The following is a 71000-nucleotide window of genomic DNA, read 5'->3' as shown; positions in this document are numbered from 1 at the left end:
ACCCACTACCTATTCCAGAGTGGAAATGGGAGAATATAGCTATGGACTTCGTGGTGGGGTTACCGGCAGCGTCGAACAGATTGGACTCCATATGGGTGATTGTTGACAGACTCACCAAATCTGCTCACTTCATCCCTGTCAAGAGTGGCTATTCTGTGGACAAGTTGGCGCAGGTGTATGTTGATGAGGTTGTCAGACTGCATGGGGTCCCTGTTTCAATAGTGTCCGATAGAGGGCCCCAGTTCACCTCCAGGTTTTGGCGGAGTCTGCAGAACGCTATGGGTACCAGGTTGGATTTTAGCACTGCTTTCCATCCACAGACGGACGGACAGTCAGAGAGGACCATCCAGACAATAGAGGATATGCTCAGAATGTGTGTGCTGGACTTTGGCGGTTCTTGGAGGCAACATCTACCTTTGGTGGAGTTTGCCTACAATAACAGTCATCATGCCAGCATAGGGATGGCCCCATATGAAGCTTTGTATGGAAGGAAGTGCAGATCGCCTGTCTGTTGGGAAGAAGTAGGAGAAAAGGCCTTGGCAGGGCCTGAACTAGTAGAGATCACCAGCAGGGTGGTGCCCATAATCAGAGAGAGGATCAGAACTGCTGCAAGCAGACAGAAGAGTTATGCAGATATCCGCAGAAGGCAAGTAGAGTTTCAGGAGGGGGATTTGGTATTGCTCAAAGTGTCTCCAATGAAAGGGGTGATTCGGTTCGGGAAGAAAGGTAAGCTGGCTCCACGGTACATCGGACCCTTTGAAGTCTTGCAAAAGATTGGGAATGTATCGTATAAGCTGGACTTGCCTGCTTCAATGGAGAGAATCCATCCGGTTTTCCATGTTTCTATGTTGAGAAAGTTTGTGTTAGATCCGGGCAAGGTTCTTAGTGAGCCTGATGTGGAGATCCAAGAGGATCTCACCTATGTTGAGCAGTCGGTACGGATCCTAGACACCCAGATCAAGAAGCTAAGGAACAAGGAAATCCCGATGGTGAAAGTCCTTTGGAATCACCACAATATTGAAGAGTGCACTTGGGAGACACGGGAGTCCATGCTCCGGCAATATCCTCATCTCTTCTAAGGTAAGTGTTAGGTGTTTTGTATGTATGGTTATGTTTTATGCTTTGTATGTTCATGTCTTATGCTATGCCATGTTTGTTTGGTGAACATTCGGGGACGAATGTTCTTAAGGGGGGAAGAATATAATACCCGGTTAGACTCCGGTATCGGAATTCCTACCGTTCGGTGGAATCTTGGATGTCGAAAACCTCTAGAAGGGTAAAATCATGTTTTTATAAAATGTTTTGATGTATTTTATGATTTTAAGTAAAAAGGAAGTTGAGTTTTTAAATGAAAATAGCCTTGGAGGAAGACCCAGGTTCGGCCGCTGAATCCCAAGTTCGGCCGCCGAACGTGCATGCATTTTGGGAGTGCGTTAGGCCCCCGAAAGCATATGTGAGGGAAGTCCAGGTTCGGCCGCCGAACCTTAAGTTCGACCGCCGAACATGGCATGCATGTGGATGCACGTTAGGCCCCCGAAAGTGGTCTGGCCAGCCACCTATAAAGGGGTCCCCATGTCCGAACGGGAGAGCTTTTCTCCCCGTTTTCGGCCAAGGTGAGCTCTCCGCCGTCCCTCATCGATTTTGAGCTTCTTCCTTCGAATCTTCATGATTTTCTTATGAGTTTTCACTTGGTTTGAAGATCTTTGAGCAAAAGAGCAAGTTTGGAAGCTTGGAGACCAAAGAGTGGATTTCTCCCTACCTCCAAGCTAGGATCGTCTTTCCTCTCGATCTTCAAGAGGTAGATCCAACCTTTCTTGCATATTTTAAACAAGTTTTATGAAGATCTATGGGGTAAAAATGCATGTTAGGTTATTGTTATGTTTATGGGTTTATGGTATGTTTATGAGCAATGTGGGTTGTTTGATGTGTTGTAGTTGGGGTGTAGGATAGTTGAAGCCCTAGGAGCTTGTATGCTAGAGTATGCATGTTGTAGAATAGGATAATGCATGATTGAATGAGTTATGAGGCGTTTATGCATGTTGAGCTGAGTTTCTGCCCTTTTGGGAGAAACCAGGTTCGACAGCCGAAGGTTCTTTCGGCCGCCGAACCTGTCTGTGGTAGCATGGATCGGCTGCCGAACTCTGCCCCCGAAGGATGACTTTCGGCACTGGAAGGGACTTTCGGCCGCCGAAGGTGCCGCCGAACATGCATGAGTTTCGTCTCTGGAGGGAACCTTCGGCCACCGAAGGTGCCGCCGAAGGTGCATGACTTTCGGCTTTGGAGGGACTTTCGGCCGCCGAACCTGCCGCCGAAAGTGCCCTGTTCAACCCTCCTTTGCATGAATTCTTTGATTGTTTTGAGGTGTTTTAGGGGGTTTTTGAGGGATGTTTTTAGAGTTATGTTTATGTGTGTTAGGTCCCTCATTTGAGTCCACCTGTGTAGGTTCGGACCCGAGGAACCGAGGACTCCAGCAGTGAGTTCAGCTGCTTCGGTGTTTGTCAGAGTCAGCCAGAGGTGAGTGGAACTAAACTTAATCCTTTAAATTGAGAAATTAAATGTTTTTATCATGTTTCATGCATCATGATTATGCAATAGGATGATTGCATTAGACTTCACGAATATGTTGCATCGCATTCTTTGTTGTTGATGTGGGTGAATGTTGGATGACCCAATTAGTCCCTGAGGAAAGACCAGGACCCCATTCTACGGCCTGGCACGGATATGGAACTTGAAGACCAGGTGTCCAGAGGAAGCCCTGGAAAAATGGTAAGTAATGTATGATATGACAGGAAGACCAAGACCCCATGCTACGGCCTGGCACGAAATGATGCTGGGACTATTGGGTGACAAGTTCACCCAACCTTTGATGTGAATTGTCTGAGCTATGATGCATTTCATATGAGCATGTTGTTAATATGTTTTTATGGTTCTACTCACTAGGCTTGTTAGCTCACCCCTCTCCCTTAACCCCCAGGTTTGCAGGTACATGATAGAGCAGGAGGTCGGATAGAGTAAAGTCTTAGTCATGTAATAGCTCGTAGTGGACATGATAGATATTGTAATGTAATGATGGATTATGTAATGTAATGTTGATATTGAGGTTTAGAAGTGTGCTTGACCATAGTATGTTGTAAATCCCTTTTTAGATACATGATCTTAAATGTTTATGGATGTTTATGTTTAACCAAACTTAATGCATGATTATGCCACCCCATTGGAGCATTGATGAGGACTCCAAGGTGGGGTTAATGTTAATGTCTATGATAATGCATGCACAGGTTGAGTTTGGTTCATGAATGAAAAAGAAAAGTTCAAATTTTTATGTATGTTGTTGATCATGTATGGGATTATACAGGTTCACAGGATGTATGTTAGGCTTGCTACGGGTCCCGGCGGCCTTAAGCCGATCTGGATCCTAGCGCCGGTAGCGGTCCGGTTTCCGGGTCGTTACATTGCTGGTATAGCCTATTGTAATAATATAGCTGGATTAGAATTGTGTTTTTCCCGGATTATTTCTTGTAATCCCTGTTTGATGATCCTTTTATGTAAAAATTTTTAAATACAAGTTATGTTTGAACCGAGTTTGAGACATGTAATGTTGACCATACTGGAGCATTTGATGAGGGCTCTAGTATGGATTTTATATTTTCCATTATGATGCATGCACAAGTCGAGTCTTGGTTCATGTAATGATTATATTTTTATTGTTCGTGTGATCATGTATGGAATTTGATGATCTGAGATCCAGATCAATGGGTTTTACAATGGGTTTGTGAACTTAAGAAAAACTTAGACCTAGAAGGGTGTATATCCCCTTTATCTGTTTCCTCAGTCTGCTAATGATGTATGACAGACTGGCTATCACTGGGTCACCTGTCCCTGCCACATTGATACAGACGTACGAGAGAATCAAATCCCTGCCCTGTGCGTAACGGCCTCTGATTCTCCCTGGACACGCATGCGGATGGACCTGCAAGATAGGCGGATCGGTCTTCTTCCTGGTTCCGAACTGGTCCGGGAGATTAGATTAGGACTGAGCCCAAATAGGATCTGTTTATCAGGCCGAACGAGCTAGACCGGCCTGATTGAAGAATCTGACTGGAGCCTGGTCTTTAAGCTGAGCGGACTGGGCCTGGTTCTTGGAGGAGACTTAGAAGCCTTCAGATTATGGGCTATCTTAATGGGCCTGGCCTTAGATCGGGGTGAAGAAGTCCAGCGGTCATCAATTGCCCCTTTACCTTCTCGTCAGTTATTGCCCAACTGATGAGGGGGTAAATTCCAAGAACCATTATGACCGCGCCTGTTTATGTACAGCTTGCCTCATAACACCCTTTCACCTTTTTGTCCTTTTGAGTTTCGAATCCTCTCTGCCTTTTTCCACTTCTGGCTTTCCTCTGTTCTTCGTGCACACTGCCATCTTCACTTCCCTGCTTTTATCTTCAAGGTACGCTTTTCTTCCTTTCTCATGAATAGCTTTTAAGGATCCTGATACCGCTAGCCTAGAGTCTAGCATCACCCCGTCCAACATAAAAATCTCATTCTCAGGGTATATCTTGATATCACCCCCCTTTTCACCTTCGGGACCTTCACCGGAAGGAGAGGATCTTTCTTCCTGATTCACATAGCTCCGGTATAATCGATCCTCAGAAAGACGTGAGCTTAGTTTTCTCTGTTAAACAGAAAGAGTATGATTTATCCTTTCTCTCATCTCCTTTCTTCTACGGGGTTTTCTAGTATTTCAAGATTGCTTCTCGAATGCTGACCCCTAATTTCATTCTCTTCATGTCTTCTTTCGGATCTGTTTGTCTGAGCGGGGGTTTTACATCCACAGGGCGTCTGTTCGATACCTTCTTCGGACTGCGAGCCAAAAATTTTATTACTTTGTCTCTTATGGAGGTCTGTTGTAATCTTGCTTTTGTGATTTTTATTGAGAATTGTTATGACTTGCCCAGATTTTGGATTTTTCTTTGCAGCTTCTGAGATGAAGAAGGATAAGATTAAGCCCCCTAAGATTCTTACGCTATCTGGGGGGAGCCTGAACGTTGCCTCGGACGTCCTCCTAGTAGGGCAATCGGCGGGGGGGGGGGGGGTTACCCAACAAGTGGCCAAAGTCATATCGTCCAGGTCGTCCTGCCGGCCTCCTCCCCCTGCTTCTGTCCGAGCTCCGAAGCCAAGCTCTCGAGGTGCCGAATCTTCAAGGTCGCCAAGTAGTGGCGGGTCGATCTCAGCCGCTCTAGTTGTTCAAGCTCTCAGGTCCCCTCGGACTTCAAGGCCGAGCGAGGACTCCGGGTTGACGGGGGCGAAGCCTGCCCCGCCTTCTGGCGATGCTTCTGGAGAGAGGCTCGAGGTCTCCGTAGCTGAGATGGGGGTCCTTGCAAGCAGGGCTGAGATCGCCTCTGTGGGGAATGTTCATGTGTTTCGTGATATTCAAAGTTTAACTTACAAATATGCAAGTAAGGACAATGTATTAACGGCTATGTTTAAATCAGGAAGCAAGGGTAATCTGCTAAAATTAGTCCAACATAGTATGTGTGTAGGTTCACAACATTCACTTGTTCCATTGCCCTTCAGAATGCCTCACCAATTTTCTTGTGCTGCTTTGAATGAGCAAAAGGGTGACAATGCGACTGAATTTGCCAAGTGTTATATCCCCTCTGCTGTTGTTGAAGGTTCTTTTTTAACCAACTTGAATCCCGTGGAATGTTTTGTTCATTCAGTAACCAGTCGGGATAGTTTTTCCAGTGACAATGCTAATCTTCCTGGGACTTTAACTTGAAGACTTATGTTTTTCATGCGTGATATACACACAGCATATGATGGAACAGTGAGAGATGCTTATGGGTATCAACTTGTTCAGTTCCCTTATAATAGCGAGACAGAGTTCAGCTGGGGTGTAAGGAGCGTCTAAGGGAGTATAGGGAGTCCGCCGAGCTAAAAAAGGGGGGAATCCAACAGACTCATAAAGCTCATCTTCCGAACTGTAAGGATTCTCCTGAATTGAAAGCTAAGATAATAGTGTAGGTGATAGTGATGTAAATGTAGATGATGATGCACCTAGGCATGTAAGTGCTTTGAGGACAGTTTTTCCTTCAGTAGAGTGGGTGATTAGACTGTAAATCTTCTTTTTTCTTTGAATGAAATTTCATTTTCCTTTACTTTGCTTGTTTTTTCCTTTTTGCCTTCAAGCCCATCAGAACTGAAATTCTATCAATTGACTGAACTTTTGACTTATAAATTTATCTATTTTACTAAGGCATTCTTATCTGTACACTCTTTTCGAGCTGAACTAGCTGTACCCGTGAGCTCTGTTTTTAACAGTGGGCTGAACTCTTGACCTATGAGTTTTTATGATTCATGTAAGGACATTCTCATTTTTCTCTTATTACTTTGTTACTATGAACTCGGGCATATAGCCTTTGCTTAATAACAATAAGTCAGATCATGTACCTTTAAAGGTGATGAGCAGGGCTGGCTTTTTTGCTTTTAGTTCTGATTTGACAGGAACTGAAGCTGGGGTCTCATCTGCTCACGCCATTGGATTTCTCCTCGAGTTGCCCCTTTACCTCCTCAGTATTTATTACATGAGTGGTGAGGGGGTAAATCCCTAGACCTTATTTGTAACAGCGCGGCTTCATTTTAGACGATTTGACCTCTCTTTCTGGTTATGAACTCGGATATCTGGTCCCTCTAGAAGTGACCCTTTGTCAGTCGGTGCGGTCTGGGCTGTATGCTCCACTGGGATGGAGAGTTCAGCTTTTTGTCGTTTTCCTCTCCCAGGGTCATTTTTGCTAAGTGTTTGTTTACTGTAAGTTAATACCAGCTGTGGACAGGATTTCTTACTTTTGTCGTGAGTCCGTCCATTCAGCGGATTAAGGAGCTCAGGTTTTTGTTCTTTGCTTAGGCTTTTGCGCCATCTGTGTGACGAGCTCAGGAGTTCGGAATTTCATCTTCCTCACTGTGAAGTCAATACTTAATTTCTTGCTTTCTTGACGAGCCTTATACGAGATCCTGGTCGTATAATTTCATTTTTGCTCCAGGAGATCTTACGAGATCCTGGCCATTTTTGCTTCAGGAGATCTTACGAGATCCTGGTCTTGTATCTCTTTGAGGTCCTGAGCAAGATTCGGGCTCATTGGCCTTACTGTCGCTTCGTCACCTCAGCCGGTTTTGTGGTGCCAGGGGCCTTTTGGGAGCTCGGTCACCTACCTAACTGAGGTCTTGGGCATTTTTGCCTGTTTCATTTTTCTTTTTTGTTTCTTTCATGAAAGCAAATGTGAGTAGAGACAAATAATGAATAGGGACGATAATCAACGCCTATTTTATTACCATGCTTTAAGATACAATAGGTCTTTTACATTTGACGATACCTCAGGGGGAGTACCTTTTCAAGTGCTGGATGTTCCAAGCATGGGGCTCAGGGTTTCCCTGCATATCTTCAATTCGGTATATTCCTGGTTTGACCACTTTTGCTATTCTGAAGGGACCCTCCTAGGTCGGTGTCAACTTGCCTATTGCCGCTCTCTTTTTTTTTTTTTTTATCAGTGAGCCAGTAGTACCATTGCCTGAATATTTTACTGGCCAGTGTTCCTGCTCCTTCGTGAGCTCCACACATTCCCCTGTGTGTCTCTTTCATCACCTTTATTGCCTCCTCCAGGCTCACACACTGGAGCCATGGGCTGGACTTCCCCCAGCAATCATGTTGATGGTCCCACTGGACCCATCATTCACTGGTCCAGCTCCCGCTCTTCTTGGCACTTGGGCTGCCGGATTCGGCTGAGGCCTTTGTCCCTCCGGTTTCTTCATGAAGTTCTTGAGGTGCCCTCTTTTTATCAGCCTCTCGATCTCTGTGATCAGCTGGAAGCAGCTATTAGTGTCGTGGCCGTGCGTACGATGGTACTGAAAATATTTGTCAGGATCTCATTGGTTTGCTTCCGTTTTCATAGGCCTGGGCCATTAGAGAAACTCCTTGTCCTGGACGGCCATGAGCACTTCGGCTCTAGAGGCATTGAGTGGGGTCGGCTTTTCTGGAACCCACGGAGGGAGTGGCCTCTGTTCTGAGACCCGAGGAGGGAGAGGTCTTTGATCCCTTCGCTCCCAGGGTTGTCTGTATGGCTCAGACCTTTTGCCATGCTTTTTCTCGTGCCTCTCCGACCTCCCTTCCTCTGGTGTTTTCTCCTTATCTGTCGCTCTCTTGGCGAACCTGCTTGTCACTAAGGCATCATCCTGCCTTATGTATTTTTCAGCCCGCTTCATCAGCTCGGCCAGTGAGGTCGGAGGCTTCCTGCTCAATGAGCCAAAGAACTCGACAGAGGTCGTCCCCTTCTGCATGGCTTCCACCGCCCTTCCCTCATCGAGCTCGGGAATCTGTAGGGCCTCCGTATTGAAACGGGCGACGTACTCCCTGAGTGATTCGTCTCTCCTCTGCCTGATCGTCTCTAGGTAGCTCGTCTTTTTATCTGCGGGCACCCCGGCGATGAACCGGCTGATGAAGCGAGTGGCCAGATCTCCAAAGCTGCTGATACTTCTAGCCTCAAGGCTATTAAACCACGCCTGTGCTGGCCCCGAGAGTGTCGTTGGGAATACCTTGCACATCAAGACATCTGACAAAGTCTGCAGCTCCATGAAAGTCTTGTAGTTCAAGACATGCTCCCGGGGGTTTCCCGCTCCGTCGTATGCAGCCACAGGCGGCATCATAAATTTTTTGGGGACGGTCTCTTGCTGTACCCACTTTGAGAAGGGTGAAGAGGTGGGCAGGAGAACTTGATTCTGATCCTTCATTCCCAACTCGGCCAAGAGCTGCTCTCTCATTTTTTGCAGCTTTTGATCTAGACTTTCTTCCTCCTGCCTGGGTTTCTTCTCCAGGGGGTACTCCTCCTCTTCCATTTCGCTTCTCATCCACCTAGTTGTTCTAGCGAAATAACTGTCGGCACCATCATTCTCAATCATTTCTCTCACCTTCCTTCCATGAACCCTGGCCTCCGGTTCTTCCTCTTCCCCAGCTCTTCTCTCCCTTTCTTCTGTTTCACGGCTAACTGTTTGGGGATGGTTGGTGTAATACCCGGCTAGACCCCAACATCGAAATTCCTGCTTTTCGGCGGAATCTCCGTTGGCATCTGATTCAGGGATGTCGGAGCCATCCTAAGGGGTAAAACAGAGGCTTTTCAAAATGTTTTGACATGAGTTTATGGTTTTGAGTAAGAAAATTGAGTTTTGAAAAGGAAAAGAGCAAGGAGGCCATTTCTAGGTTCGGCCCCCGAAAGTGACGTTCGGCCGCAGAAAGTTGCATGCTTTTGCTGCCCCCGAATCCACACTTCGGCTGCCGAAGGTGGTGGAGGTTTGCATGCAGCTTTGGCCGCCGAAGGAGAGGCGGTTGGCCACCTATAAAAGCCCCTTTGACCAGAAATGGAGTGTGTTTTCACTCTCTTTTCGTGCAAAGGTAGGTTTTTGTCCTCCTTTGGTTATTTTCATTTTGTTCTTCCAAATCATGCAAGTTTTAATGAGTTTTTAACTTGATTTTTGAAGTTTTGAGCAAAAGAAGGCAAAGTTGAAAGTCTTGGAGATTTTTGGATCGTTTCCCTCCACATCTCTAAGTTAGGACCATCAAGCCTCTTAACCTTCAAGAGATAAGCATGGATCCTCACCTTCCCTTATGTTTTAAGCATGTTTGAAAGGGTTTAAGGGAGTTTTATGGCATGATTAGAGTGGATCTAGGAGTTGGAGTATATGTTGATCATATGCTATATGAGATGCTTTGTTAGTGTTTGAGGAGTTTGAACTAGTTTTTAAGCTCCTATATGCATAAATTAGGGTATATGCATGTTTATGAGAGGTTGGTTGCATGTTGAGAGTGTGTGGTAAGGTTTTGGAGGCTGAGTAAGAATGTTTGACCCGAGTTCTGCCTTCTTGGAGAACTCAGGTTCGGCCGCCGAAGCAAGGTTCGGCTGCCGAACCCCTTATGGATGCTGTTTTGGCCGCCTAAACTCGCCCCCGAAAGTTTGGACTTTCGGCTCTGGAGGGAGTTTCGGCCGCCGAACATGCCGCCGAAGGTGGGTGACTTTCGGCTCTGGAAGGTCTTTCAGCCCCCGAACCTTGCCCCCGAAAGTTTAGACTTTCGGATCTGGAAGGGACTTTCGGCCGCCGAAGGTGCCGCCGAAAGTGAATGAGTTTCGGATCTGGAGAGGGGTTCGGCCGCCGAAAGACCCCTGTCCAGCCTTCCTTTGCTTGTTTTTCCATACATGTTTGAGATGTTTTAGGGAATTTTTGGGGGAATGTTTAGAGTTATGCTAGAGTATGTCGGGACCTCATTTGAGTCCACCTGTGTAGGTTCGGACCCGAGGAACCAAGGAGACCCTCAGTGTTAGCCAGTTCAGAGGTATTCCAATGTCTACTAGAGGTGAGTAGAACTGAACTATATTTTCAATTAAATAAACGGTTTTAGCATGACTCATGCATCATAAATGCCATGTGTATATAGGATGTATTGCATTCGAACTCACGAATATGTTGCATTGCATTATATGTTATGGATGTGGATGAATGTTGAATGATCCTTTAGTCCTTGAGGGAAGTCCAGAGGCCCATTCTATGCCCTGGCATGATATATGAGAAAGTCCAGGAGCTCATGCTACACCCTGGCACCATGTAAAAGACCAGAGGCTCATTCTACGCCACTGGCACAAGTTATGGTATTGTGATGTGATGAGAAAGACCAGGAGCCCATGCTACGCCCTGGCACTAGTGCAATGTGTCAGGACTATTGGTGACAAGTTCATCCTTGATATGCTTTATTTGTGATATGCTGCATTTCATGGAGGCATGTTTTATTGATTTTATTAGTGCTCTACTCACTGGGCTCTAGTAGCTCACCCCTCTCCTTAACCCTCAGGTTTGCAGGGCCAGAGATAGCATGGGATAGCTACAGGAGTAAAGTTATGTAATAGTTCAGTAGTGGACATGTATTGTAAAATAATGTAATGAATATTGGTGATAGAGTTGTGCTTGGCCCTAGAGCTGGTTATTTCCTTTTGTACATGATCTATATATTAGTATGGTTTATAATGATATATGTTGAGAACCAAGCTTAATGTATGATGATGACCCAACTAGAGCATTTGATGAGGGCTCTAGTATGGGGGTTTTATGTTTACAGAGTTAATGTGCATGCACAGGTTAAGCTTGGTAGATGTAAAGTTTCAAATTTTTGTGGAAATTGTTGATTGTAACGACCCGAAAATCGGACCGCTACCGGCGCTAGGATCCAGATCGGCTTAAGACCGCCGGGACCCGTAGCAAGCCTGACATAAAACCTGGAAACCTGTTTAATCCCATACATGATCAACAACATACATAAAAATTCAAAACTTTTCTTTCAAACATCCAACTCAACCTGAACATAGTCATAATCATAATCATGATCCCTCTGTGGGATCTCAACAATGCCCCAACGGGCGATACAATATGAGATGAGTTGGCTAATATCTGTATCATCAAATATCTAAGATCATGCATCAACAAGGGATTACAATACACATAGGGTCAAGCACATCTATAACCTCAATATACTTCATTACATAACATACTGTAATCTCTTACATTACATTATAGTACAACTGTCATGTTCACCATCTAACTATTGCATACACATACTTCAAAACTCTGGCTAACCTCCTGGTCTACCCTGTACCTGCACATCTGGGGTTAGGGGAGAGGGGTGAGCTACAAAGCCCAGTGAGCAGAATAGTGAAATCATATATTTAAAAATCTCATGCCATTATGTAATGCAACACATCACAACAAATCACATCTCGGATGGTATTGTCACCAATAGTCATCTACATAGTCCAACTGTGCCGGGACGTAGAATGGGTACAACCGGTCTTTCCCTTAACATAACATATCATAACATACCAATGTGTCAGGGACGTAGAATGGGTACAACCTGGACTTTCTCTTACATCGTACCAGGGACGTAGAATGGGTACAACCTGGACTTCCATACCATATCATGCCGTAACATCATCATGCCATATGAGGACTAAAGGATCATCCAATAACCAATCCACATCAACATCATAAATGCAATGCAACATATTCGTGAATACTAATGCAAACAACCTACTATATCTCATGGCATTCATGATGCATGGATCATGCTCAAAATTCATATTTCATTTATTTTAAAACTTAAGGTTTATTCCACTCACCTCTGGCTAGCTCTGATAAACTCTGTAGCAGCTGGCTCACTGCTGGGGTCCTCGGTTCCTCGGGTCCGAACCTACACAGGTGGACTCCAATGAGGGACCAAACATACATAAACATAACTCTAATATACTCCCCAAAAACCCCCCAAAACATCATGAAACAATCATAGAAAAACATGCAAGAAATGGCTGAACAGGGCACTTTCGGCGGCAGGTTCGGAGGCCGAAAGTCCCTCCAGAGCCGAAAGTCAGGCAGGTTCGGCGGCACCTTCGGCGGCCGAAAGTGCCAGACAGAGACGAAAGTCTCCTTTCGGGGGCAACTTCGGCAGCCGAAAGGCCTGCCTCCCCAGCCATGTTCGGCGGCCGAAAGCTCCTTCGACTGCCGAACCTGGTTTCTGCCAAAGGGCAGAAACTTGGCTCCTTTATGCACATTTGCCTCCTAACTCTTCCAACATGCATTTAACTCATCCAAATTATGCAAATATACATACAATGGTTCCTAGGGGCCTCAAACTAACTTAAACCCCAACTACAACACACAACAACAACACAATCCAACATACATTGCTCAAAACACATCATTAACTCAAAAACCTAACTATGAGCTAAACATGCATTCTACCCCATAGATCTTGCATAAAACTTACTTTAAACATAAAATGAGCTTAAGATCGGCTCTTACCTCTTGAAGATCGAGAGGGAGACGTCCTAAACTCGGAGGTGGGAGATTTTGGGTTCTTGAACCTCAAAGCTCCAAAACTTTGCTCAAAGCTTGAAAATCTTCAAAACCAAGTAAAAACTCATGAAAATCGAGTAAGATGGGAAGGAAAGAACTCAAGATCGGTGAGGGGGCGGCGGAGAGCTCACCTTGGCCGGAAATGGGGAAAAAGCTCGCCCATTTTCGGCTAAGGGACCCTTTTATAGTGGCTGGCCAGGCCACGTTCGGGGGCCGAACGTGCCTCCGCATGCATGCCATGTTCGGCGGCCGAACTTGAGGTTCGGCGGCCGAACCTGAACTTCCCTCACTCATGCTTTCAGGGGCCTAACGTGCCTCCAAAACACATGCACGTTCGGCGGCCGAACTTGACTTTCGGCGGCCGAACCTGGGTTTTCCTCCAAAGACTTTTCATGCAAAAACTCATTAAATTTTCATACTTAAAACCATGAAATACTTCAAAACATTTTATGAAAACATGTTTCTACCCTACTAGAGACTTCTGACATCCGAGATTCCATCGGACGGTAGGAATTCCGATACCGGAGTCTAGCCGGGTATCACATTGATCATGTATGGGAGTTACCAGGTTTACAAAATGCATAGCAGGCTTGCTACGGGTCCCGGCGGCCTTAAGCCGATCTGGATCCTAGCGCCAGTAGCGGTCCGGTCTCCGGGTCGTTACAGTTGAGGGTAGGTTGAGGTTCATTGGTCTGGGGCTCTCCTACCACTGGCAATGCGTTTGCTGGGGTGCTAAGGCCCCGTTGCTGCATTATTTGCCCCAACCAGTGGGCGGTGTTTTGTAGTTGGAGAGCGATGGTTTGGAGGTCCTGGTTGGACAAGGTAGCGGCGGAAGCATTCCCTGCCAAGCTTGGCGAGGGGTTGAAAGGGATAGGTGGTTGATTGTTTGGAGTTGTAGGACTGGAAAAGGAGAACTGCTGCCCCTCTTGGGCAGAGCTCAGGTCATTTGGAATGACGTTGTTTTCGTTGTGGTTAGCCATTGTGGATCTCAGTGGGTATTGTGAGAGTGGAACTCCGGTGATGAAAAGATCTCCTTCGTTCCCACAGACGGCGCCAATTGATGATCTGAGATCCAGATCAATGGGTTTTACAATGGATTTGTGAACTTAGAAAAAACTTAGATCTAGAAGGGAGTATATCCCCTTTATCTGTTTCCTCCGTCTGCTAATGACGTATAACAGACTGACTATTACTGGGCCACCTGTCCCTGCCATATTGATATGGACGTACGAGGGAATCAAATCCCTGCCCTGTACGTAACGGCCTCTGATTCTCCCTGGACACGCATGCGGATGGACCTGCAAGACAAGCGGGTTGGTCTTCTTCCTGGTTCCGAACTGGTCCGGGAGATTAGATTAGGACTGAGCCCAAAGAGGATCTGTTTATCAGGCCGAATGAGCTGGGCCGGCCTGATTGAAGAATCTGACTGGAGCCTGGTCTTTAAGCTGAGCGGACTGGGCCTGGTTCTTGGAGGAGACTAAGAAGCCTTCAGATTATGGGCTATCTTAATGGGTCTGGCCTTAGATCGGGGTGAAAAAGTCCAGCGGTCATCAGAATTATATCAGGTGTAACATGATGTATAGTAGATTTGCTACATGTTCCAGCGATCTTAAGTCGATTTGAACTTTAGCACTAGCAGTAGTTCGATTTCTGAGTCATTACAATAACCGTTTATTATGTTATGGATTTTATGAGTTTTCACTTTGATTAAATCTTAAGTGATTATTTTATTGTATTATCGATCTAGTACTTATAGTTTAGTTTTGTTGTAATTGATATATGTGAGATTATTTATTTGTTATTCAATTGAAGATTTCAATTTAACCTCCAAATACTTTGCGATTCATTTTGTGATTAGTGATTTTATTTAATTTTTATTGGACATCTATGATTCTAAATCTTTCACATAAGAATTAAGAATTCGGAGGTTTCTTTGGTTGCAATGGAGATGGAGAGGATTTTTTTTTTACCAAATATACAAAGACTAAATAATATATACAGATAACATTATAGGTACATATATATATTAAATAGAAGATAAATTTTATGCATACCAAAATAGATTTTTGTACTTAGCGATTTTTATCTTGTTGGTCATTAACACTAACTATTTTATTTATTTATTAAAATATATAAATGTGTGCAATTCAATTTTTCAAACCCAAACTAATTCAAAAATCAAAATTGAAATGCAAGATTTTGCTCAAATAAGAATTTTCTTTGACTATCCTACAATTCTCTGCTCGCTTGATAATAGATCACTGCTAGCCACACTTGAGTTTTCTTTATTGTTAAGATTAAATTAGAACAAAATAGATGTCGACATCGCTCTGAGTTGTTTAACTAGGACCCTGTTTCTCACTTGACGCTTCAAGCTTCACCCAAAATTGACACCTAACAAGAACTATGAAACAAAGCAAGCAACGTCCACGCAGACCAAGAGACCATATGGACACCTTGCTTTTGCCCATGGCTACAAAATACTAGGGGCCCATCTGCCGACGTGGCAATACATACCTTTTACCATGTATGTGAAAGGGCACATGGTTGACATGCCACGTTGGCATGCATGCTCAAGGTTGACGGTGGTGGGGCTGACTTGGCCCCTATGGTGCCCCCTGGAAGAGGTGCAAGTGATGGTTAAGCCATGCAGCTTTGTCCCCAATTCTGCTTCCCTACCTCCCATTCTTTTCTGTGTCCCCTTGTGTTTCTTTCCACATGATTCTTTTTCTTTGCAGAGATTTTATGCAATACCGTCCTTGCCTTCTCTAGTCTCTCTTTATGGGAATTTTTTTTTTTCACATCATGTTATAAAAAAATTATGCAGCATGTAACATGGGGTGTATCTTTTCTTCAGATCATGTTGTGTTCTAGTGAATCGGTGCGTAAAAATCTTACATTAAATTTAACAAAACTCCAAGCTTAAACTAAACAAATCCCACCAACGCAATGACAAAACATGATCCTTAATTCATTTGCTGAAGTGGGAAAGACTCTGTCTTGTATCGATTAATCAAAGAAGCTAATGTTCAGACAGATTGATCACAAGGTATGCAGTAGAATATAAAAATTTCCAAGGACAAGGAATGGAGTTCCTCTGTAGAAACACACATGGGTAGGACCTTTTCGATTATTCTCATATGTATATCGTAAAAATCTCATGGACCTTTCTAGTGGATTTGTATGCTCCTCAAAATTCAAAAACCAATAAGATAATACTAATCTCTGAATTAATCTTAAAGTTTCAATATCATGCATACTATCTGTACGTGGCTGATCATCTCTCTAATTTGTTTTTCTTCTTGTTGGACCACCTTCTATATAAATTAAGTTTGGTGAGAGAGCAAGAGACAAAGGAGGCCCCGATCATATCTTCCATTTTCGTTTTCAAGGTTCATCACCCAAACACATGCATGTTCATACAGAACCTGCATTAAATGCTCTTGCTTCTTCTAACAGTACAAATACTTGGAACCCTAGCTAACTCTGAGACTCACTGAACAAACAATCCTAATAAGTGTTATAATTTTTCTTTCTCTGTGTCGTTCAAGATCAATCTACCACTATGTCTCTTCTTCTTATTTGTCTTCTCATATGTTTTTCTTTGCATGCATGCAACGCTCGCTACATAGGCCTCAGTGCCAAGGAAACTCGGACACAAGACTTCACCAAGGTTTAATTTTGTAAAATATTCAATGTACATGTTTTTTTTTTGTTTTGTTTTTTTAACTTTTACAACAACGTTCGAGGAGTATAAATTAACTGCAGAGTTTGATGCAGGATGTGCTTAGAGTGAATCTTTATGAGACTTCAGTTTCATCAGAAATGAACTCTCCAATTCCAGAGGAATTTCAGGCACAACGAGAAGAAGTTGGTGAGATAGACAGGAGGAGGAGGATCCCTGAAAATTCACTTGGTGCAACAACTAAGCCGAAGAATGTAGAGACCCTTCCTAAGGAAGAAGAAGGCACAAAAAAAAAGCCTTCAGGTTAATTATTTTCCAACTTAATTAGAAATGCAAACCCATATAAAGCACTAAACTAAAATTATCATGAAAAAGGAAAAAAGTTAAACCATCATTCCTGCTACGATCTCTTTAATATGTTATACTCTTGAAAGTTCTATTACTAATACCAATGCAATACTTAGACCTAAAGACATCTAATTTGAGAACTAAAACTAAAGAAACTAAAATTTAATTTCTCATTATTTCTTGCTGGAACCTGCAGGTGCAGGACATAAGCTTATCGTATCTTCTCAAAGAAATTTGCAACAGACTGCTAAAATAGAGGTAATTAAAAGATTCCACTTCAAATAATCAGAATGGTGGTTATGGTTGTTAGGTTCTGGTGAGGTATTGAGCAAGAATCATGGCCCATCTCCCTTGCCATGTCCTTAACAAGGATGGCATGAGCAGATGGTCTGCGCATGCATGCATGCATCGTATACATATATATCTATATGCATATAAGCATGTATGAAACGACAAGAAATTGTGGACGGTAATGTGATTTGGTATCTGGTTCTTGTGTAGGGTTTGAAGAAGCAAGCGCGTAGTTACAATAAAAAAGCTTTAGAATCCGGCGAAAATGACATTGTGGAGGATGTGGTGGTCATGGATTATGCACAGCCCCATCGGAAACCACCTATCCACAATGAAAAACCCTAGAATCAATATTTTCTTACTTGTAATATCTTGTTTTATTACGTTATCCTACCCCCTCAAGTTCTTTTTATGAGATGTTTCCTTAGAAGGCATACGATAAGGTAAAGAAAACAGTTGGTTTCAAGATCAGTTATCGCCTAGCTAGTTATTATTGTCGGTAATAGTACGAATGGGGACCCTAAACCAACACTAGAGATTTCACGATAATATCTCTACGTGTTGGTTCTTTTGCTTTAGAAAAGTTCGTAAATTGTCTTGTTATTACACAAGAGAGTTGGCCGTATAGGAAGATGGACGATAGCCCCCATTCGCTGTATTGAAGCATACATATTAATGAGAGTGAATAAAGGGGAACACTTAGACGTTGATGTTTGCCATGGTTGATTTATGTTCTAAAACGAATTGGTCAGACAATTATTAGTTCACTTTCGGCTGGTGTTTCAAATCAACTGTCGATTTTTTCACTTGTTTCACATTGTCAAACAAACTTTCTGAATATCAACCACTAGGGTCGATTAAAGTTGTATACATATGGAAAAAGCTACACTGCTTCAGCCATAGTCGTCCTCTCAATGGAAAGATCTGCAAATTCCTAGCTCGAACCTGATTGACTATACAACTCACAGATATTCACAGATACGTGTAAACCCTAAAGGAAGGAGAAATTGATTTCATGTTTCCTAGACCAGCCCCAAAAAAAAGTAAAAAAATCAGCAGATTGTATTATTGCCAATGCCATATCATCTGCTAACCGCTATAATGAATGTGTATAGATAACCAATACAGATCTTCCAATTAAATTCACTGCCCTGGTAAAAACCAGCAAAGAAAATTATGCAAATGAAAAAAATTTTCACCAAAGTTTTCTATCCTGAGAGCCCGAGTTTTCCACAACAGGACATGATAAAAATTGCTAATTTTATAATTTCGCAACAGGACATGGTTAAATTGCTAATTCCTCATCCCTTGGTCCAACAGCTTTGTCCTTTTCAGTTAGACCAAAAAAGGTTTCATTTGGGTTAATCATGTGCTGCTACATCCGACAATGAAAGGTTTAACAAACTTGATAAATTCTGATGTCTTTATCCCAAGCTTCAGATCTACCTCCCCACCACCCAACCAGAAGAAATCAGGATTCAGCCTTACAATTGCTTCATCCAAAATAACCTGAGATCAAAATATCCTCAATCCAATTACAACAGTGCCAAAAAAAAAAAAAATCAGTCTTTGTTTCTATATCATCTGCACGCCAGTGCACATGTGCATTTTCTTATTTGCATGGATGTATGTGGTGGATTACACTTTAGATCTAGCAAAATAATCTGACATTCACATACATCTTGCACTTTCAGTTCTTCTGTCGGCAATAGCTCAGGGTACTGACATCTATTTCCCTATTCCCAGAATTCTTCCTGCAAATTTCTGACATTTCAACTCTTATCTACAGTCACATTCAATCATATCTTCTACAAAAATGCATGGGCAAAAATACAAATTAACAGACATGCATACCATAAAAAAAAACTCTTGCCCTTGAGCCGCACATCTAGCTCAGTTCTAAGTATCAAATATTTTTTCAAGTGGCAGAAGGGCAAATATCATTAATCTTGACCATCAATGCAGTGGACCAGTATATTAAAATCCTGATTTGACAGGTATAAAACTTGTAGAAATGGACCACACATAGCTGGCTTTGCAGTTGAGGATTGATTAACCAAATAAAAAAAAAGAATACCATTGCTGATACAAACAAAAATTAAGGAGAATTCCCTTTCTTCAACAAAATTTATCATAATCTCATTCATCCCTACCTGTGTATATAAACCAGCCACACTAGTCATAAGCAAAGACAAGGATTGGCCTCTGTCCTATGTAATTAAACCTCATGGGCCAACTTGCTCATGCGGCTACAAGCAATGAAAGAACACTGTAGTTGTACTGTCTGGAAAACACGCGTCAAGTGCATGTGTACAGCAAGGAGACCTTTACAAAGTTTCAGAGCGAGAATCTTGAAAGGTCATATGTTTAGACTAGTAGAATCTCCATCCCAATTCTCTTGTCTCTGAATTGCATACGCTTTACAGCTTTCAAAGATTAAAACTACAGGAAATTACGGACATTGAGGAGATTTTGAACAGAAAAGAAGACCAATATTTAATTCGAATATTAGCTATAAACAAAGAAGTCCAATATTTAATTGGAATATTGGCTATAAACAAAGAAACATTTAACATTAAAACTTGAACTTTTAACTCAAACAATCAATTTCAGAGGTAATGCAGCTAGGATAATTTAATTTTCATAGAATATGTAGATACTTCCTAAATAATTGCAGTGAGAGTTCTTACAGGAATCTCTGTTTTGAGGCCAATACATGTCACTGCATTGTGCTCATATCCAGTCAACTTTGCAGATATCTCCTCAGGAGCGAGCCTCACTGTATTGGCAAAATTGTTACCTACTTTCTCAAGTCACAATTCAATGACATTCACACTCACAAAAAAAAAAGAAGTGCACCAAAAGAAACAGCTGTTTTATTCAAGCCTGCTAAAGGAAAAGAGAGAAAAGGAAATGGAGATAATCTGGTAACAGTTTGGTGCAGAATCACAAATATGTAGGCCTAGTGAACTAAAGTTTTAAGATTCCAGATTATTGACAATATTCAAGTAGGTTTTCACAAAAGCATTTTGTTGAACATTTCGTGTCCTTTGTCATACTCATCACATAACTCTTTATTCACTATATGCTAAAGGTTTGATTGACATTGCTATTCAAACAGCTATTGAGAAAAATACTCTTTTAAATATATTAGTTATTAAAAAATGATTAAAATAAGTTAGACAAATTTTAGTCATAAGGATACTAAAATTATAGAACATGACAAATTTTAGTCATAAGGATACTAAAATTATAGAACATCTTTTTTCAACAGCATCTGAAATGTTGCTTTTCCCTTAAAAACAATTTTGACCCCTGAAGCACAATGCCAAACAGGCACTCCTTGTGCATTGGTAATTCTTATTACCTATCATCTCATTGTCAGCTTAAACTCCATTGTCTTTTGAATAAACTCAGGCAAGAAATAATCCCAGATATAATTTCATGATGCAGTCAAAGGAAAACTAGATTTTTAGAAATTATTTTGATTTAATTTCTTTAATTGTGAAATTAAGATCTTTAATCCACATTTGCTAGTACAATTCACAATAAAGTAGATTTAAAATTTCCTAATTAGTAAAGGTTTGGTATCTTAGTATTTTCATTAATCTAAAATTTCCTATGTGTTTTATGTTTTTTTCTCACATCACTTCCTTACTTTGCATGTTTTATTTTCTTTGTTGTTCTACATTGCTTCCTTATATGAATATGTGAGCGTCTTGGCCTTTGTCGTGTCATTATCATACTTAAAACTCAGACCTCCCTTGCATGCATAAATAATGTGTGCATGCTCCTGATTGATGAATATGCACATAAGGTAGAATGTCCTTGCAAATCAAATAAATGTTTTGTTGCCTTGCAAGTCATTTTTGCTTCTTTTTGTTTCTGGGCTGGGAGGTTGGGGGGGGGGGAGGAGGCACACAAACACACACACACAAAGACAGACAGAATGTAATCAGAATTGTTGAAGAGGATGACAACTTACAGTTGAATTTCTTTTTTGCTATCTTGCAATCATTGAGCATATACAGGTAGTTTTTAACAGTCTCAGCATTGAACCGAGCAGTGTACTGCAATAGAGCAAATGTCCACATCTAAGCAGCTCAGTAATCATGTTTAGTGACAAATTCTTAATATAAAAAACCAAGGTACCTGAACAACAACAATGTAATACTTTGAATTTTTGCAATCACTGCAATCAATGATATCTGATGGCGCCTGTGTATTAACCTGTGAGAAACAAAAGAACTTAGCACAATATTCAGAAAATTAAAAAGTAATAGTTTATGAACTCATAGTGCAAGGCAAAGGAGATTCAGAATTACAACATCTCAAAGTCTTCAAATGTTTGTTTCACTGCTGCCATTAAGTCGTATAGAAGTGGAAAGTCATTGTTTATGAACTCATAGTGCAGGCAAAGGAGATTCAGAATTACAACATTTCAAAGTCAATGTTTGTTTCACTGCTGCCATTAAGTCGTGTAGAAGTGGCAAAGGGTGTTTTTCATGTTACATATTCTTACGTATAGGAATTTCATAATACTTCAAAGATCTGTATAACGTTTTACATAAGCATGACTGTCAAATGTTATAATACATTATCTTATTCCATAAGTACCCCATTCCCAATCTTGATAACAGATCTAAATTCTTCAGTTAGCAGCAGTAACAAAGATGAAGATTACTACTGAAATCAACAACATATTTCTACAAGCCAAGCAATAGACTATAAATTACAGCACTTAAGAGACCTTAGTAGACTGCTGGCAAACAGAATGTCATTTTTGCTTTTTCATATTTGAAAAGATGCGCATCCAATTGTTCTTCATGCATCAATGCAGGTTAAAATTTAATTTATTTGATTCTAGTGGGTTAACTTGAATTTGGTATTTGCCTAGAAGCACTTGCATCAACAAGGCACAGTATGTCAAAAGATATGAAATGTGTTTGGTGAAGAATGTGAAATTTTGGAAAAACAGATCCAGCCAGGTAAGGCAATGATATAAAAATCTTTTCCTCATACTTCTCTCTCTTTGATTCAATATTTTCTGGTGTTCCATTGCAGTAATCAGCCAGATTTAGCCAAATAAATTATTTCAGTTTGGAACTGACAAAGCCAGTATAAAAGTAGCAACACAAAGCTTGGTTTTACTTTTACATCATTCCTCACAGACCTTGCCACATATGTGCTGATCATCTCTATCAATAATTTTCTCCTCCTAGTTTATGAGTCATTCCCTCACGAACTTCCCATCCCCTCTCCTCTCTATCATCTCATTGACCCTTGGGAGTAGGGCCCCAGGTTGAATTTGGACTCAGCATGTTTATTTTGAATTTGGGCTTTAACCTGGTCTTCACGGAATTCTAGTTTAATTATGTGATGGGCTTTTGTATTTCAAAATTTCATATTAGTAATGGACTTTTAATCTGATGATAGTGGCCTTTTTCTTTTTCGTTTCTTATTAGCTAGAGTTAGTCCTGAAAGTATTAGGTAAGTTGCTTACCAATTCCCATATCCTAATAGTATCTTTCACAATGTATAGGTACACTAACATGATACTTGGACCATCCTGAGACAACAGCCCATATCACAGAGTTTGAACATTGCACAAGTCAAGACCTAGACATATCCATACTTGGGATCCATAATCCTTGGCCTACTTGCTATTTTCCATTAAAAAGACAACAAATAAAAGGAGGTGCTAATAAATTTTTCTTTATAACTTAAATAGCAGATTACATAACATTGAAACAGAATATTTTATATCGTATCACAATATTTTGTATCACCTCACCTCCCAATACTGCATCAGCTAAAAGGAAATCTTCTATAAACTCCAGATGTGGAGAACCATAAGGAATTCAAGAACCAGTGAAAAACCAAATCTCACAGTATGTAGAAAACATAACATGATTCAAAAAAATAATAATCTTTACAATTCTCTCCCATCAAATACACCAAATTACCACCATGATCAGCACATTGCTAAAATATATCATCTTTTGCCCCCAAAAACCTCTAAAATGAAGCATCAATACATACTCCAATGAGTCCATGAATAGAGTACTCAACTAAACTACTAGAACTATGCTCATTCAAATTCTCCAGTCTGACTGCAAAGATAAATGAAAAGAGTCATGAACAGATATGGAAGGAGAGAAGAGTTGCCATTTCTCTGTCATTACTAGAACCAAAATTTAATCCTTTCCTTGGAATGTGCAAAACCACAAATTATACATAATTGTCTATATGCAGAAAGTCAAATTTAGAATCCTTAATGTTAGCAACTAAAACACATTAGTCACTGTATTGACATATATGAGGCTAGATCATCCTAAATGATACAGAAGCTTTACTCACAACCTCAGTATACATTTTCATTATTATTGCCTTTATTTCTCTAACTTTACTTAAAGCCAAACCAAATGAACAATTCTAGTAAGAAGGTACTCTCTATCTTTGTATGTAATGTTCAATAGATAAATAAATAAGGGTACTAACTTTTGATAAAAGGTATTCTTTTTCTAGTTTCAAACTCATAATCTCCACAAAGCAACCAACACAGCATCCACATGGAATAGACTTTTTTGCTAATGAACACACTCTGGCTTTTTAGACTAATAACTACAAATTTAATGGAATTAATCAAGAAACAATTGTGTAGCATGTCTTAGCTAAAGTTGCCATACTGCCAGTGCCAGTTGAATATCTTCTTTATCACTAGTTGGCCTACGCTAAAGAAAATAGTTTCTCACGCTCGTTGAGCTTAAAAAATGAACATATGATAGCATTAATTGGGCATATGGAATTCAAGGCCAGTTTTCAATCAAATTTCACATTTTAACAGTATAGAGATAGAAAACATATTGAATTGACGAATCGCTGTTAAATGACGTACGAGGACGATGCTTTTGCAAAGGTGATCGACGGAGGCGGCACCGAGACTGTCCCTTCGGGCCTCAAGAGACCAGTCGTAATAATCTGAGGGAACCCTTTTAAAGGAGAAGTCACGGACGCCATTGGATCGGAGAATTGCGGAGAGGCGAGCTTCAATATCGTCGCCGTCGGCTATCTGGCTACAGTTTGCGTCGGAAGAACGGACAGATGAGGAAACAGAGAGACTGTTTTGAGGAAAGGAAGAAAGCTCGAGGTTCGATATTCGTTGGAGGATTAGCGTTTGCACTCGCTCCAGCTCTGCTAGTTCTGCTTCCATTTTGCGTTTCTCCGCTTGTCTCAATCAATCTCCCTCCGTTTTGGCTTCCGAGTTCCGACTTTTGCGATTGTGGGTTGAGCTGTAATCTCTTTGCGCGCTTGATTTTAGTACATTCGTCAATGGACGGCAGAAGTTTCTGCAGATCTTGGCCGTTGGTCTTTCAAGGAATCAACGAGCACGATATTTTGCTGTAGCTTTTCTCTGTTTACAAGGGAGCTGAGTTTTCTATTATAACTTTATTATCACAACAAAGTAAAAAAAAAAAAAAAAAATTAATAAATTGAATTATCTATTTTATTATTTTCCTATCCCAATTTATTACGGTTACAAATAAGTTTTTTTTTTTTTTTTTTTTTTTTTTTTTGAGGTGAAAACCTCTTGAGCTTGCCTTTTAGCAGCCTCTTTCGTGCTTGGAGCCTCCCTCCCTGTCCCCCGAAGAGTTATATTATAGCCTTAGTAACTCTTAGATTATATTTGATTCGGATAAATTTAACTTTTAAGGAAATATAAAACGTCCACTTGTTTAGTTGGCATAATTTTATAACTTGTCTGGAGATTGATTTGTATTACTTTTCTTTCATAAGGAAAATAAATTTCCATTTTATTTTTTTATAATTAAGTATTTAAATGAAAATTAATAGAAACTTAAAGGTTAAGTTTGTTGATAACTGATGATGTGCGAAAAACTTTATGATATAATTTTACTTAAGTTATATATTTATTTAAATAAAAAAATTAATTAAATTAAACATAGATATTTTTTATATTTTATGACAATTATTATTATTATTATAAATATATATATATAGATTATCATAGTATTTACTTTTCAAAATTTGAGTGATAATTTGAAGAGAAAATTAGTAATAAGCTATTTTATTGATTGTTAGCGATATATATTAGAACAGTATAGGTATAAATTGATTTTGAAGCGTAAAAGAAAAATAATTTTTTAGGAGTTAAGTGTTTCATGCTACAGGATTATAGCAATAGTTTTTTAGAATACAATAAAATTAAAAAAATTACGGATAATAATTATGTGATTTTATGAGAGAAATTCATATTGAAGAGTTAAATGAAATTTAAAAAAAATATATAGAGTTTGTTAAAGAAAATAAGAAAAAATATATAGAGTTTGGAGTAACGGTTAATACGTAATACATTATTTTAAATAGACATATTTATTAATAGACATATTTGTTGACTATTGTAATAGTTAGAAATACATTATTAAATAAATATAGATATATTTAAATAAAAAAATAATTTGTCAAAAAGAGAATCACTGTTTAATTTATAATATAATTTATGCAATATAAATATTTTAAAATTTTTATAATATTTTTATATAAACTTTTTTGTTTTTCATTATCGCAACTTATTTAACTAAATTATATTTATAATAATATATGTACAATATCTTGAGTATAATGAGTCAATGAATATTAAGAATTAAAGTTACGAGTTTACTAATACATTTATATGATAGAGAATTTTTAGGTGATTCGATTTATTATAAATTTAAAATATATGAAAATAAATTTTATTATTATTTTTTTCATAGAGAAATCAATTTATATGGGTTGGATTTATAGTAAAGATAAATTTTTTGGATAATAATGGAGAACTATTGATTTGCTTTTTAATATTACAAATTTTTATTTATACAAGTTATTTGGAGTTTTGATTTAGTCAACTTTTCAATTTTTAAAACAAATACTATTTCTTTTCTATATTTTTTATTTATATTTTTTCATTATCTTAAAATTATTTTCAACTTTTTTTTAAAGGTATAATAATATATGAATTAATTATTATAATTTTATTTATTTTTAAGAAAATTTTTTTAATATTTAATAAAATTTAATATATTTAAAATAAAATTAAAAAATTAATAAAAAAATTATATTTCTTACTATGTATTAATAAAGTGTAAAAAATGATGGGAGGTGAAGTATTCAATTAATATCTAATTATTTTAAAATTATAGTTTACTTAAGAAAATAAGATAGTTTTAAAAAATAATTAAATTATTTAATGACCTTTCCACCATTGGAGGTTTCTATTTCCATATATTTTCTAGAATGTTTGATGAGAGGAGGGATGTAGCACCTGGTTTTCTCGTATTAGTATGTGAATTACTTGTGCAGTGGGAAAGACTGAACAATGCTCCCTTTGCACGCTTAAGAAAAATGTATGGTCGAAACGAAACATTATAGTGCAGAAAACGACATGCAAGACTACTTTTCCCAAAATTTTGATGCAAATTAAGCTTCTGGTTATTTTCAAAGTTTGAAGTTTCAATATTCTAAAATTTAAGTATGAGATATTAATATATTATGTTTTTATAATTTTTTATTATATAGTTTCTAATCATTATTCTCGAAAAGAATTTTCAATGGCCACTGATTAAAATCACCAGAATACTTTATAGAGGTTGAAAAATTCATATTATTAGTCTAATCATTTCCAAAAATTAATACAGAAAACTTTCATAATATTAATTAAATTTATACATTAATCAAATCATTAACTTCTCGTTTCATCCCTTTAGTTAAAATCAATAATTTTAAATTAAATAATTTTATGGTTTTATAAAAATTTATTTTAATTATTTTTTTAGAAAATAAATTATGAGAAACAAATAGGTAAAGAAAGGCAGCCCGTAGATTTGGGCAAACGCTTTGTGTTCACTCCAAGGAAAGAAATACCAGGAAGGAGAGTTGGCATTTTTGTCCCATTTCAGTACATCACGAGTCATCCCACGTGACTTACGTCGTGGCTCCATCACTGCTCTTGACATATCAAAAGCAACGATATGATTGGACGATGGTGATCCTCAGCGCACTTCTGTTGTGCCTCGTCGAAGACGTGTGCACCCACCTCAGCTCTCTGCACCGGTCTACCGTATATAATTTCTCCCTCACAGGGCACATGCTTGGAGATTCGAAGAAAACTTGGAGGGCCAAGCGCATCCGAAGCGCGTAAAAATTAAAATATTTAAAATTTTTAAATAGTTATATCTTTAATTAAAATGTTTATAAATAGCAAATAATCAATTGATTATTTGATAATAAATAGTTTATAAATATATTTATTATTAAAATTATGAAATAATATTAAAAAATATATTAAAATTTTAAAATTAAATAAAAACAATACAATAATTTGTTCAATCAAATTAAATTATAAATTTAGTACTTATAAATATTAAAATAAAAAATTAATTATTTTAATTTATTTTTTAAATTTATAAATTAAATTTATAAATACATAAAATATTATAAATAAATAAATCAAATAATTTTTAAAATTTATAAAGTAATCTAACCAATTTATAAGTTTTTACAAATTATACCCCTAAAAAGTCCTGCGGTAGGAATCGGGTGATGTTTCACGCGCTTGGTAAGCCCTTCCAGAACGTTAAACGTTGAAAACTGAAAAAACTGTCACTTTGATTTTTCTTTCTATCTGCTCCACTTGACTTGTGCCACCTACCCCCTTCAATTTCTCTTCCATTCCTCCATAAATGCTACAATCTCCTCCCTCTCTTCATCACATAAATCAAACGCAGAGAACTTTCGATTATTTTTAGCTTTCACCATGCACAAGAGTCCTTCAGGTTCACTAGGCCCAGGAGGGCTGGACTTGAGCCAGGTCTTCTTCAAGCCCATCCACAACACTGCTCCTCCTTCCCCCACCAAGCGCCACACCAAAATCTCCGTTGTTGGCACGGGCAATGTCGGGATGGCCATCGCCCAAACCATCCTCACCCAAGACTTGGTCGACGAGCTCGCTCTCGTTGATGCAAAGGCAGACAAGCTCCGCGGAGAAATGCTCGACCTTCAACACGCCGCTGCCTTCCTTCCTCGCACCAAAATCCTTGCTTCTGCTGATTATTCCATCACTGAAGGATCCGATCTCTGTATCATCACTGCCGGTGCCCGCCAGATCCCAGGAGAGTCTAGGCTGAACCTGCTGCAGAGAAACGTTACCCTGTTTGAAATGATTATCCCTCCGCTTGCTAAGTACTCCCCCAATTCCATTTTGATGATTGTTTCTAATCCAGTTGACGTTCTGACGTACATTGCGTGGAAGTTATCTGGGTTTCCATCGAATCGGGTTATCGGATCTGGCACGAACTTGGACAGTTCAAGGTTTCGGTTCTTGATCGCGGATCATCTCGACGTTACCGCCCAGGACGTGCAGGCATTGATCTCTTACCTTTATATTCAACCATTTTTTAGGGTTCTAAAACAGAAATATTGATGATTGTATAATTTTCACAGGCTTACATCGTCGGGGAACACGGTGACAGTTCAGTGGCATTATGGTCCAGCATAAGTGTCGGTGGGGTGCCGATATTGAGCTTCTTAGAGAAGCAGGAAATCGCCTACGAGAAGGAGACACTGGAGAACATTCACAAAGCAGTTGTGGACAGTGCATACGAAGTGATTAATCTCAAGGGCTACACTTCTTGGGCAATTGGCTACTCTGCGGCTAACTTGGCTCGCTCCATACTTAGAAATCAGAGGAAAATTCATCCTGTTTCAGTTCTTGCAAAGGGCTTCTATGGCATTGACGGTGGAGATGTGTTCTTGAGCTTGCCAGCGCAGTTGGGTAGAGGCGGAGTCTTGGGAATCACCAATGTACATTTGACGGAGGAAGAGGCACAACGACTCAGGGACTCGGCTAAGACTCTCCTGGATGTGCAAAGCCAGTTGGGAATATAAGTGGCTAGCTCTATGGACATCATGTGACTACATATGCTGTATTTCATCTTCATTTTCTTTAAATTTCTTTAGTTTCCTGTATATGCAGAAAATTAAAAAATATATTCAGGATAAAAATTTAAATTATAGAAATATTATTTATTGTATTTTGTTTTCAAGAGAAAAATATAATTGAATAAATTTTTTCGTATGTAATGAAGTTTTTAGTTATTTCAAGAGAAAAATATAATAAAATAACCCTCAATTTAATCTGGGACAATTTGACAATAAAAAACTGCTGAAGTGCTCTAGAGTCGAGACCTTGGATTATCTTCCATAGAAAAAGAGCAAAGCATCGTCCTCCATTTAGGAGATTGTATGAAATGGCAGTATACTTTGCTTTCAATTTTATACTCCCAAATTCGAAAGAAGATGTGAATTTTTAAATCCCAATTTGCTTGAAAACTCAAATTAGAAGCGTTGCCACTATCAAAAGTTGGTAAAGAGAAAATGCGGATGAAAATTATAAAAAACAATCACTAAATAATGAGAAAGCGAGAGGATTCTCAAAAAGAAACAACTTCATGTAGAAGGCTACTGGAAGAGAATTAAAAAAAAAAAAATACAACTACAAAGACAGGGAAGAGAGGATCTGAGTCATGAAAATTGATGGGCAGCAAAGAGAGGTTTTTGACTCCTCTAGTTTTGGAGATACTGAGTAGCTAACAAGAATATCAATAACGTTCCCAAAAAGTGCTCGCCACAAAAAAAAAAAAAGATCCATTAAACCCAACCATAATTATTCTTGGCGATTAAGGCACATGAGAGCTCCAACCTGCATATAAAATCATAGGGGTGTAATCGAGCCGAGTTTTGTAAAGCTCAAACTCGTTTATTAAAAAAGTTTGGAAGTTCGACCTCGACTCGAGCTCTAATATTTGATTCAAGGTCGGCTCGAGAATTAAATATTATAATCGAGCTCGATTCGAGCTCGACTCGTGAAAGACTCGTTCGATTTAATAACGAATATAATTCGAGTTCGAGCTCGAAAAGCTCGATTAAGAAGCTCGTTAATAAAATTCGAGCTCGAACTCGGAAAGCTTGATTAAGAAACTCGTTAAAAAAGCTCGAGACCGAACTCAAAATTAAAAAGTTTGGTTTGAGTTGAAGTTCATGCTCGAGCTCGAATTAATAATTACACTTTAATCAGTTTTTAATCATCATTAATTTAAATAATATAAAAATAAGAGAGTGTACATAAAAAAAATTACATAACACAATTTATAACTAAAATAACACAAATAAATATAAATTCAACAACATAATAAAATTAGATTACACACAAAGTTTAATATCAAACGAATAAAGTTGATTCCAACTTCCAACAGTTGAAACAAGCTAATATAATTTAATTATCTTCATAATCATCTTCATGCTTGTTCAATTAGTTAACTTGAATTTCAACTTCAACATCCATATAACCTTAATTAATTATTATTAATATACTTTGATAATTATTATCATCTTTTATATTATATACTTAATTATATACAAAATTTTTTTTATAATTATACTTTAATTTTAAAATGTATATAATTTTTACAACTCAATTTATCATGTAGTACTATAATTTTAAAGAATACTTATTATAATAATTAATATTAATTATTTGTGATTATACATTAATTTTATGGAATCTTATTATAATAATTATATACAAAATATTTTTATAATTTAATTTTAAAGAATATTAATTATAATAATTAATCTTAATTATTTATAATTTTCAATACTATAATTTTCAAGTATTTATAATAGTTTAAATTTTATAACTTTATAGTTATTTTTATTTTTTTAATAATATATGAACTTGTTCATAAATTTATTTAACGAATTGGTTCATCAATTTATTTAAATAATATTACTCACGAGCTTATTTAACGAGTCTGCTCGTGAGCCTTCTCAACGAGCCAGCTCGCGAGCCTAAAAACGAGTCAGCTCGCGAGCCTTAACGAACCGAATACTACGGAGCTCAAACTCAGCTCGTTTAAGTGACGAGTCTCAAAATTGAGCTCGAGTTTGACTCGTTTAAAAAACGAGCCGAACTCGGTCGAGCTTTTATCGAGTCGAGTTTCGAGTAGCTCACGAATAGTTTGGCTCATTTACAGCCCTATAAAATCCATAGTATCAGAAGTACACTACAAACAAACGGAAAAAAAAAAGTACATATCTTTTGATACTCTAACCAATAAAAGCCAACTAAAAAAAAATATTTAAAAAATATTTACACCCATCCACCTGAAAGTGGAAAAGAGAAATCTACATCTTCATGTGGAGAGAGAGCAGGAGATGATCGATGATCGTAGCAGAGAGATGATAACAAAATCTTAGAAAGAAAAATAAAAAAGAGGGAAATTTTTTTTCTCTAATCTAACTAGAGAGACTTCAAAATTGCGAATTATTTTTCAAAGGAAATACTTTAACTTATTTAAACTATATTTATATAAATCCATGTATAAATATATAAGTTCTATAATTTTTATATGATTTTAACTGTAATTTTAATATTTAATTTAAATGTTAATTTTTTTTGATATAGGCATTTATTTGTATTATTACGTAGATAGATTTAAATAAACTCTTAATATAAATATATAATATTTTATATAGGTTTCACTGCTCCATGTAGATCTCATTTAGGTAAAGTTCCTTTGTGGAGGGGCAATTCTTGGGATTAAATTAATTCTGGTGGTTGGCTTGACAGATTAGTGAAAGAAACAAAAGGTCCTCTTGAGCTTCTAATTGGGCCGAATATGGGCTAGAGTTATTTTCTGATCCATGTGATTGTAGTCGTCCAGACTCCAGATCGCACCAGCTAACATCCAGGTTAATAGAGCTCGAGAGCTGAATTCCGGCAGTCGGTCACCAGCGATAAAGGAGTAACTGGCTAGAGAGAAATAGTGGAATATTTGAGGAAAACCCAAGAAACAGAAAGAAAATGGCAGGGAGATTGTGCAACGTGGCATCACGGATCATGGGAGGAAACGGTGTCGTTAGCCGCTCCGTCGCCTCTTCTCTTCGTCTTCGCTCTGGCATGGGTCTACCCGTCGGCAAACACATCGTCCCTGAAAAACCTGTCCGTATTCACAATTCTTTCTCTTATAGATAACTCCATGTCTGCAATTTTTTTTTTCTTTTGCCATATTTTTGAAAGCATCGAAAATAAACTATTAAATCCCTAAATTTTCTTTATTTGTTTTCTGTGCTTCAGCTTCCAGTAAATGATGAACTGGTTTGGGACAACGGGACTCCGTTTCCTGAGCCTTGTATTGATCGCATTGCCGATACGGTTGGAAAGGTAATAATACAAAGCCATAAAGATCTAATTCTTCTCCTTATCTGATTTTTTTTTTGGAATCGACCTTTTTTTTTTTGTTGGGTGGGGGATGAACAGTATGAGGCTTTGGCTTGGCTGTGTGGAGGTTTGGGCTTTTTCGCTTCACTGGGACTGTTAGCAGTGTGGAATGATAAAGCTTCTAAGATACCATATGTAAGGCAAACAACCCTCAATTTTATTTGTTTTTGCATCAAACTGTGATGTTTCTTTGTTACAATGAAAAGGGCTTGGTTTTGGTAAGAAATGGAATTGGTGTTTGTTTCAATTTTGATGTCAATTGGTGGGAGGGGGTCATCTTGTCAATTTGGATAGCGAATGAGATTTGAGTTGATAATTGATAAATACTGTATGATGAACTCTACTTGAATCCAGTTTCAATACAGTGCATAGTATCGTTGAAGATGCATCGGTTGCGTACATGCTGTTCTTGTTGTGTCATATTTAATTATTTAGTCCTGTTGTTTTACTCTAAACCTTTGATTTTAATCTTGGAACTTCTTGAATGACACACATGCAACTCAATATCCTGACTTTGCAATCTTTACTTGATTTATTATCAATCAGTTTTTCCACTATCAACAGTATTTCCCCTCTGTTTAAACTAGTTTATTTTCCGACAAGTGAGGGAAGTGGCCCTTTTGTTAAGGTATGTTGTTCTTTAACATTTAATGGGGACAAAGATGAATGGTTTAAGAGTGTATTTAAATGTTACAATTGTTGAATTAGACTCAAAGTCTTCTGTACCAATTGTGTTTTCATAAATTCAGTTCAAAAACTATTAGAAGTGTATCAGGCCTTAGATCTTTTTTGGAGGATCTGAACAATGTTGCTATAATATTCCTCTGGTCTCCATTTGATTGTCATTCAAAACTCGATGATGTTTATCCATCGGAAAAAAAATGATATTTTCGCGGATACAACATAAAAAGAATTAACCAAATTTACTTGATGTAGAGGCAATCAAGAAAGCTGCATAAGTGAAATAAAACAAATCTGGTTCTTCTATATTCATAACAAAGAAATAACTTCTGGGACAAAGCAATTAATGTGCCCATAATATGCATAGACTCCTCTTTGGCATTCAAATTATGCTTTTTATTAGCACCATTGTTTCCTGTCTCGCATATAATTCATAATCTGCTGACATTCCCTTCCACTACTTGGTTCTGTACCACACCATATCCAGCTGCAGCCAAGGGGAGCACATGAATCTATATTAAGTTTGATCCTCCGTCTTCATGTTGCTTACACTTGGTTTTCATCTTTATGGTCTGAACATGCCATCCCTCGTACTGTTGTTTTATGTGAAATGATCTGATTTCCTTTCCAAGACAGCATAATATGCAATTTATGATGCTGATGATTTTGTAAGATTTATTTATATTTAGGCCATTGATCATTCAAGGGTCTTATAAGCCCTTTCATAGTCCTTAAGCCTGTAAATATTTGTTAATTGTGCTCATGTTCTTCCTTGGAAAGTCTCATTTGTTTTCATGTATTGCTGCCACTGACTTTGGAAGCTAAAAGTTTGTCAGTCAGAATGAGCTGATATTCCTCCTTTGGGTAGGTGGAATTTCTTTTTTCAGCAGTAATACAAATGACTGTTTGACCCCAAAAATGTTTAAGTCCGATTGATTAGTAAGTATTGCCTGTGTTCATGGGGATTCCAAGTAATAAATTGGGACCATGGTGCATGATATAGTTTATTTTTGAATTGCATCTCATCAAAAAATGGCTCAGAGCAGGGGAATCTTGTTTAAACAATATAATCATTCTAGGTTTTGCAATCCCTGTTTGTGGGAGGAAATGTCACTGTAGTGTCATTGTAGGAAGAAGTTCCTTGATGCTTATATTATCCTTTGAAGAATAATGCAGTTCTGTAGGTCTCTTCACGAGTCAACTGTCTATATTCCCAATTTCATTTTGTCATTCCTTTGCATTTTATCTTTTCTGTCATTAGTGAAAATCAATTATTTATGATGTGCTTACTGCTTGTGGCTTTGAGTGATGGCTGAAATTACCTACTTCGAGGAGTTATTAAGGATATTTGAAAAAAATATTTCCTGAATTTCCTTTTGTTTTTTCAAGCATGACTTTGTGATTGATTTGAGACTGCTATTTGGCTAGGTGCATACCTTCAATTTGTTAGATATAGATTTGTTAAGATTTTAAACACTTGGCTGTTACATGTATATCTATCCAGTGATGGGGTAATGCCTTTATCATTAGAAGTTGGGAAGGATGTAATCTTACTTAGCGTTGTGCAACATTTAACATTTTCTGAATTTGTTTGACCAGACACCGAAAGTATATCCATATGACAACTTGCGGGTGGAGCTTGGCGGAGAACCTTAGTTAATCTGTGCAAAGGAATTGTATGGTTGCTGTTTCACATACATGTTTCGTTTTTGTTCATCTGTTGCTTGTGGAATTGCAAACAGTTAAGAAAAATAATGGTTGTAGTTGACATTACCTCATGAATCTAACAGTTTTATATGGTTTTGTTTAAATCTGATTCCTGCAAAACTTATGGGGATTCTTTTACACCGTTACATTCTTCTTCCAGTGTGAGAAAATAAAATTAGTTGTGTTATTATAAAAAAAGAATATATAATTAAAAAGAGAAGGCAGGAAGCGTGATAAAAAGTACATCCCGTGAACTTGGGTTTGTGGATGTAGCTGGATCTCTAAACTCTGGTTGTATTTAAAATTTCGTTGTTGCTTAGCCAGATATACAAACATTATTCTCGTTCAGATTTATACTCATCCTATTCGAGTGTCTGAAGCAGTCCTGCTCTATTTTCTTAAAAAAAGAAGGTTGTGTGTTCAATATTTGATTTATTGAACACATCCTTCTTTGGATTCAGGATGGCCTACCTTTTTCAATTTTTTGGTGCACAGAAGATTAATTCTTCGACTTTGTAGTTGTCTTGTCGCCAAACAATAATATTGTCTCTGAAAATTGAACATGAATTCTCTACTTGGTATTGCAGTGAGCTTACCACTGCCCCAACACCTGTTGTTTACATCACATTTTATAATTTGTAAATTGTTAATTGCTTAATAATTAGTTTTGAATTCCTAAAATGCTTACATCTGGAGATGCCGATGTTTTCAAAGATCCTAAGCAACTCGCTAGAGATTTCGATGATAAGTAAATGTTAATTACAGCGGTAATATAAAAGCAATTTTACTTCTCTTAGTACATGTATTTTTTATTATTTTATATAAAAATAAAAATAAAAAAATATAAAAAATTATAAATATTTATGCCACATATCATAAATATTTAGTATGAATTAATTGTTTCACTTATATAGATTAATTTTTAGTTTTAGATTTTTTAAATTATAAATTAATATATTATATTAAAAAGTCATATACCAATAATAATAAAAGAAAATTTAAAAATTATATATAAATTGTAATAATAAAGATAATAAATTATATTTATTATAAACACATTAATTAATAATATTATTAAATATGAAAATATAATTTAAAAATAAAAATAAAAAATATTAAAAGTAACACTTGGCATAATTATATAAATTTAAATATGTCACTTGATATAAATATAAGTATGTCACTTATTAACCATAGCCTATTTTATACTCTTTAACTTTTTTATACTATATATAGTTATGAGAACGCCAAATACAAGACCAGTTGACCCATTGACCCATAAGGAATCTCTTACCCTTTCCTGGAAACTCAAGGCAGACATAATATGCTGAATTCACAGTATACAAATACCTCTTCTCTTTGATCCAAATCAACCGATCATCCACATTACTTCTACCCAATGAAATGGACAGAATAGCCCTCCTATCCCTCTCACCAAATAAGCTACACACCTTGCCATCATCCCAAGTTCGTCGCCCCTCTATAAACAGGTCTTGACCTGACAATTTTGGATCACCCGTTCGTGGCACAGCCTCCCCAAAGAACGATTCTGATCTATGGATCCCTCCAAACCATACCATTGTTTCCATTTCTCACCCTCCATCTCACTACTTTTTTCGCAAGAATTCCCCAGAACTATTTATAAAGAGAGCCAAGTTGAAACCTTAGAGGTCCCTAAAACCCATGCCCCCTCCTGTAGATATCCTCACCAATAATGTGCCAAAACTTCTGATAGAGCATGGGATTTAATCCATCTAAACCTGGGGCTTTTTCTTTGTGTGTAGAAAAAATGGCATATTTGAACTCCTTGAAAGTGAAAGGAGCTGTAAGAGCTCGATTATCCTCCATTGTTACCTTCTTTTTTACAAGATGAATAACATTATCAAAATCTGTTGGGAAAGAATCAAACAAATCTGTGAAGTAATCATCCACCAACCGCTGCATCCCGTCATTATTGTTAACCCTAAAACCCTTTGAATTTCTTAGCCTAAGGATTTTATTGTTTTTCCGCCTCGCATTCATCTAGGCATGAAAAAAAATTGTGAATTCTTATCCTCCTGTTTCAGCCAAAAGCTCTTAGCGGGTCTGATCTATTATCGTGAAGCTGCTTCTTTATAAAATCCTTCCTCTTCAATAACTCTCTTTTTATCCATGATACAGCCCCTCTCTAACTCGTTCCACCCATATTTCACAAACTCGTGATATCCGGTTCAAGGAGCCACGAATTCTCTAATATAAATTTCTTTCTCCGCCTATTCTCAAAATTACACATATCGAACAAGCATTTTATTCGATACTTTGCTTGTTCGAACAACTAGTTTGCTTACGTAATAGATTTGTCCGATTTGACGCACCGCTATAGTGTCACGCCAAATATGGTGTGACACTAAAACAGCGCCATTTTTTTTTTTAAAATTTATAATATAATTTAAAATTTATATCTTTTTCTATTTTTTAAATTATAATATAATTTAAAATTTATATATATTTTTAATTAAATTTAATTTTTTTGACTCTTATAATTTATTATATTTTTAATTTATTTTATATTTTTATAATTATTGAAATTTAATTTAAATTAATATATTCACAATTATTGAAATTTTTTTTTGTTTATTTATAAAATAATTAAATATTTGAATATTGAATGAAAATATAAAATATATAAATATTTAAAGTGAATATATAAAATTATATGAATTTTTTGAATGAAATATATAAATAAAATTAAAGTAAAATAAATAATATAATATTAAGAAAAGAGAAGAATATAAATAGAATATTTTTTTTTGTGTTAAAATTAGTGCAGAAGATTGGAGAGAATATTGCACCATTTTAATGCAAAACACCAAAATAATGCAAAAAATAGTGTATAGGGTTGAATTTTTTCATTATATTCAAGTCTACCATGTCAACACACTGCCAAATTCAATAATGATGTGTCACATTTTTCAATATTAAATTTAAATTATATTTTTTTATATTAAATTTAGTTATTAAAAAATAAATATTTAACACTAAGATTTTTTAATCTGAAATATTATTTTGGTTATATAAATTACTGAATAGTTTTTTCAATGAGATCAATCAACAAAATGAAAATTTTTAATTTCTGAGAATAAAAAAAGTTAATATTAAATATTTATTTTTAATAACTAAGCTTAATATAAAAAATATAAAAATATTTATTTTACCAATACTCTTCTTTAATTATAGTCGAAGAAAGAAATTTTTTTGGGTTTAAATAGAGAAACTGAGCGACTCTTCCGGTTTTTGAACCGGTGTCCAACAAGATGGATTTGTTTGACACTTAAACTAAAATGGTCTTTTGGTGATATAGTAGACTTGTTCGGCACCGTTGAAAAAATTATTGAAAATAATTTTTTAATTTCTGGGAGTAAACAAATTTAATTTTAAATATTTATTTTTTAATAAGTAAACGTAATACAATAAAAAAATATAATATAAATTTTATATTATAAAAATGTGCCACATCACTATTTAAATTGTCAGCTGACAATTTACCTGTCAATAAATTGATCCTTCAATGGGTGGGGCACTAACAAGTGTCTGTTAAAAGCCCATGGAGACCCTTCTAAGACCAACTCAATATCCTCCTCATCATCAATAGACAGGTTTGCTAGTTGATTATCCATGGAGAAAAGGGCAGTCAAAACTAGTAAAAGGTGACACAAAAAGACAACATAAAGCTACAGAGAGCAGACACCCTTCATCAGAATCTTAGACATTCATCATATCTTCATCTTTATTTTCACCTCATTTTCCTTCTGAATATGAAATATGTATCCTTTTATTTGCTTTTAACTCCCAATTCTCTATATCTAACATTGATATCTCATTCTCAACTGTGAAGTTTAAATTTTTAACTTCTTCCCTAATTCATGAAATTGAAATTTAATCACTCTTGGTTAAATTTATTCAATTATAAAAGAAATTCGACAAAAGAGAAACACAAAATAATTATCGAACTCCATCTCACATGAAAACAACGGGCATATTCTGCAGGATTCTCTAAAACGTAACTCTTCACTGTGCATGATAATTCCATAGCAACGTGCTCACATGGCTCACATTCAGCATTTTCGAACACTTACATGCCTGTTCTTGATTAATCTCCGTCTATAAAATCCTCGTTCCCCAGCTAATCCATTCACCATTTCCATCATAAACCATCCTTTAAGTCTTTGAGAAATGGCTTCAAGAGCTGTAGACTCCATTGCCTTGCTGCTCTCCCTCAACCTTCTCTTCTTCAGCATGGGGAGCGCTGCGACTTGCCCTGTGGATGCCCTAAAGTTCAAAGTATGCGCCAATGTGTTGGGTCTAATTAAGATCCCACCAGAGGCACCTTGCTGCAGCCTCATTGCCAATCTTGTTGATCTTGAAGCTGCTCTTTGTCTTTGCACTGCCATCAAAGCTAATGTCTTGGGCATTAATCTCAACATTCCCGTCGACTTGAGCCTGGTGCTCAACAAATGCGGCAAGAAGGTTCCAGAAGGATTCCAGTTTCCATAAGTCCTTTTTGTTTAATTGATTGCTTTGTTTGCCTCACGGTTGATTTTCAGCTTTGGGATGTTTAGTTTCTGCATAAGCCACGAAAGTATTGAACCAATAAGGTTACTGTATTCTTGCTTTCTTCTTCAATTCCTGATTCTTTTAACGAATCATCCATTTACTTTAATTGAATTAAAAAAACTGTGATTATTTTATTAATAAAAAGACAATTGAAAAAAAAAAATCCTATAAGGACGATGAATCAGTTATCAACACATTTCTGTACGTATAGTTGCATATATATATATATATATATATATATATATATATATATATAGTGTTATGCAATATTTTTTATTTTTGAAATGAGAATTGAGAGATTGGCAAAACAGAATCTGAGATCTTTCAGAGTTATTCATATACACTTACCACTAAGTTAAACCTGAAAGTGCTGTTATGAAACAATTTGCTTTTTAAATTTCGTCTTCGTTTATGAACTTGAGCTAGCTGCACATGGAAGGAACCTTCTTCTCTTCAGGGACATAAATCTATGAAATATTTGCTCATTAATTACGCTTTGAATCAATAGCATATTCTCTCTTGAAACCTTTTCATTAATGATCAATAATCCCACGAGGTACTTTATAAATTAAATAAATAAATAAACCTACGAGATATTAACTAATAATCAAACCCAGGGTGGAAGCTCGTGACAATATTCAACATCTTGTAATGCCAGCTAAATTTTGCCCCATATGCCATCACGACGTGCTCACATGAGCATAAATGCATAATGGTTTTGGGAGAATTCTATTTGGTTTAAGTATAATTAATGGGAAAAAATAAAAATTTCGTTATTTTCGTATGTATTTTTTTTTTAAATTTTTGTCAATTTCTTTATGCTTTTATTTGGTATGTAATGTGGCAAAAAATAAAATTGTGTTGTGATTGGTCAATTTGCAAAGAAAACGTGAGGTGATTGACGTCTACGACAGTCACATCGATATTCAAGTCAGTAAACTGAAAAATATGACGAAGGTAAAAAAAATATGATGAATATAAGGAAATTGTTTAGAATTCAAGAATAATTGTATTAGAATTACATACATTTGTCTCTATGATTATTATTTATATTGTAAGAAAGTAGGGTTAATTGTAATATTTTCTAGAAATCCGGCAATGATATGACCGGCTCGTTGATAAGGGATCTCACCGGCTAATTGGTCGGAGATCCCTTGATTATAAGAATAAAGGGGATCTACTGGATTGTAGCCATTAACGGTAACTTCCTATAGAGCCTCGTTTTACAGTTGAGAGAGCGAGTCTTAACGAAGAATCAAGACCTAGAGCATTCGAGTCTTCTTTTCTCTCGGTGAGACCGAGCATCATCTGATCAAACTCTTTTCACGTGACCCTATCTTTGAGTGCTAACACATGGCATTCTTTAGGGGATTATTGTGTAATATCATAAGTCTCCTGCTGGTCTTTGATTCTTTAAATTTGAAGGTGACAATTGTCTTCACGATCTGAGGGGCGTGTGGTTTGTTTATATTGACCTTCCATACTCGCATCATTTTGTCTGCTCCTGCTCATAAGTGACAATTGCGTTGTGGCTATGAAATAAATTAAAAATAATCAATCAATCAATCTTAACATCCGGTCATGATAACAACTTGAAAATTTTATTAATCAGGACTGACATCCGATTGTTAGTGTAGCGGATACCCTTCTAATGGTCTGGTCGTAAAATGTGTCATGGTCCTAGAGTGTAAATCATACTGGCTGTTCCTAGAAAAATCATGCGGTCTTATTTTAGTTCGTCGAACTAAGTCAGCTTCTATATGTGTTGTCCTTACTTTCTTCTTACTCGCCCTGCCGATCAGTCCAGTCCAAGATTTTATCCAGCACCGTACCAAAATTAATCCGAGTGATATTGCAACGCCTTGGTAAGTTTTGGGCTTTCCCTTGACCCAACCAGTCCTGGTAAGCTTTTGGATATTTTTCAGTCCTAATGAGCTTCTGGGCATTATCCAGCCCTAACGAGTTTCCAAACATTTTTCAACCCTCTTGAGCTTCTGGGCTGTAATACCCGGCTAGACTCCGGTATCGAAATTCCTACCGTCCGGTGGAATCTCGGATGTTGAAAACCTCTAGAAGGGTAAAACCATATTTTTATAAGATGTTTTAATGTATTTTATGGTTTTAAGTAAGAAAGGAAATGAGTTTTGTATGAAAATAACCTTGGAGGAAGACCCAGGTTCGGCAGCCGAACCTCAAGTTCGGCTGCCGAACATGTATGTATTTTGGAAGTGCTTTAGGCCCCCGAAGGCATGAGTGAGGGAAGTCCAGGTTCGGCCGCCGAACATGGCATGCATGCGGAGGCACGTTAGGCCCCCGAAAGTGGCCTGGCCAGCCACCTATAAAGGGATCCCTATGTCCGAACGGGTGAGCTTTTCTCCCCGTTTTCGGCCAAGGTGAGTTCTCCGCCGTCCCTCATCGATTTTGAGCTTCTTCCTTCGAATCTTCATGATTTTCTTATGAGTTTTCACTTGATTTTTGAAGATTTCGAGCTTAGATCGAAGTTGTGAAGCTTGGAGACCTCAGGAAACCCATCCTCCCCAAATCTCCAAGTTAAGTCACACTCTCTCTCGATCTTCAAGAGGTAAGAGTCGATCTTGAGCTCATACTATGTTTTAAACAAGTTTTAAGAGGATTCATGGGGTAGAAATGCATGTTTAGGTTAGTTGAATATTGTTAGATTTTTATGTGAGTTTTGGGCAATGTAGGTTGCTGAGTTGCTTGTTTTATGTTGTTGTTGGGGTTTAGGTTAGTTTGAGACCCCTATGTGTTGTTGTATGTGTGTATGCATGATTTTGAGAGGGTTGGATGCATGTTTGGAAGTTTGGGAGGCATTTGTGCATGTTGGAGTTGAGTTTCTGCCCCTTTGGGAGAACTCAGGTTCGGCAGCCGAAGGGACTTTCGGCCGCCGAACCTGCCTGTGGAGGCCAACTTTCGGCTGCCAAACCCTGCTCCCGAAAGTGGACTTTCGGCTCTGGAAGGGAGTTTCGGCCGCCGAAGGTGCCGCCGAACATGCATGAGTTTCGGCTCTGGAACCCACTTTCGGCCGCCGAAGGTGCCGCCGAAAGTGGCTGAGTTTCGGCTCTGGAGGGACTTTCGGCCGCCGAAAGTGCCCTGTTCAGCCTTCCTTTGCATGATTTATGTGATTGTTTTAAGGAGTTTTAGGGGGGATTTTTGGGGAGTATTTTAGAGTCATGTTCATGTATATTTGGTCCCTCATTTGAGTCCACCTGTGTAGGTTCGGACCCGAGGAACCGAGGACGTCAGCAGTGAGATAGCTACTTCAGTGTCTGGTCAGAGCTAGCCAGAGGTAAGTAGAATGACTCCTTATGTTTTAAAGTAAAATAATGAAAGTTTTAGCATGATTCACGCATCATGAATGCCACGTGATATTCTAGATTGTTTGCATTAGAATTCATGAATATGTTGCATTGCATTATTTGATGTTGATGTGGATGGATGTTGGATGATCCTTTAGTCCTCGTATGATATGATATGATGATGATACGGTATGGAAGACCAGTGAGACCCATTCTACGCCCCTGGCACAATGTAAGAGAAAGACCAATGAGGCCCATTCTACGCCCCTAGCACAGTTGGAATGTTATGTTATGTTATGTTATGTAAGAGAAAGACCAGTGAGGCCCATTCTACGCCCCTGGCACAGTTGGACTATGTAGAGGACTACTGGTGACAAGTCCATCCTTGATGTGATTTGTTTGTAATGTGTTGCATTTCATGAAAGCATGAAATTTAAATTGAATGTTTATTTATTCTGCTCACTGGGCTTTATAGCTCACCCCTCTCCCTTAACCCCCAGATTTGCAGGTACAGGGTAGACCAGGAGGTCAGCAGGAGTAGAGTCATATTTTATGTAATAGCTAGATGTGGACATGAATATGATGTAATGTAAGAGTATAGTATAGAAATGTAATGTAATGATGCTTATGGAAGTTTAGAGTTGTGCTTGACCATTGTATGTTGTTAATCCCTTTCCAGTACATGATCTTAAATGTTTAATGATGATGATTGAAAACCAAGCTTAATGTATGTTATGATACCCTATTGGAGTATTTGATGAGGACTCCAGTGAGAGGTTTTATGTCATGATTTGTGCATGCACAGGTTAAGCTTGGTGAAGGAACGAATGAATGAATGAATGAATGAATAAATGAAAAAGTTTTAAATTTTTATGTAATTGTTGATCATATATGGGATTAAACAGGTATACAGGATGTATGTTAGGCTTGCTACGGGTCCCGGCGGCCTTAAGCCGATCTGGATCCTAGCATCGGTAGCGGTCCGATTTTCGGGTCGTTACATGGGCATTCTTTATTACTGACGAGTTTCTGAATATTTTCTCGCCTCGACTAGCCCTGACGAGTTTCTGCTTATTTTTCAGCCTTATCGAGCTTCCAGGCATTCTCTAGCCATAATGAGCTTCCAAATATTCTCTCGCCCCGATCAGTCTTGACGAGTTTCCGGTTATTTTTCAGCCCTATTGAGTTTCATGGCATTTTCTAGTCCTGACGAGCTTCTGAATATTTTCTTACCCTGACAAGCTTTTGATCATTTTCAGCCTTATCGAGCTTCTGGGCATTCCTGACGAGCTTCTAGTAATTTTTCAGCCATATCGAGCTTCCGAGCATTCTCTAGCCTTGACGAACTTCTGAATATTTTCTTGCCCCAACCAGTCTTGACGAGCTACTGGTCATTTTTCAGTCCTATCGAGCTTCTGGATATTCTCTAGCCCTAACGAGCTTCTGGGTATTCTCTAGCCCTAACTAGCTTCTGGGTATTCTCTAGCCCTAACGAGCTTCCGAGTATTTTCTCGCCCCGACCAATCCTAACGAGCTTTCGATAATTTTTCTTCTTGCAGATTTCACTTGCTCGCTTAGCAACCTGTACTACCTTCGCCAATTGTCAAAAAGTCTCGTTCGTCTACAATAGGCCTTCTTCCTTCGCAAAAAGTTTTGGTTTTGTGGGAGTGATTGTAAGAGCAATGACAAATGCCTTTGAGACTTTTTTGTGAAACGAGATAACGCCTAGTCACGTGGCCTGACTCACACACGCTTTGTGGCTTGGGCATGGAATGCCTTAGAAACTTTTTTGTGAAGCAGGATTAATACCCGGTTGGTCGGTTTGGCAGAATCCACCTTGTGACCTGACATCAAATGCCTTATTTATTGGGATTGACACCCATATTATGGCATGGTGGAATCTGTCTTGTGGCCTGACATCAGATACCTTAAAATTTTTTTGTAAAATGAGACTAACACCGTGTTAGTCGGCCTGGTGAAATCTGCATTGTGGCCTGGTATCAAATGCCTTGTTTATAAGGACTGATATCCGTATTATAGCCTAAAAGAACCTTCCTTGTGGCCTGACATTAGATGTCTTGTTTAGTAGGACTAGCATCCAGATGGTCTGACGGATTCTCGCCTTGTGGCTTTGCTTTTGTCTCTACGCTTTCCTCTGATATTCCTGATAAAAAAGGTTTGAAAAACACATCATAGTTTTTTTTTATTACATTTATGTAAATGCCAAACATTCTTACAAAAATAATTAAAAGACTTAATTATCTAACTCGACCAATTTTAAAACTTTGGGGTTTGATTTAGGAGCTGAATATCTTATGACGTCCTACTTCCCTAGACCCTTATTGCTACTCTGATTGCATTTGTTCGAACTTCCTAAAATCTCAAGGTGCTTGCATGCGCTTGACATCGATGACTCCTTTGGACAAGCTCTTTTGCATCTTGCATTATTACTAGCCAATAGTATCCTTACCTGGATACTTTTTGGGCAATCGTTCAAATTCCTTCGTGATTTCTACAATTACCTTTATGAATGTCTTTAAGAATTTCTCGGCCCTCATCTTCCATTACGCATTATAGCCATGGTTGAATTGAGGATCTTCTGTACAACTGACCATTAATTAGTGCATATTTAGAGGATTTTTTATTACCTATTTAGTGACCATTCATCGGTTGACAGTGTGCCAAAAAGTGTCATCCATGATTCTCCTTCCTCTGCCTTGCCATTTTTGCTAGAAAATCGACCTCTTCGTTATCACCTCTAGCCATATGGTGAAATTCGCAGTTGCACTTATTGGTAGTAACCTTAGTTGCAGCTCGTGAATCATCAGCCATTTCAAGAGATTTTTTTTTAAAGTAAGAGAGGAGAAGAGATCGATTTTAATTCAAATGAACAGAGAGAATTCAATGGATTTTCTGACAATGGAACCAAATGATATAGCCGAAAATAGAGTTATGCTGTGATTGGTCAATCCTGCAAGAAAAAAAACGTGAGGTGATTGACGCGTATGACAGTCATTCCGACGCTTAAATTAGTAAATTGGAGAATAGGGCGAATGTAAAGAATTGTTTAGAACACAAGAGTAGTTGTGTCAGAATTGTGTATTTTTGTCTCTATAATCATTAGTTTTTATACTGTAAAAATGTGGAATTAATTATAGTATTTTCTGAAAATTTGATAATGATGTGGCCGGCTCGTTGATAAGGGATCTCACCGGCTAATTGGTTGGGATCCTGTGATTATAGGCGTAAAGGGGATATGTTGGATTGTAACTATTAATAGTAATTTCTTATGAAGTCTTACCTTTTAATTGAGATGGCAAGTTTTGACGAAAAGTTGAGACCTGAAGGGTTCAGATCTTTTTTTTTTCTCGGTAAAACCGAACATCATCTTTACGTGACTCTATTTTTAGTGCCAGCATATAGTTTTCTTTGAAAGATTATTGTGTAATATCAATATATATTTTTTATAAGAAAATAATTTTATTAGTAAAATTCAATTCATTTATATTTACGAAAAAAATTATTTATTTAGAATTATTTAATTATAATAAAATTTAATTTTACTCATTTACATTAAATAAATTAATAATAAATTTAAATTAAATGAATTTATTCATATTTTTATTATTTTTAAATGAAATATAAATATTTAATTTTATAAATAACAATCATTTTTATCCATCATTATTAATATTTTTATAATATTTAAAATCAAAATTTTATATTATTTTTTATCATTAAAAGTATAAATTAAGATTTTTTTTAAATTAACAAAATAATATAATAATTTTTTAATATTAATTATAGATGTATTAAATATTAATAATTAATATTAAATTAAATTAATTTTTAAAAAGTAATTATTAATTAAAAATAAAAAATAAATTTAAAATTAAAATAAACAGAAAATAAATAATAAATTTTAAAAAAAAAACTAATTAAATTATTTTAATATAAATTATTTTTTTACAAACCATGAGACTGCTAAACCATCCCAAAGCCATTTACTTGACTTCTCTATATAATTTAAGTGATTTGATTGAAGGTTTGAATTTTGTTCGAGGATAAGAATTTTTTTTTTTTCTTAAAATCATTCTAATGATGTTTTTCATATGATAGTGATACTTTCAGTTTTACTGCTGATACAAAATTGGAGTTTTCAAAAAAGAAAAAGTTTTGTTATCTTATAACTAAAATTTTTATTTAAGTGATATAATTAATTAATTAATTTATCATAACTTTGTCTACACTGATGAGAGTAAATTTACCTCAATATCCTAAATTTTATTTATAAATTTGAAACAGCAACTCAGTTTTTTTTAGCATAATGCGTTAAAAAATTTTGTTTGGTAAACTTTTTTGTAGTATATAAATGGAAAAACACTTAAATAAATTAGGTTTATCATGGGCCTATCACACACGTGTGAGTTTTATCTAATTTATATAAAGGACCCCACTATATATATGTTTGTATTTTGAATTTGGCATAGCCAAAAATTTCCATTTGTATTGAAATTAATTAGGAAGGTTTCCAAAGCGTAGGAACACGTAAAGACCATTTCTCATGATAAAATAAATTGATATACAAATGAACATAGATATTTTAGCACGATAATATTTATAAACTTGCCCAATTAATGTTCAATCATATCATAGCACATGCCAATTGTGGCTCTTCGTTCTCCATAAAAACCCTAAAGCAATTCCATTTCTCTTCAATATTCCACCACAGACTTATAACTTAAGAACCATCCAATAACTTCCTTGAGAAATGGGTTCAAGATCTGTAGCCTCAATTGCCTTGCTGCTCTCTGTTAACCTCCTTTTCTTCAGTATGGGGAGCGCTGCGAATTGCCCAGTGAATGTCTTATTGTTCCAAGCATGTATAACTGGGTGGTCGGCCGGGCAATACAGCCCACCATATGCACCTTGCTGCAACCTCATGGCTAATCTAGTTGATCTTGACGCTGCTTTTTGCCTTTGCACTGCCATCAAAGCTGATGTCTTGGGCATTAGCCTCAATATTCCCATCAACTTGAGCTTGGTGCTCAACACCTGCGGCAAGAAGGTTCCAGATGGATTCCATTGTCCATAAGTCGTTTCTTCTATGTGTTTCAGCTTTTGATATTTTCCAATGTTTTTGGAAGTTGTGAACTCTAGTACTGAACTAATAACTTCTTGGTGCTGCTCATTGTGACGATGCATGGAGAAATATATTTAGGTATAAAACTATATAAATATGTCATCTTTCATGTATTTATCAAGCCTGTGAAATCTAATAATTTCATCTCATTCAAGGGATGCATAATCGATCATCTCATATCCGATGCATTTTGGCAAACCCATGAATAAAAAAAAAAAAAAATTCATTTCTAGTAAGAGAAATTACACAGATTGCATCCATTGTATCTGAAAACCGTATCTCAATCAATCGTATTTTATACTTTATCAATATCAACTATATGTTTTCTAAACCGTATCTCAATCAATCGTATCACTATCATTGCCTATCAACACAAGATAAATATTGTAAAATTTAAAGGAAAAAAGCTATGGCTAATTGAGTGTAAAGAAAATGGCTTATATTAAATGGGAATCCTGCAGGTTGATAGCAGAAGCTTTAGCTAGGTGTCGGGAGGGCAGTGGAGTTAGCTACAGATAGAGGGAGATGGGATGATAGAATCAGATTCCAAGAGTATTGTTCACTCTATTGTGTAATGTTTGTCTCCATCACCTTGGAAGATACATTCAGACAGACAGCAGCTAATTTGGTTGGGTATAAGCTAAAATTTTGCATTCATCAAATGTATCTGTGAACAGATTCATTCGACGTGATGGCGGGAATAGTACAACTGACTATGGTGATAGCGGTGGAGGCGATGATGGTGGAGCTTCACTCGTTGGATGCTAATCGTCGAGAATGAAATATGAAAAAATTAAATTAGGAATTTCATATTGAGATATCATTAAATTGGGTCATTTCACTAACCTATTATTGTTACGCGAGAAATAACAATAAAATATTAAATTATAATTAAATCACTAATGGAATTTTAACGGATCTGCTATATAGACCATGTATGGATTAGTAATTCACTAATGAATCTGCGATCAATATTTCATTAATGTAAATATTAACAGTTGTCTGATTTTGTTAGTGAATAATATAAAATTTCAAATTCGTTAATGAATCAATTACTATTACTAATAAATTTCATTTTGTTAGTGAAATTCGTTATTGTTTTGAAAGATTTTTGTAGTATAAAATATATGAAAGATGCCTATAATCCTTTTTTAAAATTAAACATCTTGATTTTAAGACTGGATAATTTTTATTCATACTCATTAAACTTTTTTGTTTATTTCATTTTCATCGTAAGCTTAATTTGTTTTAGTAAATAAAATAATTTTGATTTTATTCCAGAAAAGGTCATTCCATCTAAAACCTTTATTTTTATTCTTCTTTTTTTCCTCTTTTACTTTTAAAAAAAAAAAATTAATTGAAGATTGTTTAAAAATTGGAATTATTTTTTTTCAATAAGTTTTTATTTATTAAATTTTACAGTTGAATTATATGGTACCTTTGTTATTGCATTTAATTATTTGGTCTACTTCAGATTTTTAAGAAATTATTCATGTTGTTAGAAAATAAAAATTAAAAGATATATAATTACATAAAATTAATGGTTTAATATTTTTTAAAATTATATCACTAATACATAAAATATACTTTGTTTGAAAAACACTTTATTTTTAAAATTATAAATTTTATCATTAATACATAAAATATACATAAGATCCATTTCTTCTTATAAAATAAATCAATACAAAAATGACGAGAAATATTGTTTATATATTTTTTGTCAAAACTATTGGGACAGAACAATTAGTCTTAAACTTTAAGATAGATTTGGATCAGACTTAAATTTTATTGTCGACGTCGGATAGAGACTCACGATAATTTTTAAAAAAAAAAAAATTCAAAACGCACGATTTTCAAAAATATGATAAGAGCCACAGGTCTGTCATAAAATTCGATATGGAAATTTTATTGTTTAGGATCAATTTTGCATTTTAATTATTTTCTTAAATATTTTGGATATTTTTATAATTTTGCATATTAGAGTTTTGTTTTTATTATAAATAGACTCTTTTAACTATTAGAAACTGACTTTTTAATTTTTGAGAAACTTTAAAATTTTTCGTTTTTTAGCCTATCTTTTTTCTTATTTTATTTTAATCAAACAATATTGATTAAAACTCGTAACGAAGTCTAAATAATCCTTTTATCCTATTAACTATAATATATTAACACATGGCCAGTAGTCTAACATTCAACATGTTCTAGAGCAATGCCAGTGAAGACCAAGCTCCAATTATATAGCCTAGCATATCTCCATGCATGTGCTCACATGGCTCACATTTCACATTATTATAACTCGATCAAGCACCTAAGCTTCCTCTATAAAAGCCCTTAAGCTACTTCATTTCTCTTCACTCTTCCACCATACAAAGCTTATTTCTTAGGACCCATTCAATAACTTCTTTGAGAAATGGCTTCAGGAGCTGCAGCCTCCATTGCGTTGTTGCTCACTCTCAACCTCCTCTTCTTCACTATGGGGAGCGCTGCGACTTGCCCTGTGGATGCCCTAAAGTTCAAAGTATGTGCGAATGTGTTGGGTCTAATTAAGATCCCACCAGATGCACCTTGCTGCAGCCTCATTGCTAATCTTGTTGACCTTGAAGCTGCCCTTTGCCTTTGCACTGCCATCAAAGCTAATGTCTTGGGCATTAACCTCACCATACCCGTCGACTTGAGCTTGGTGCTCAACAACTGCGGCAAAAAGGTTCCAGAAGGATTCCAGTGTCCATAATTGTTTCTTACCGTCGTATATTTGTTTCAGCATTGATATTTTGGATTGTTTTGTTATCAACACTTGTACTAAACCAATAACTTCTTAGTGTTACTCTTTGTATCGATGCATGGAGAAGGCTTTTTGCCTTCTTCATCATCGCCAGTATTCCTTTTTCTGATAAGCAATAATTTGCATTCCTTCATTGTCAACACTAGTGTTGAATCCCAGTAATAAACTAGATACATTAAATATGTTTTGTAAGCTTTCCTCTTTCAACATATATTTTGAACACTTTAGAATGATATGGTAATTTCTAAGATCAAGTATCATGGTTTCTGATTGTCTCACTAATTGACGATAACCAAGGGAGGACGTAGAATTGAAATTGAAGGGATCAAAATTATACCGTTGACTGTGCGGTTATCAAAACCGGTCAAAAATAACTTTTTTGGTTATCAACAATTTTACAACTGTAGATGGTGGCAAAAGGATCGAATCCACAGGGAATTGATACTTATCTATTTTTCTTATCAAGACCAAGAAAATAAACTGAAAGCAAAATAAATTGAACGTAAGTAAACTTAAAGTAAAATAAAGGGAGGGGTTTTGAGATTGATTCAATTAAACTAATAATGAAAGCAATAAAGTAAGCGAATAATAAAAATAAAGAGATTCAATTATGAGAAAAACTCTAGTTGAAGAATTGGATCCACTTCAGTTATTTGGATTGATCATTGATACTTAGGTTCCTTTATTTGATTCAATAAATTAGTTATGGAGATGGAAGACGCTTCTCACCACCATATCTCTCCTTAAGCATAAATTAATTAGGGAACGTTCTCTAATCAATCACTAATCAACAAGTTGCCAAGGAACGTCCTTGGGCCTTAGGCATCTAACAAATGTCAATCGCATTAAGAAATAGAGAGATCTAATTCTAGCTACCCAAACGCATGGTGATATCGCTAGATCATATAATTTTCTTAGTTTTTACACTAAGAGTTACTTGTGTTTGAACAATCCAAACAATTACGGACTTAAAACTATCAAAACTAACAATTTATTATCTTGCAATCAAGAATCAATTGGCCATATTGATCAAAATAACAAAGCAACAATGGAATTAAGTATGAGATTGCATGAATATTGAAAAACAAAAGTTAAACAATGTGTGTTCATGATAATTTGCCAAGAATTAGAAAAAATAAAAGAGAGAAGAAGCACGAGTTGTGTGCTAATGCAGAACGAAATGGTGATTGCTTATGCTTCAAGGCAGCTGAAGAAGCACGAGTTGAATTACCCTACACATGACCTAGAAATGGCAGCGGTGATCTTTGCACTCAAGATGTGGAGGCATTATCTTTATGGGGTAAAATGTGAGATCTTCACAGATCATAAGAGCCTGCAGTACATCTTGAGTCAGAGAGAGCTGAATTTGAAGTAGAGAAGATGGGTAGTGTAACGACCCCAAAATGGACCGTCACCGGTGCTAGGACTCAGGTCGGCTTAAGGCCGCCAGAACCCGTAGCAAGCCTGCTATACTCTCTGTGTACATGTAATACTCATACATGATCATACATTTCCTGTGAAAATAAAAACTCTTTTCTAAACCAAGGCTTAACCTGTGCATGCACTATCTCTGTACTCCGTACTCTGTACTCTGTACTCTGTACTCTGTACCCCTGACTAGAGCTTGCTCTAGATGGGTAACTCATACCTGTTAAGCCTGGTTTTTCACATACAATAAAACAGATAGTCAAATATAGATCATGTACAAAACAAACATCACTATGTCAAGCACATTTCTAACTTTATACACAACTATTACATCTCTTTATTATTACATGTCCACTCTAAGCTATTACACATCTCTTTACTCTTTCTGTACGCTAAGCGTCTTCTCTGAATACTGTACACTGAGCCTGCAAAACTGGGGTTAAGGGAGTGGGATGAGCTCTATAGCCCAGTGAGTAGAACAGTAAAACATCTCATTAAAATATGATCTCATGGAATGCGTCATAACACAGACAATTCACATCAAGAGTAAACCTGTCACCACATAGTCCCAGTAACTCTGTGCCAGGGCGTAGAATCGAGCACCTGGTCTTCCTGTCATATATGTATATGTGTATATAACACCTCTGTACTTACCATTGCCAGGGCGTAGTCAAAGGCTCCTGGACTTTACTATATACCTGCCAGGGCGTAGTCAAAGGCTCCTGGACTTCTCTATACCTGCCAGGGCGTAGTCAAAGGCTCCTGGACTTCCTGTCTGAGACTATTGGATCATTCAGCATTTACCCACATCAACAAATAACTATGCAATGCAGCATATTCGTGGATTCTAATGCAAACAACCTACTGTATACTTATGATGCATGAACTATGATAAAAGCATTGTAGGTCTCAATTAAAAACATTAAGTTTAGTTCCACTCACCTCTGGCTCTGGACTGACTCTGCAGGCTCTGAAAACTCTGGAGCAGTACTCACTGCTGCTCTCTCTGGTTCCTCTGATCTGTACCTATACAGATAGACTCAAATGAGGGACCAAACTAGCTTATGAACAATTCTATTAAACTCCCCAAGAATCCCCTTAAACTCACTCTAACATCCATGCAAAGCATGCAAAGGAAAGCTGGACAGAACACTTTCGGCGGCAGGTTCGGCCGCCGAAAGTCCTCTCCAGAGACGAAACTCAAGCACCTTCGGCGGCCGAAATTCCACTTTCGGCTGCCGAACCCTTTCGGGGGCAAGTTTCGGAGGCCAAAAGGCACTCCAGAGACGAAAGTCTCTAACCTTCGGCGGCACCTTCGGCGGCCGAACTTCCCTCCAGAGCTGAAAATCCAAAAGCTCGGGGGCAAGCTTGGGCAGCCGAAGCCACCTCCTCACACCTCCTCAGGGGTTCGGCGGCCGAATGTACCTTCGGCTGCCGAACCTGAGTTCATCAGCAGGGCAGAAACTTGCCCTGCCTCTCGCCAAATGCACAAAACTCACTCCAACTCAACCACCTCAATTCCTCAACTTGCATACACTTATGTATATGCTCAAAGGGGTCAGAAACTACCTTAAAACCCCAAACACACAACAAAAACAACACAGAAACAAGCTAGACATACAAAATCATCAAACCCTCTCTTTTACCCTATTCATGCAACTCTCTCCATAAACCCCCATAAAACCTTCAGAAAACATAAAAACAAGCTCAGGATCCTCACTTACCTCTTGAACCAAGAAGCTGAACAATCCTAACGTGGAGTTTTGGAGCAACTTTTCTTCACACTCTCCAAACTTCACAACTTTGAGTTTTTAGCTTAAAACCTTCAAAATAACATAAAACTCAATCAAATCCTTGCATGATTTAATGAAAACTAGAAGAAATACTCACAAAGGACAGAGTTTCACCTCAGCAAGTGAAGAAACAGTACTCTACCGCTTCAACCGACTGAGGGCCATTTATAGGTGGCTGGCCAGACCACCTTCGGCGGCCACACGTGAAACCGAAAGCCATGCATGTTCGGCGGCCGAACCTGGCTTTTCTGCCTTGGTTTATTTCATTCAAAAACTCATTTCCTTATGCTTTAAAACTATGAAACATACCAAAACATTAGAGAAAAACATCAATCTAACCCTTCTAGAACTCCATCGGAAAGTAGAATTCCGATGCCGGACTCTAGCCGGGTATTACATTCTCCCCCCCTTAAGAACATTCGTCCTCGAATGGTCCTAAAACAAACAATGAACACATAAAAAGGAGGAAACTAACCTCAAAACAAATATGGATATTGCTGGAGCATAGACTCCCGTGTCTCCCACGTACACTCTTCGAGATTATGGTGGTTCCACAGAACTTTCACCATTGGGATCTCCTTGTTTCTTAGTTGTCTGATCTGTGTGTCCAAAATCCGTACTGGCTGCTCTATATAGGTGAGATCTGTAAAAATCTCCACCTCAGGCTCACTCAGAACCTGATTCGGATCTGACACAAACTGCCGTAGCATAGAAACATGAAATACCGGGTGAATTCTCTCCATAGAGGCAGGTAAATCCAGCTTATACGACACATTTCCGATTCTCTGCAAAATCTCAAAGGGTCCAATGTATCGTGGAGCTAACTTACCTTTCTTTCCAAAACGAACCACTCCTTTCATTGGAGACACTTTTAGCAATACCCAATTACCTTCCTGGAACTCTAACTGTTTTCTGTGAACATCTGCATAACTTTTCTGTCGACTCTGAGCTGTTCTGATTCTCTCTCTGATCATGGGCACCACTCTACTGGTAATCTCTACTAACTCTGGCCCTGCAAGAGCCTTCTCTCCTATCTCTTCCCAGCAAACAGGTGATCTGCACTTCCTCCCATACAACGCTTCATAAAGAGCTATCCCTATGCTAGCATGATGGCTGTTATTGTAGGCAAACTCCACCAAAGGTAGATGCTGCCTCCAAGAACCGCTAAAGTCTAACACACACAGTCGAAGCATATCCTCGATGGTCTGGATGGTCCTCTCTGACTGTCCATCAGTCTGTGGGTGGAAAGCAGTGCTAAAATCTAATCTCGTGCCCATCGCACTCTGCAGACTTCGCCAAAATCTGGAAGTAAACTGAGGTCCTCTGTCTGACACTATAGACACTGGAACTCCATGTAGTCTCACTATCTCATCCAGATAGACCTGAGCCAACTTATCCACAGAATAGTTACTCCGAACTGGAAGAAAATGAGCAGATTTCGTGAGTTTGTCCACAATCACCCATATAGAGTCTATCCTGTTGGACGCTGCTGGTAAACCCACAACAAAATCCATAGCGATGTTCTCCCATTTCCATTCTGGAATCGGCAGTGGGTTAAGCATTCCGGCTGGTTTCTGATGCTCTAGTTTCACCCTCTGGCAAACCTCACAGGTTGTCACAAACTGCGCCACCTCTTTCTTCATGGCTGGCCACCAATATACCCTCTTTAGATCCTGATACATCTTGGTGGCTCCTGGGTGAACACTATACCTCGCATTATGCGCTTCTCTCATAATGTCTTCCTTCACATTGCTACTATCTGGTACACAAAGTCGACTCCCACAGCGGAGGATCCCTTTGCTGTCAAATCTGAACTCTGCACTGTTGCCTGACTGAACAGTCCTGGCAATTTTCATCAATTCTGGGTCCTCGTGTTGTCTCTGAGTTATCTGCTCCAGAAACACAGGTGTCACTCTCATCTGTGCTATCAACGCACCTGTACCAGACAACTCTAACTGTAATCCCTCTTCTAAGAGCTTATAAAGCTCCATCACTACTGGTCTCCGTTCTGCTGCTATGTGGGTTAAACTGCCTAGTGACTTCCAGCTTAGGGCGTCTGCCACAACATTCGCCTTACCCGGATGATACTGGATCTTACAATCATAATCACTGAGCAATTCTACCCATCTTCTCTGCCTCAAATTCAGCTCTCTCTGACTCAAGATGTACTGTAAACTCTTATGATCAGTGAAGATCTCGCATTTAATCCCATAGAGGTAATGCCGCCATATCTTAAGTGCAAAAATCACTGCTGCCATCTCTAGGTCATGGGTGGGGTAATTCAACTCGTGCTTCTTTAACTGTCTCGAAGCATAAGCTATCACCCTATCACTCTGCATCAATACACAACCCAATCCCACTCGAGATGCATCACAGAACACTGTGAAATCCTCATTACTGACAGGCAGAGCTAATACTGGTGCTGTTGTTAATCTCTTCTTGAGCTCCGTAAAGCTCTCTTCGCACTGGTCTGACCAGACAAACTTCTGGTTCTTCTGGGTCAGTTTGGTCATAGGAGCCGCTATCTTTGAGAAGTCCTGAACGAACCTCCTGTAGTAACCTGCCAGTCCCAATCTCAGTCACTATAGTGGGTCTGGGCCAGTTAGCTACAGCCTCTATCTTCTTGGGGTCTACCTCAATACCCTCTGCTGATACCACATGTCCCAAGAAGGAAATGCTCCTCAACCAAAACTCACACTTAGAGAACTTGGCATACAAACCATGCTCTCTTAGTGTCTGCAGAATTATCCTCAGATGCTGGGCATGCTCCTCTGCATCTCTGGAATACACTAAAATATCATCGATGAAAACAATGACAAAGTGATCCAGAAACTCACTGAAAACTCTGTTCATGAGATCCATGAATGCTGCAGGGGCGTTAGTCAACCCGAACGGCATCATTAAGAACTCATAATGCCCATATCTGGTCCTGAAAGCTGTCTTTGGCACATCTGCCTCTCTAACTCTCAACTGATGATACCCGGATCTCAGATCTATTTTAGAAAAGCAACCCGCTCCAGCTAGCTGGTCAAATAGATCATCAATCCTAGGTAGCGAATATCTATTCTTGGTAGTGACCTTGTTCAACTGTCTGTAGTCAATACAAAGTCTGAGGGATCCATCCTTCTTTCTGACAAAAAGCACTGGAGCACCCCAAGGTGAGGTACTAGGGCGGATGAACCCTTTATCTACCAAGTCCTGCAACTGCTCTTTTAACTCTTTTAACTCTGCTGGCGCCATCCTGTAGGGAGGAATAGAGATAGGTCTGGTATCAGGCAGCAATTTTATTTCAAACTCTATCTCCCTACCAGGTGGTAGTCCTGGAAGTTCGTCTGAGAAAACATCGAGAAACTCTCGGACTACTGGTACTGTGGCTGGTTCCCTCACCTGAATGTCTAGCTCTCGCACATGAGCTAGAAACCCCTGACAACCCCTCCTAAGCAAACGACGAGCCTGAAGGGCTGAAATCATACCTCTGGGTGTACCTCTCCTGTCTCCTCTGAAGACACACTCTGACCCATCCTGGTCTCTGAGACTAACTATCTTCTCTTTACAGTCCAAAGTCGCACTATATGCAGATAGCCAATCCATCCCTAGAATGACATCAAAATCTGTCAAGTCTAGAACCACAAGGTCAGCTGGAAGGCATCTACCCTCTATAAACACTGGACTGAAACGACAGACTGACACTGCCACTGATGGGTCACATTTAGGTCCACTGACCCAGAGAGGATACTCTAACTCAGAACTGATCAAACTCAATCTCTCTATGGCTCTCGAAGCAATAAAGGAATGAGAAGCACCGGGGTCCATCAAAGCATACACATCTGAACACCCAATGATGAGATTACCTGACACCACTGTGTTCGACGTGTTAGCCTCCTCCTGTGTCACTGTGAAAATCCGTACTGGGGCTACCGGATTTCCACCTCGGGAACCTGCTGCTGAAGTAGAGGCTGCCCCTCTCCCTCTACCTCGGCCACTACTCTGAGGCATGACTGGAGCTACTGGCTGTCCAACTGGCTGTACCACACTGCTTGAACTCATCTGCTGGGATGGTGCAAAAGTCACCTGAGGACAATCCCGAGCAATATGCCCTTCCTGTCCACATTTAAAACAAGCTGTAGATCCCAACCGACAAACTCCGCCATGTGGTCTTCCGCATCTTCTGCATACTGGAGCTGTGCCAGAGCTTGAGCCACTACCTATTCCCAGACCTAACTTCACTTTACTCTAGAACTTACTCTTTGTTCCTTTTGCTCTATCCCATCTCTTGCCGCTTGAACTGGGGGTCTTAGAACTCGAAGCCTGTGCCTTTGATTGTTTCTGAATATTGACACTAGCTTCCATTTTCCTGGCTGCGTCCACTATAGTGTGAAAACTCTCCTTTTCTACTGGAAGAATCAAGGAAGAATACCTGGGATGCAATCTCATAGTATATCTCCTTGCCTTCTTCTAATCAGTATCATAGGCTTGACCCACATACTGAAGCAAATCCAGGAACTTATCTGTGAATTCATCAACACTCATCTCATCTGTTTGTCGCAACTGTTCAAACTCTATTACTTTCATCTCCCTAGAACTGTCAGGAAAAGCCCACCCTGCAAACTCATTGGCGAACTCTCCCCAGGACATACTGTTCATCCTAGGCTCCACATAATTTTTGAACCATTCTCTGGCCTTCTTACATTTCAGTGTAAACCCTGCCATCTCAATGGCTCTACTATCATCAGCTCCCAATTCACTAGTTATCATCCTAACTGATCTGAGGTATTCAAATGGATCATCTCCCGTGTTATATTTAGGAGCATCCAATTTCAAGTACTCTGTCATTTGCACTTTACCTCCAGATGAGCTAGGTTGGTGTCTGTCAATAATAGGGGCTACTGGTTCTGGTGGTGGTACTGGGTCATTTGGCTCTGGGTGTGTTGCACTTGGATGGGTAGGGGAGGGTGGATACATAGGATATGGTGGGTAATAAGGAGGATAAGGCATATATGGCATGTAAGGAGGATATGGGACAAAACTAGAGTACTCCGACATACCTCCCATCGGATACTCTGGGTCCTGCGGAAAGGCTGGATAGCCAAAACCTGAGGTCTGAGCGCCTCCCTGCGACTCTCCCATACCTTCCTCAAATCTGCCTATACCCATGCTATCATCTCTAGACTGATCAATCTCCATAGCCTCCCTCCTTTCCTCTGATCTTTCTCCTCTCGCTGTACCTCTTCTACTCTCGTCTACAGACCTTCTAGGGTCTATTGACGTTCCTTCCCTGCTTGACCTGTGAGATCTTGCCAAGGGCAAGGCAGGTGGACGAGCAGCTGTACCCTCACTTACAGGTGGGACTCCAGTCAATCTCGCGGATCGACGAGTTCCTCGCATCTTCACTCTCTGGCAAACAACAAATCACATAACACATCAGCAACACATCAAAAACATGCACATGCATAACTCAGGGCATGGCACATCAGCATATAGACAGGACTAACATCCTATCCTAGTGGACATGTTTTTCCTATGGTGCTTGACCTACTAAACCTCTCTATGAGCCCAACTCTCTCTCTATAGGTCCGACCATGTGAACCTAGGGCTCTGATACCAATCTGTAACAGCCCGGAAACCGAACTGCCACCGGCACTAGGATCCAGATCGACTTAAGGTCGCCGGGACCCGTAGTAAGCCTGCTATTCTGTCTGTATACCTGTGAAATCCCATACATGATCATACATTTGCTGTAAAAACATAAAACTTTTCTTCATTCCAAGGCTTAACCTGTGCATGCAATCTTTCTATTCTCTACTAATCCCTACTAGAGCTCCTCATGGCCCTAGGCGGATCAAACTCATCATGTTAAGCCTGGTTTTGCTCATAAACATACAACAATAAAGAAACATACATAAACTGATCATGTGACGCTACAAAGGGATTACAAGTCTTATAAATCAAACACCATTCTATACATATACACTATCTCTATACAATGACATGTCCACGCTAGCTATTACAAAACTCTGTACTCTTCCTGTACCCTGCTGAGTTCTCTCTGACCTCTGAACCTGCACAACTGGAGTTAGGGGAGAGGGATGAGCTACGATAGCCCAGTGAGTAGAATAATAAAATAACAGGTGATAAAACATGCTCTCATGGAATGCAACATATAAGCACATCACCTCGGCCGGACGGATCAAAAATCCCTCTATCTAATCTGGGGTACCTAAGTACCATGTGCCTGGTCCCCGTAGGGCTGTTCCAGGTCTTTCTGTTGTGCCTGGTCCCCGTAGGGCTGTTCCAGGTCTTCCTCTGAGGGCTAATGAATCCTCACGAAGTCCGTGCCGTCTCACATAAGCAATGTACAAGGAGCAATGCCAAGTACAAGGATAAATGCAATGCATCATCTTTGTGTACACTAATGCACTCACCCTATAGCATAGTCATGATGCATGAAGCATGAGAAAATATCAGTTATCATATCATATTAAAACATTACGTTAAATTCCACTCACCTCTGGTTATCTTTGCACTGACACTGCAGGTTCTGACACTGGACTCACTGCTGATTTCCCTGATTCCTCTGGTCCGTACCTACACAGGTGGACTCAAATGAGGGACCAAACTCACTCAAGAACATCTCTAAGAAACGCCCCAAAACCCCTCTAAACAATCCTAAAACCATCACATAAAACATGCAAAAGAAAGCTGGACAGGGCACTTTCGGCGGCAGGTTCGGCGGCCGAAACCCCACTCCAGAGACGAAACTCATGCATGTTCGGCGGCACCTTCGGCGGCCGAAGGTCTCGTCCAGAGACGAAACTCACACACTTTCGGCGGCCGAACTCCCTCTTTCGGCGGCCGAAAGGCTCTTTCTAAACCGAAAGCCTTGCTTTCGGGGGCAACCTTTGGCAGCCGAACTGCCTCCACAAAGGGTTCGGCGGCCGAACCTTCCTTCGGCGGCCGAACCTGGTTTTGCCCGAAGGACAGAACCCTGCTCTGTTTCATGCAAACTTTGCCCAAAAACCTACAAACATGCATAGCAACTACTCCCAACTAGCATATACACATAGATATGCCCAAAGGGGTCTCAAACTACCCTAAAACCCCAAACAAACATAGCACATAACACTTACACATGCTGGAACACCACAAATCACCAAAACCTCACCTAAACCTAAACATGCATACTACCCATACAAACTTTATAAAACCTTGCAAAATCATCAAAGAAGCTCAGGATCTTCACTTACCTCTTACACAACGTAAGGATGAAGGGTCCTAACGTGGAGATATGAAGAAAAGCTCTTCCAAAGCTCCAAGCTTCAAAACTTGTTTCTTTTTCTCAAACCCTTCATAAATCACCAAAACTCTTAAAACTCTTGAAAGATTTGATGAAAATCATGAAAAACATGAAAGTCAACGTGGAGAGGCTGAAACTCACCTCTGGCTGCAAGTGGAGGAGAAAATACCCTCCTCTCACCGACCTTTGGCCCTTTTATAGGTGGCTGGCCAGACCACCTTCGGCAGCCGAACGTGAAGCCGCAACCATGCAATGTTCGGCGGCCGAAAGTGACCTTCGGCAGCCGAACCTTTACATTTCTCCCTTGTTGCTTTTCTTTCAAAACTCAATGCTTTTCACACTTCAAAACATGAAAACAAGTGAAAATACCTTGGAAAACATATGCATTACCCTTCTCGAGGGTTCCGACACCCAAGATTCCACCGGACTACAGGAATTCCGATGCCGGACTCGAGCCGGGTATTACATTCTCCCCCCCTTAAGAACATTCGTCCCCGAATGTCCCTAACACAACATAAACACATAGAAAAAGGGAAAAACTAACCTTAAAACAGATATGGGTATTGCTGGAGCATGGACTCCCGAGTCTCCCAAGTGCACTCTTCTAGGTTGTGGTGGTTCCACAGAACTGTCACCATTGGTATCTCCTTGTTTCTCAGCTTTCTGATCTGGGTGTCAAGGATCCGCACTGGCTGCTCTACATAGGTGAGATCACTTAAGATTTCCACCTCAGGTTCACTAAGAACTTTCTCTGGATCTGACACAAACTTTCGCAACAGAGAAACATGGAGTACCGGGTGAATTCTTTCCATAGAAGCCGGTAAATCTAGCTTATACGATACAGGCCCGATCCTCTGCAAGATCTCAAAGGGACCAATGTACCGTGGGGCTAGCTTACCCTTCCTTCCAAAGCGAACCACTCCCTTCATCGGAGACACCTTAAGCAATACCATATCCCCCTCCTGGAACTCTATCTGCTTCCTACGGATGTCTGCATAGCTTTTCTGTCTGCTTACAGCTGTTCTGATCCTCTCTCTGATGATAGGCACTAACTTGCTGGTTATCTCAACTAACTCTGGCCCTGCAAGAGTTTTCTCTCCTACCTCTTCCCAGCAAACAGGTGTTCGGCACTTCCTCCCATACAAAGCTTCATAAGGAGCCATCCCTATGCTAGCATGATGGCTGTTGTTGTAGGCAAACTCCACCAGAGGTAGATGCTGCCTCCAAGAACCGCCAAAGTCTAACACACACATTCTCAGCATATCTTCAATGGTCTGGATGGTCCTCTCTGACTGACCGTCTGTCTGTGGATGGAAAGCAGTGCTGAAATCCAACCTTGTGCCCATTTCGTTCTGCAGACTCCGCCAAAATCTGGAGGTGAACTGAGGTCCTCGATCTGATACTATCGACACTGGAACTCCATGCAACCTTACTATCTCGTCTACATACACCTGCGCCAACTTGTTTACAGAGTAGTTACTCCTGACTGGAATGAAGTGAGCAGATTTAGTGAGTCTATCCACAATCACCCATATGGAGTCTAGTCTGTTAGACGTCGCCGGTAACCCCACTACAAAATCCATAGCTATGTTCTCCCATTTCCATTCTGGAATTGGCAGTGGGTTAAGCATTCCAGCCGGCTTCTGGTGCTCTAGCTTCACCCTTTGACATGTCTCGCAGGCTGACACAAACTGTGCCACTTCTCTCTTCATTGCTGGCCACCAATACACCCTTCTCAGATCTTGATACATCTTGGTGGCTCCCGGGTGAATACTATACCGCGTATTATGAGCTTCCCTCATAATGTCGGCTTTCAAACTGCTATCATCTGGTACACATAACCTCTTACCGTGCCGAAGAATCCCCTCTCCGTCAAATCTAAACTCTGCACTGTTGCCCGACTGAACAGTCCTGGCAATCTTTACTAACTCGGGGTCTTCGTGCTGTTTCAGAGCCACTTGCTCTAGAAACACTGGTGTTACTCTCATCTGTGCGATCAACGCACCTGTACCAGATAACTGCAACTGTAACCCTTCTTCCACGAGCTTGTAGAAATCCTTCACCACCGGTCTTCTCTCTACTGCAATGTGGGATAAACTGCCAAGTGACTTTCGGCTTAATGCATCAGCTACAACATTAGCCTTGCCCGGATGATACTGGATTTTACAATCATAATCACTGAGCAATTCTACCCACCGTCTCTGCCTCAAGTTTAACTCTCTCTGACTTAAGATGTGCTGCAGGCTCTTATGATCCGTATAGATCTCACATTTTACCCCATAGAGGTAATGCCTCCACATCTTAAGTGCAAAGATCACAGCTGCCATCTCAAGATCGTGTGTCGGGTAATTCAGCTCGTGCTTCTTCAGCTGTCTAGAAGCATAAGCTATCACTCGGTCATTCTGCATCAACACACAACCTAATCCCACTCGGGATGCATCACAGAACACTGTGAAATCTTCATCACTGATCGGCAGAGCTAACACCGGTGCTGAAGTTAACCGTCGCTTCAACTCCGCAAAACTCTCATCACATTCCTCTGACCACACAAATTTCTGATTCTTTCTGGTCAGTCTGGTCATAGGAGCAGCTATCTTCGAGAAGTCCTGAACGAACCTCCGATAGTAGCCTGCCAAACCCAGAAAACTCTTGATCTCTGTCACTGTAGTGGGTGTAGGCCAGTTGGCTACTGCCTCTACCTTTTTGGGATCTACTGATATACCGTCCTCTGATACAACATGTCCCAAAAAGGAAATGCTCCTTAGCCAGAACTCGCACTTGGAGAACTTGGCATACAAGCCATGCTCTCTCAAGGTTTGCAGCACTATCCGCAGATGCTGGGCATGGTCCTCTGCATTCCTGGAGTACACCAAGATATCATCAATAAAGACGATCACAAAACGATCCAAGTACTCCCTGAAAACTCTGTTCATGAGATCCATGAATGCTGCAGGGGCGTTAGTCAACCCGAACGGCATCACAAGGAACTCATAATGCCCATATCTGGTTCTGAAAGCAGTCTTGGATACATCTCCTTCCCTGATCTTCAACTGGTGGTATCCAGATCTCAGATCTATTTTTGAAAAACAACCTGCTCCTGCCAGCTGGTCGAATAGATCATCGATCCTGGGTAATGGATACTTATTTTTGATAGTGACTTTGTTCAACTGTCTGTAGTCGACACAAAGTCTCAGAGGTCCATCCTTCTTTCTGACAAATAATACTGGAGCACCCCAGGGTGAGGTACTCGGGCGGATGAAACCCTTAGCTACCAAATCCTGTAACTGTTCTTTCAACTCTCGCAACTCTGCTGGTGCCATCCTATAGGGAGGAATAGAGATCGGTCTGGCATTGGGCATCAACTCAATCTCGAACTCTATTTCCCTATCCGGTGGTAGTCCTGGAAGCTCTTCAGGAAACAAATCTGGGAAGTCTCTAACAACTGGTACTGAGGATGGTTCCCTAACCTGACTGTCTAGCTCTCTCACATAAGCTAGGAACCCCTGACACCCCTTCCTTAACATTCTACGAGCCTGGAGGGCTGATATCAAACCCCTAGGTGTCCCTCTCCTGTCTCCTCTGAAGACACACTCTGACCCATCCTGGTCTCTGACACTGACTACCTTATCTCTACAGTTCAGGGTAGCATCATACGTAGATAACCAATCCATCCCTAGAATGACATCAAAATCTGTCAACTCTAGAACCACCAGGTCAGCTGGAAGGTATCTACCCTCTATGCACACGGGACTGAACCGACAGACTGACTCTGCCAAAGATGGATCACATTTGGGTCCACTGACTTATCTGTATATGCATCAACGCTCATCTCCTCCGTCTGTCGCAACTGCTCAAACTCCACAACCTTTAGTTCCCTAGAACTGTCAGGAAAAGCCCATCCAGCAAATTCGTTGGCGAACTCTTCCCATGTCATACTCTCAAGTCTCGGGTCCACATAGTTCTTGAACCATTCTCTTGCTTTCTTACACTTTAACGTGAACCCTGCCATCTCAATGGCTCTACCATCATCTGCTCCCAACTCACTTGTTATCATTCTCACTGCACTGAGATACTCAAAGGGATCATCTCCTGTATTGAATTTAGGAGCATCCAACTTTAAGTACTCAGTCATCTTCACCTTACTTCCCCCTGAAGAACTGGGTTGCTGTGCTTCCACAACAGTGGCTACTGGTTCAGGAGGTGGTGGTGGAGGAACTGGTTCCCTCACTTCAGGCTGTACTGGACTTGGATGAACAGGTGGGGGTGGATACATGTGATATGGTGGATAAAAGGAAGGATAGGGCATATATGGCATGTAGGGTGGATATGGAGCAAAGCTGGAGTAATCCGACGTGCCTCCCATCGGATACTCTGGGCCCTGTGGAAAGGGTGGATAGCCAAATCCTGAGGCCTGCATGCCTCCCTGGGATTCCCCCATACCTTCTTCTGACCTTCCTACACCCATGCTTACATCTCTACTCTGACCCTCTTCCATCACACCTCTTTCTTCTACTGACCTTCCCCCTCTGTTTACTCCTCTCCTGCTCTCGTCAGAAGACCTTCTAGGGTCTCGTGACGTTCCTTCCCTGCTTGACCTGTGAGATCTTGCCAAGGGCAAGGCAGGTGGACGAGCAGCTGTACCCTCACTTACAGGTGGGACTCCAGTCAATCTCGCGGATCGACGAGTTCCTCGCATCTTCACTCTCTGGCAAACAACAAATCACATAACACATCAGCAACACATCAAAAACATGCACATGCATAACTCAGGGCATGGCACATCAGCATATAGACAGGACTAACATCCTATCCTAGTGGACATGTTTTTCCTATGGTGCTTGACCTACTAAACCTCTCTATGAGCCCAACTCTCTCTCTATAGGTCCGACCATGTGAACCTAGGGCTCTGATACCAATCTGTAACAGCCCGGAAACCGAACTGCCACCGGCACTAGGATCCAGATCGACTTAAGGTCGCCGGGACCCGTAGTAAGCCTGCTATTCTGTCTGTATACCTGTGAAATCCCATACATGATCATACATTTGCTGTAAAAACATAAAACTTTTCTTCATTCCAAGGCTTAACCTGTGCATGCAATCTTTCTATTCTCTACTAATCCCTACTAGAGCTCCTCATGGCCCTAGGCGGATCAAACTCATCATGTTAAGCCTGGTTTTGCTCATAAACATACAACAATAAAGAAACATACATAAACTGATCATGTGACGCTACAAAGGGATTACAAGTCTTATAAATCAAACACCATTCTATACATATACACTATCTCTATACAATGACATGTCCACGCTAGCTATTACAAAACTCTGTACTCTTCCTGTACCCTGCTGAGTTCTCTCTGACCTCTGAACCTGCACAACTGGAGTTAGGGGAGAGGGATGAGCTACGATAGCCCAGTGAGTAGAATAATAAAATAACAGGTGATAAAACATGCTCTCATGGAATGCAACATATAAGCACATCACCTCGGCCGGACGGATCAAAAATCCCTCTATCTAATCTGGGGTACCTAAGTACCATGTGCCTGGTCCCCGTAGGGCTGTTCCAGGTCTTTCTGTTGTGCCTGGTCCCCGTAGGGCTGTTCCAGGTCTTCCTCTGAGGGCTAATGAATCCTCACGAAGTCCGTGCCGTCTCACATAAGCAATGTACAAGGAGCAATGCCAAGTACAAGGATAAATGCAATGCATCATCTTTGTGTACACTAATGCACTCACCCTATAGCATAGTCATGATGCATGAAGCATGAGAAAATATCAGTTATCATATCATATTAAAACATTACGTTAAATTCCACTCACCTCTTGTTATCTTTGCACTGACACTGCAGGTTCTGACACTGGACTCACTGCTGATTTCCCTGATTCCTCTGGTCCGTACCTACACAGGTGGACTCAAATGAGGGACCAAACTCACTCAAGAACATCTCTAAGAAACGCCCCAAAACCCCTCTAAACAATCCTAAAACCATCACATAAAACATGCAAAAGAAAGCTGGACAGGGCACTTTCGGCGGCAGGTTCGGCGGCCGAAACCCCACTCCAGAGACGAAACTCATGCATGTTCGACGGCACCTTCGGCGGCCGAAGGTCTCGTCCAGAGACGAAACTCACACACTTTCGGCGGCCGAACTCCCTCTTTCGGCGGCCGAAAGGCTCTTTCTAAACCGAAAGCCTTGCTTTCGGGGGCAACCTTTGGCAGCCGAACTGCCTCCACAAAGGGTTCGGCGGCCGAACCTTCCTTCGGCGGCCGAACCTGGTTTTGCCCGAAGGACAGAACCCTGCTCTGTTTCATGCAAACTTTGCCCAAAAACCTACAAACATGCATAGCAACTACTCCCAACTAGCATATACACATAGATATGCCCAAAGGGGTCTCAAACTACCCTAAAACCCCAAACAAACATAGCACATAACACTTACACATGCTGGAACACCACAAATCACCAAAACCTCACCTAAACCTAAACATGCATACTACCCATACAAACTTTATAAAACCTTGCAAAATCATCAAAGAAGCTCAGGATCTTCACTTACCTCTTACACAACGTAAGGATGAAGGGTCCTAACGTGGAGATATGAAGAAAAGCTCTTCCAAAGCTCCAAGCTTCAAAACTTGTTTCTTTTTCTCAAACCCTTCATAAATCACCAAAACTCTTAAAACTCTTGAAAGATTTGATGAAAATCATGAAAAACATGAAAGTCAACGTGGAGAGGCTGAAACTCACCTCTGGCTGCAAGTGGAGGAGAAAATACCCTCCTCTCACCGACCTTTGGCCCTTTTATAGGTGGCTGGCCAGACCACCTTCGGCAGCCGAACGTGAAGCCGCAACCATGCAATGTTCGGCGGCCGAAAGTGACCTTCGGCGGCCGAACCTTTACATTTCTCCCTTGTTGCTTTTCTTTCAAAACTCAATGCTTTTCACACTTCAAAACATGAAAACAAGTGAAAATACCTTGGAAAACATATGCATTACCCTTCTCGAGGGTTCCGACACCCAAGATTCCACCGGACTACAGGAATTCCGATGCCGGACTCGAGCCGGGTATTACATTCAGCCACCTATAAAGGGATCCCTTAGCCGAAAACGGGCGAGCTTTTTCTCCCCATTTTCGGCCAAGGTGAGCTCTCCACCATCCCTCACCAATCTGGAGTTTCTTCCTTCAGATCTTTCAAGATTTTCATTAGTTTTACTCTTGTTTTGAAGATTTTAAGCTTTTGAGCAAGTTTTGGAGCTTGGAGGTTCAAGGAACTCTATCTCTCCCATTTTCCGAGCTAGGGTCGTTCTCCTCTCGATCTTCAAGAGGTAAGGGCTGATCTTGAGCTTATGGCATGTTTTAAGTAAGTTTTGAGTAGATCTATGGGGTAGAATGCATGTTTAGCTCATGGTTAGGTTTATGGGTTTATGTTATGTTTTTGGACAATGTGGATGCTTGATGTGTTGTAGATGGGGTTTAAGATAGTTTGAAGCCCTAGGAACTTGTATGCTTGAGTATGTATGTTGTAGATTAGGAAAATGCATGTTTGGATAGTTTTGGGAGGCAAATGTGCATGAGGAACCAAGTTTCTGCCCTTTTGCAGAAACCAGGTTCGGCAGCCGAAGGACTTTCGGCCGCCGAACCTGCCTGGGAGGCAAGCCTTTCGGCTGCCGAAGCCTGCACCCGAAAGGAGACTTTCGTCTCTGTCTGGGAGTTTCGGCCGCCGAAAGTGCCGCCGAACATGCATGAGTTTGGTCTCTGTCTGGGAGTTTCGGTCGCCGAAGGTGCCGCCGAACCTGCCTGACTTTCGGCTCTGGATGGACTTTCTGCCGCCGAACCTGCCGCCGAAAGTGCCCTGTCCAGCCTTCCTTTGCATGTTTTCCTATGATTGTTTCCTGATGTTTTAGGGGGTTTTTGGGGAGTAGTTTAAAGTTATGTTCGTGTATGTTTGGTCCCTCATTTGAGTCCACCTGTGTAGGTTCGGACCCGAGGAACCGAGGACCCCAGCAGTGAGTCAGTTGCCCCAGTGTCTGGTCAGAGCTATTCAGAGGTGAGTGGAATAACTTATTACGTTTTAAACCAAATAAATGGACATTTTTAGCATGACTCACGCATCATTAATGCCATGAGATATACTAGGTTGTTGCATTAGAATTCACGAATATGTTGCATTGCATAAATTGTTGTTGATGTGGATGAATGTTGGATGATCCATAGTCCTCGACCTATGATGTGATGATATGATATGTACGGTATGGAAAGTAAGACCAGTGGGACCCATTCTACGTTCGCTGGCACTATGTAAGAGAAAGACCAGGACCCATTCTACGTTCTGGCACAGTTGGACTGTTATGTTATGCCATGTAAGAGAAAGACCAGGACCCATTCTACGTTCTGGCACAGTTGGACTATGTAGAGGACTATTGGTGACAAATTCATCCTTGATGTGATTAGCTGTGATGTGATGCATTCCATGTTATCATATGTTTTAAATGTTTTATTATTCTACTCACTGGGCTCTAGTAGCTCACCCCTCTCCCTAATCCCCCAGGTTTGCAGGTACAGGGTTGACCAGGAGGTCAGCAAGAGTAACAAAGTCTTTTGTATGTAATAGATAGAATGTGGACATGATGAATTGTAAAAATTATGTAAAGTTATGTAATGTAATGATATTGAGGATTAGAAATTGTGCTTGACTCTATGTATAAGGTATCCCTGTTAATACATGATCTTAGATGTTTTAATGATGTTTATGTAAACCAACTCAACATATGTTGTATCGCCCATTGGGCCATTGATGAGATCCCACAGAGGGGTCATGCTTATGATTATGTTATGTATAGTGCATGCACAGGTTGAGTTTGGTGTTTGAATGTAAAGGAAAGTTCAAGTTTTTATGTATGTTCTTGATCATGTATGGGATTAAACAGGTTTACAGGTTGTATGTCAGGCTTGCTACGGGTCTCGGCGGCCTTAAGCCGACCTGGATCCTAGCGCCGGTAGCGGTTCGATTTTCGGATCGTTATAGAATGGTATCAGAGCTCTAGGTTCATAGGATCGGACCTAGAGTGTCGGGCTCATAGATGTTCTAGAAGGTCAAGCACAATAGGAAAGATCATGTCCACTAGGATAGGATGTTGAGTCCTGTCTTGTATGATGATGTGAAATGCCATGATTATATACATGTGCATTGATGCTATGATATGAATGATATATATGTGATGCGGGTTCATGTGTGCCCACATGAACCATATGATGCTAATGTTTGTGTGATGTGTACTGTTTTTCAGAAAACAGGATGAGGGGGACTCGTCGATCTGCACGATTGACCGGAGTACCACCTGAGGATGAGGGCACGAGCGCCCGTCCTCCTGCATTGCCTAGGGCAATGTCATGTAGATCAAACAGAGAAAGAGTGTCAAGGGACCCTAGAAGGTCTTTTGATGCTAGCAGAAGGGGGACAGATAGAGGAGGAAGTTCTTCAGATGTGAGGGAGGTTATGGAAGAGGATCAGAGGAGGGATGGGAATCTGGATGTCAGCATGGCGGAAGAAGGGACATGGGAGTCACAGGGAGGCGCTCAGGCCTCGGGGTATGGTTTTCCACCCCATTATCCACCCTTCCCACAGGGTTCAGGGTATCCGATGGGAGGCACATCGGATTACT

At 39.3% G+C, this 71000-nt stretch overlaps 7 protein-coding genes across 15 annotated transcripts; 6 read left to right on the top strand and 1 right to left on the bottom strand.

Moving 5' to 3' along the window:
- Positions 1 to 16439: 16439 nt before the first annotated feature.
- Positions 16440 to 17977, top strand: LOC110628987. Of its 2 annotated transcripts, none has more exons than XM_021775823.2 (4): positions 16440 to 16609; positions 16717 to 16852; positions 17166 to 17227; positions 17471 to 17977. In XM_021775823.2, the coding sequence occupies exons 1-4, from the start codon at positions 16502 to 16504 to the stop codon at positions 17603 to 17605; spliced, it is 441 nt and encodes a 146-aa protein (XP_021631515.1). In that variant the 5' UTR covers positions 16440 to 16501; the 3' UTR covers positions 17606 to 17977. The 2 variants fall into 2 exon arrangements, with proteins under 2 accessions (XP_021631515.1, XP_021631507.1); XM_021775815.2 differs by having other exon boundaries at positions 16717 to 16924.
- Positions 17978 to 18304: 327 nt separating this feature from the next.
- Positions 18305 to 24660, bottom strand: LOC110609530. 8 transcript variants are annotated; one of them, XR_006350564.1, is made up of 6 exons: positions 24159 to 24658; positions 21413 to 21490; positions 21246 to 21330; positions 19951 to 20039; positions 18940 to 19014; positions 18628 to 18769 (listed from the first exon to the last, which is right to left on the bottom strand). XR_006350564.1 is itself a non-coding variant. In XM_043956313.1 (6 exons), the coding sequence occupies exons 1-5, from the start codon at positions 24471 to 24473 to the stop codon at positions 18989 to 18991; spliced, it is 603 nt and encodes a 200-aa protein (XP_043812248.1). In that variant the 5' UTR covers positions 24474 to 24659; the 3' UTR covers positions 18628 to 18769; positions 18940 to 18988. The 8 variants fall into 8 exon arrangements, 7 of the variants coding, with proteins under 7 accessions (XP_021604850.2, XP_043812248.1, XP_043812245.1 ...); XM_043956313.1 differs by having other exon boundaries at positions 18940 to 19024; positions 24159 to 24659; XM_021749158.2 differs by lacking the exon at positions 18940 to 19014 and having other exon boundaries at positions 18305 to 18769; positions 24159 to 24660.
- Positions 24661 to 27995: 3335 nt separating this feature from the next.
- LOC110628980 (L-lactate dehydrogenase B) lies at positions 27996 to 29458 on the top strand. Its single transcript, XM_021775808.2, has 2 exons — positions 27996 to 28682; positions 28763 to 29458. Exons 1-2 carry the CDS (start codon positions 28077 to 28079, stop codon positions 29204 to 29206), a joined length of 1050 nt encoding a protein of 349 aa, XP_021631500.1. The 5' UTR covers positions 27996 to 28076; the 3' UTR covers positions 29207 to 29458.
- Positions 29459 to 32000: 2542 nt separating this feature from the next.
- Positions 32001 to 35092, top strand: LOC110629002 (NADH dehydrogenase [ubiquinone] 1 beta subcomplex subunit 8, mitochondrial). Its single transcript, XM_021775836.2, has 4 exons — positions 32001 to 32321; positions 32457 to 32543; positions 32640 to 32735; positions 34881 to 35092. Exons 1-4 carry the CDS (start codon positions 32184 to 32186, stop codon positions 34935 to 34937), a joined length of 378 nt encoding a protein of 125 aa, XP_021631528.1. The 5' UTR covers positions 32001 to 32183; the 3' UTR covers positions 34938 to 35092.
- Positions 35093 to 39093: 4001 nt separating this feature from the next.
- LOC110629009 (14 kDa proline-rich protein DC2.15) lies at positions 39094 to 39552 on the top strand. The gene has a single exon (XM_021775848.2). It carries the CDS (start codon positions 39201 to 39203, stop codon positions 39519 to 39521), a length of 321 nt encoding a protein of 106 aa, XP_021631540.1. The 5' UTR covers positions 39094 to 39200; the 3' UTR covers positions 39522 to 39552.
- Positions 39553 to 47669: 8117 nt separating this feature from the next.
- LOC110618980 (14 kDa proline-rich protein DC2.15) lies at positions 47670 to 47993 on the top strand. The gene has a single exon (XM_021762248.1). It carries the CDS (start codon positions 47670 to 47672, stop codon positions 47991 to 47993), a length of 324 nt encoding a protein of 107 aa, XP_021617940.1.
- Positions 47994 to 50412: 2419 nt separating this feature from the next.
- On the top strand, positions 50413 to 51012 carry LOC110629797 (14 kDa proline-rich protein DC2.15). Its single transcript, XM_021776924.2, has one exon. It carries the CDS (start codon positions 50452 to 50454, stop codon positions 50770 to 50772), a length of 321 nt encoding a protein of 106 aa, XP_021632616.1. The 5' UTR covers positions 50413 to 50451; the 3' UTR covers positions 50773 to 51012.
- The last annotated feature ends 19988 nt before the right edge of the window (positions 51013 to 71000 follow it).

This window comes from Manihot esculenta, chromosome 1, assembly GCF_001659605.2.
Source record: "Manihot esculenta cultivar AM560-2 chromosome 1, M.esculenta_v8, whole genome shotgun sequence".
Lineage (NCBI taxonomy): Eukaryota > Viridiplantae > Streptophyta > Magnoliopsida > Malpighiales > Euphorbiaceae > Manihot > Manihot esculenta.
Note: the sequence above shows the minus strand (reverse complement) of the source record. Positions and strands in the feature narration are given on the sequence as shown.

Excerpts from the sequence above, each read along its gene's own strand:
- LOC110609530 (XM_021749158.2), bottom strand. The coding sequence starts at position 24,473 with ATGGAAGCAGAACTAGCAGAGCTGGAGCGAGTGCAAACGCTAATCCTC. Across the intron at positions 21,331-21,412 it reads ATTACATTGTTGTTGTTCAG|TACACTGCTCGGTTCAATGC; the intron begins GTACCTTGGTTT and ends GCTCTATTGCAG. Across the intron at positions 20,040-21,245 it reads AGCAAAAAAGAAATTCAACT|TGAGGCTCGCTCCTGAGGAG; the intron begins GTAAGTTGTCAT and ends TTGCCAATACAG.
- LOC110628980 (XM_021775808.2), top strand. The coding sequence starts at position 28,077 with ATGCACAAGAGTCCTTCAGGTTCACTAGGCCCAGGAGGGCTGGACTTG. Across the intron at positions 28,683-28,762 it reads TTACCGCCCAGGACGTGCAG|GCTTACATCGTCGGGGAACA; the intron begins GCATTGATCTCT and ends TAATTTTCACAG.
- LOC110629797 (XM_021776924.2), top strand. The coding sequence starts at position 50,452 with ATGGCTTCAGGAGCTGCAGCCTCCATTGCGTTGTTGCTCACTCTCAAC.
- LOC110629009 (XM_021775848.2), top strand. The coding sequence starts at position 39,201 with ATGGCTTCAAGAGCTGTAGACTCCATTGCCTTGCTGCTCTCCCTCAAC.
- LOC110629002 (XM_021775836.2), top strand. The coding sequence starts at position 32,184 with ATGGCAGGGAGATTGTGCAACGTGGCATCACGGATCATGGGAGGAAAC. Across the intron at positions 32,544-32,639 it reads TTGCCGATACGGTTGGAAAG|TATGAGGCTTTGGCTTGGCT; the intron begins GTAATAATACAA and ends GGGGATGAACAG. Across the intron at positions 32,736-34,880 it reads AAGCTTCTAAGATACCATAT|ACACCGAAAGTATATCCATA; the intron begins GTAAGGCAAACA and ends TTGTTTGACCAG.
- LOC110618980 (XM_021762248.1), top strand. The coding sequence starts at position 47,670 with ATGGGTTCAAGATCTGTAGCCTCAATTGCCTTGCTGCTCTCTGTTAAC.
- LOC110628987 (XM_021775815.2), top strand. The coding sequence starts at position 16,502 with ATGTCTCTTCTTCTTATTTGTCTTCTCATATGTTTTTCTTTGCATGCA. Across the intron at positions 16,925-17,165 it reads CACAAAAAAAAAGCCTTCAG|GTGCAGGACATAAGCTTATC; the intron begins GTTAATTATTTT and ends TGGAACCTGCAG. Across the intron at positions 17,228-17,470 it reads AACAGACTGCTAAAATAGAG|GGTTTGAAGAAGCAAGCGCG; the intron begins GTAATTAAAAGA and ends GTTCTTGTGTAG.